The following is a 72,089-nucleotide window of genomic DNA, read 5'->3' on the forward strand; positions in this document are numbered from 1 at the left end:
ATAATCTGTAAACCGCTGACCTAAGTTCTTTAGGGACATCCAGCTCTACCATTCTATCCCATAGTTTATTACGTGGCACTGTGTCGAAAGCTTTTTTAAAGTCCACGAAACAACAAAAAGCCTCGTTCCCCGGAGTGTCCCAAACTTTCTCAATCAAATGCCTGAGAGTGATGCCGTGATCTATAGTAGAGTGTTTTGGTCTAAAGCCTGCTTGCCCTTTTGCACGTTTGCCTTCTGTTTCAGCCCAGTTGCTGATTTTTTGTTCTACCAAACTACCAAATAACTTGCCAAATAGTGGATTGATCATGATGGTTTGGTAATTAGAAGGATTGTTTATATCTCCACTTTTGTGGAGTGGGATCACCACACTTGTAGTCCATTTTACAGGGAAACCCTCTCTATTGACACTGTTGAAAATCTTAGTGATGTGTGGTGTGAGGATTTCAACACCCCATTTTAAGTATTCCGCTTGTAGCCCATCTATATCTTGCGCTTTACCAACAGCTAACCTCCTGATGCCTTGAATAATATCATTTTCACTGAATAACTCCCCTGTAGTCTCTGTTTCCATGGTGCTATGCTCTCTTAGATCACATTCGTAGAGAGTCTTGGCATATTCCAGCCATTTGGTTCCTGTTATGTTATTCACTATCTGAGTTTTTCTCTGCTGAAGCTCTTTCCAAAATTTTCTGCGGTTGTTTTTACCAAGATTAATCAACTCTATTCTTCTCTTGTTCACATACTCTTCTTTCTTCTTTTTAATCAGTTGATTATACTCTTTTCTACTTTCTTTGTTCATGTTCTTTTTCCAATTCCTTTTTGCCATTTTGCACTCCTCATCAAACCAAGGATTGGCCGGAAAAGTGTTCTTGGCTTCTTTTGTGGCCCTAGATCTTTTACACTCCTCCAATGCTTTAATGATAGTAAGAACAAGATTATCCTTGTCCATGAAATGTTGTTTTTCAGACTCTAGATGGTTTCCCGGAACCCTAGACAACCGCAAAAGAGAGTCTTGAAAAGTATCATGGTTTTCTTGTGTCATTAAAACTTTGCCAGTCGGAATCATCTTCCTCTTCTGTAAAAGTTTTGGAACAATATGTTGATCTTTAAAGTGAGTAGTCACCCTTATCAAGATGGGGTTATGATCAGATTTTAACTCCATGGGGCAATCTTCTATCTCAAAGTTAATTATCTTTGCGACATAGTCTTGCGAGCATATAACATAATCAACAACACTTTGTCCATTGTGTCTTTTGCATGTGATGCCTCCTGATTGAGGCCACTTTTCCATACCATTGCATACAACCATGTTGTATAGGTAGCATAAGCCTAGTAATTCAACACCAAAATGATTAATCTTTCCCATGCTATCCTGTGAAGATCTTTCCCATTTTTGTGTCCCTTCTTCTTCGAGCCAAACTGGATCTCTGCTTTCATTGTAACTCTCCTTAAGATTGAGAGTTTGGTTGTTTGCTGTTCTAGCATTGAAATCCCCTATTAACATTATTTCCCCTAAAGAGCTAAAGCTGTTATGTCTTTTTTTAGCGCAACGAACGGATCTTCTCGATCCAATCTATGTTTTTTATATATTTTTGAGCCTTTTGGAGCGAAGTAACATATAGCCACCCTTGTAGAAATTTGATTCTCTGTTATTTTTATCCAAATATACTGCTTGTTTACATCTTTTTTTATTAGAACGGTGATGCCTCCATGCCACTTACCATTATCTATCTTTTCATTCCACAGTGATACCTTCTTATACCCTTCAAAATCTGGAACTCTACATCCATCATGTTCATGAGTCTCGGTAAGCATAATGATGTCATTATCTTTAGCTATCGGCCCTAACCCAGGTCCTCTTCTCCAAGGATAACCTCTACAGTTCCAGCTAACTATAGTTAAATGTTCCTGGGTGGGCCCGAGTTCCTATTTATTGCGTGTGATTTTGTCGCTGATTTGGGCTTTGCCATCTTGTAGCCACGCCCACTTGCCTTTTCCTCTTGTTGTTTTCACTTTTTCCCATTCCTTCCTCCTTTCTTCTTGCTGAGTTACGGTGAGGTCATCATCAAGATATATGTGTGTGCCTCTAAGAAACTTCCTCTTGCTGAAAATGTTATTTTTATCTCCTATATTCTTCATTGTCACTCTAACATGTCTATCTTTGCCTCCTCTAATCCATTTTCTGATTCTTTGAGCTTGTATGGTTGTTCCATGCCAGTCTAATTGGTCTTTAAAGAAGTCTTTAACTAAATCCGTTGTTTTCTCCTGTTCTCCATAGTCTCGTAGCCCTTTGACAACGATATTTGTTGCTTTCTCATTTCTTTCTTTTTCCTCTCTAATCTGTCTCCGAACTTGTTTTTCTATGTTGTCAATAGGAGTGTTTGCTGGCCCCTTTACTATGTTGGCCCAAGATCTAACTTCTTCAATCTGTTCTCTGAGTTGATTCTCTTTTATTTCCATATTGGCCATGGCATCTTGTATATTTTTCATTTGCGAGTTTTTGTCTGCTTCTGTAGCCTCTCCTTCTCCCATAGTACTTGCTGCTGTCCTCTTTTCCCCTACTTCTTTCTTTAACAATATTAATTCATACTCTCCTTTTTCCATATTAAATTGCAATTTTTGAATTTGTTCTCTACGTGACTTGACCTCCGCTGCCAGCTTCCAGTTATCTTCAGTAACTCTTTTCATTGTGATACTTTCTATTTGGTTCCTCTCCTCAAGTGCCCACACCCTTTCCTTCATAGCTACTAAATCATTCACAAAAATGTCTTGATACCACGTCATAGGTGTCCTTGTGGGGCTGTAATTATTCGGTAGCCCATCCTCCACTGTGTCTATCACCTGAGAATTATCTGACTTCCCTTTACCGTTAATATCTCTGATATTATCAAACTGCTTAATTGTTTTAGAGATTTCAGTCGGCCTCAGACTTTGTTCTCCCTCCCTTGTGCTGTCTGGGGTTTGTGGAATCGGTTTCAGACTCTTTAATGAGGATGCATTCACATTCACCATGTCGGAAAAAAAATTTGAATATGGACAAACGCGAGAGCAACATTTGAATTTGATGACCTTGGCTTTTTCACGTGTCACACGCCACAACTGTTGGTCACAAGAAACCATAACGGCAGTGTTTACTGTAACAGTGACCCAGACGGAGTAATGGGACCCACATCAGTCACCCATGGGGTTAGTGCTTCACGTGTGCTGGTCAAGTCCACCCATACATGCATGCATAGGCATATGGGGGCATTACAATTTAGTTTACGATTTAGCCATTGCCGTATAATTAAACGTTGAAGCCGCCACGAATCTCCTGTCTTGTCTACTCCAACGCAGAAACAGAAATGGTGGAGCGCAAGCACCTGCGCAAGAAGCGGGCGATTTCAGAAGACGACGATGACAATGAAGAAGATGAAGATCACAGGAGGTGCAGATTCTAAATAAAAACCTTTTTTTCACTTTCATTTTTCAATGTTTATTTTTCTCTTAAAAAGAGCATTTCGTTATTCACGAGAAAACTGTAGTTACAGTTCGAAAGCCATTTACTAGGAAGACAAGATCATCAAGGAATTAGGGCACCGGAAGAACCCAATTTTAAACCCTTGTTTGTTATAGAGAACCACAATCGACAGAAACAAAAAACGAAATTCCATATAGGAGGAATACAAATAGAAGTTAATTTCCTGGAAAGAACAGACGAAAAATAAAACTTGGGATTAGTTGCCACAATTCAGGGGTAACCCCTCAGTCAAATTCACCCAATATTGCTTCAGGCCTTGTCGATGGGAATAGGCTGCATCCAGCCAGTTGAGATATTTTACATGTTGTTGCCCCTAGATGTTTCTGTAACTTCAAACTCATTCCATTTGAGAAAAGAGGGAGTGGTACCTCTTCGGTTAAATTCATCCACATATTGCAGCGGACCTTTTTAACTCGCTTTGACATTTTACTTGTATTCCAACACTTAATAAAGTGTTGGATCTTGCAATGAAAATCCGTTTGTTTTTATCATTTCAAGTTCATTCCATTTGACAAACGAGTGAGGCTACTACTTCAGTCAAATTCACCCACAGATTGCACTGGGGCTTGTTGATGGAAGTATGCCCCCATCCAGCAAATTAGATCTGATAATTTACACAATTTGCAACACTCTGGTGTTGGAGAGCCTTTGTGGAATCCTGAATGCTTATAACATTTGGAGCTCATTCAATTTGCCCGAAAGATGGAGGGTTATTTCAGTCAAATTTACCTCCAGGGAGTATGCTCACAGTCAGCAAGGCGGGTTTGATATTTTACAGAGTTTTCAACTCTTCATGATGTTGGAGCTCGCAAAGAGAGCCTGAATAATTTTTGGCATATTTTTGACATATGTTGGAGTGCCACCTCTGGAGTTGAATTCACCCACAGCTTGTAATGTGCTTAGTGATGGGAGTATTCGTGCATCCACCGAGTTGGATTTGCTATTTTACACAATATTCAAAATTTTTTAAGCTGATTCCATTTGACAATTTTTAATGTATGTGTTATGATTTTGAATCTTCTGTAGGTTGGCCTTGGAGGAGATGAAGCTGCTGCAAAAGCAGAGGGAAAGAAAATCTGGCATTGTCGCTGGTGAATTCATTGAAGCTGTGATTTCAAAGATGGGCGATAATGCTAATAATAGCACTAAAGGTGAGGGTGAAGGCGAAAAGGAGGAGCTTGTTCTTCAAGATACCTTTGCTCAGGAAACTGCTGTCACAGTGGAGGACCCTAATATGTACGTATTGTATTCACTATTAACCCTAGTTTGGATTTATTGCTAAATTATTTGCAAATAATTTAAGCTGGTGATTTTCACAGGCTTAAGTATGTGGAGCAGGAGCTTGCAAAGAAAAGGGGTAAGCAAATTTCTGGCGAAAATGCTGAGGAGGAGGTCAAAGCCCCAGAGGATGATTTATATGTTGTGCCTGACCATCTAAAGGTTCTTTTCTTCACATATTCATCAGTTTAGGGTATATTTAACACTTCATCCTTTCTATAATAGATTGGCATCTATAAATATATGTCACTTACAATATATTACATATAAGCAAATTTCTAATGCCTGAAATGGTCACACAACCGTGGAAATAGCTATAACAACAGGAAATGTAAATTAGCAATTTGTATAAATCATGGGAGAAGGATATGCATGTCTAAAATCTAAAAGTAATTTGTGTTAATCAATTCCAGCACTACTAACACATTGTAATGGTACTATATGGCATGTAATACCCCCGCTGGGTATCGTCTCCAAACTCTCAAAGAAATCTCAGAAAATATTGAACAGCAAATGCATGCAACTAATTTTATCGAACATTCAATAAATAACCAGCAATTCATTCAATTTAACAAATTTCAATAATCTCAGGTTTGTTATTGCATTATATATCAGCAATACAATAACTATTATCATCACCACAAATCCAATCTTAAAAACAGTATTACAGTCAGATTGGAAATACTAGATCAGAAATACAATGTAAGAACAAGTGAGACACCTGAAATAACGCCTCCACCACGATGGGTTTTCATCCACCGTCTTCCGGCTTCTGGGTTTTTCGTCCTCCAAGCGGGCTGAAGCTGAAGCTTCCAATTGACTCTCCAAGAGAGATCTATAACCAGATAAAAAACCAAGCAAATATCCAAGCATCTCCAAATGAATGCGACTCTCCTTCTTTTAATGTTCCAAGATGTATCCCTTCAACTCCCTTCCCTTCCTTTCGTCTTATTCCTGCCTTTGTCACATTTAAACCAACTTTATAATATAAATTGCCCCTTCCTTAATTAAATTTTACCAAGTTCTCATGAGTCAATTTAATACCACCTGAACTTGACTTAATTTCCAAATGTCCTGAAAAGGGGACATTACATGACATGATAACATTGTCATAGTAATGGAGCAACTAGCACTAGAAGTACAAAAGAGACTTTTAAAAATTTGAAATGCAAGTTTTAGAACTAGTAATGGTTAAGTCATGAAACAACTGAAAATTTGTGGTAAACTTGGTAAACATCATCAGAAAACAGGTAACAAGAAACACTATCATGATTCATAATGATAGGGGCTTCCCCAAGATTCTTGGAAGCATTATTAGAAACTTTCGGAATCCTCTCCAAAAAATTTGAATCTCGTCGAAGCCTTCAGAAAGCTGTGTTTCACAAGTGGAAAATGCTTTGGTATGTGCCTGGAAGTTTCTTGATCTACTCTGACTTTTTTAGAAGCTTCCCAAATGGGATTTTGTTTTGGAATTTTTGAAATGGGTTTTCAACCAAGTATACATTGTTTTTGGGATTCTATGTACAGAGCAAAAGCTATATTATACCATGTTACCCCAAGTCTTTGGAACAAGGGGACGGGGTTACACATTTCCTTATCCCCAATTTTCGAGTCATTTTTGAGGATGGCAAAGGGGATGTCTTTATAAAATATTTTGAATGGTAAATATATAGGCAAATTTTAAATATTTACATAAGAACATGGATAAAGCATGCTTATATACATTATAGTACCTTAACATATACCATTTGTGTCTGATAATTCAAATTGAGAGTTCCCATCAAAGTCAAAGTCAAACAAACTATCAAAACTCAAACATTGATACTATTAAACAGCCAGGGACATACCTGAGGTGTCCCTACATCTCTAAGACATTCCTGTTTGTAGGATAAGTGTAGCTCTACTGTCATATTTAAATATAATCATCAAGAATGTGGGTATGGAAGTGAAATTTGAGTTTGCTAGTGACTAGGTTTTATCATAAATATATATGTAGACAGAAAGACTCCTCAAATTTATTCTAGGCCAATCTCATAAAATATTAAAATGCATACGCATAAGCACAATTTGTTTTTTTTTCCAACATTTAATAGTTGGACTTTGGAGCTATACTGGGGTCCCAAACCTTGATAATATATGGCTACATACATAGCATACAGATTGCATCTTTAATGGTTGGAAGACAGAGTTAATATAAACACTAATAACAATATTGAGCAACTAGCACGTAGCAGCCATGAAGCAGACATGCCACAAGATCCAAAGCATCCAAAACCTTGCCACCTGCCATACAACATATGAGCCCTAAACATTCTCAGAAGACAGAACTCTATAAAGACCTTCACATATAACAAATCACCAACTCACTTCTATGTACTCAACACTCCCCGATGCTATCTTTGGGCATTGCCAGCTTCATGCAAAGACACAACCTCTTCTATCCAGATTTCCATTCTTAGAGCTCCACCTGCAGCCAGCTGTTCCTGGAAATTTGTGGCCATTGAAGGGGAGTGCACACATCTGCACAACTCACTGCAATGATGTGTTCCATGAATAGAGCTGTTATAGAAAATAGTAGTAGTGAAGTTGCTAGAAACTTCATGGTTTCCTTGATTATAGTAAACATACAACCTAATCGGGAAATTTTCCTTATCTACATAATGTGATTTAAGCAGGCAAAATTCTCACTTCACATCAGCAGGGATCCTTTTGTCTTCCCCTAGAACCTACAGATTCATAGACTTTATCACTTTAGCAATATTGTATCTTTTGGCTCCAAATCTTTTGTACTTTTTGCAGCTTTCACTTTTGCAGCATAACACCAAAAGGATCTGTTGGGACGAGATGTGGTAGACAGAGCCTGAAATCTGCATGCAACACTGGCAAAGATGAAATCCTGTTAAACATAGGCTCATAATAATGTTCCCAATTCCATTAAGAGGTCACGAAGCAGTAACTTGTGGACCGTACAATGTCAATTGGCAGTGTATGGAGATAAACTATCCGCACAGGGCAGAGTATTATGAAGTAATTGGTAAAATAATTGCTTCATATTAATAGAGACCGAGGGTTCAATATATACAAAAGAATTAAACGATGTTTCCTTAGGAAACGATCCTAAAGAATATAAACATTCTATTCTAGCTAAAAGAAAGCTAACAGATAACTATAGATTAACTAATATTAGAAACATTCTAATAGTTACAATAGATTACAAATAGATAACCATTAACTCAAATAATAGAAGCTATTTGTTATCGTAATAGCCTCCCTTAATGGTTAACCTATCCACAACACCAAGCTATCCTTTGAATTTAACAAACTTATCAGGACCAAGAGGCTTGGTGAGAATGTCTGCAATCTGATTTGTTGTAGGAACATATTGCAAGTCTACTGTCTCGTCTTCAACTAGCTGTCGTATGTAGTGACTGTGAACATCCACATGCTTGGTTCGTTCATGGAAGATTGGATTTCATGCTAATTTGATAACGCCTTCATTATCAACAAACAAAGCGGTCGGTCTTGCTGGTGACATCTGCATATCCCTAAGCATTCAACAAAGCCAAACAACTTCACAACCTACCTTGATTGTGCCTTTGTATTCGGCCTCTGTAGAGGAGAGAGAAACTTCCTGTTGCTTTTTATTGGTCCATGTGATGACATTGGATCCCAAATTGAACACATATCCGGAAGTTGACTTTATATCATCAACAGAGCCTGCCCAATCTGAATTTGTGAACCCATTGAGTCTAGGATTAGAACTTCGAGAGTAAAGAAGTCAAAAATTTTTAGTGCCCTTCACATAATGAAGTACACACTTTGCTGCTATCCAATGATCAGTCTTAAGAGCTGTCATAAAATGTGAGATGTAGGTGACTGCAAAGTTGATATTAGGCCTAGTAGCAGAGAGATAAATGAGGTTGCCTACTAGTTTCCTGTATGTAGTATCATCAAAGGGAGGAGAATCAGACTTGGCTGATAACTTGAGACCTTTCTCCATGGGTGTAGATGCAGGCTTGCAATCTTGCATACGAAATTTGTCTAATAGAGCCCTGACATATTTGGACTGAGAGATGAAAATACTAGAAGATTGTTGCCAAACCTCAACACCTAGGTGATAGTGCATGAGCCCAAAGTCATTCATATCAAAAGACTAGCGTAAATTTTGTTTGATTTCTTGAATCAAAAATACCGAATTGTCAGTGATGATCAAATCATCTACATAAATAACCAAAAGGATGATGTCACTGTCAGTAGTCTTGATGTACAAATTTGAGTATGAAGAAATCCTCTGGAAGCCTTGATCATATAGGTCTTATCAATTTTCATGTACCATGCCCTAGGGGCCTACTTCAAGCCATAGAGAGCTTTCACTAATCTGAGAACTTGATGTTCTTTATCGTCAACCTTGAAACTAGGAGGTTGTGTCATGTAGACCTCTTCGTGGAGATTATAAAAGGCTGTTGGTTCACAAGATGAAACTCTAAGGTTATGGGCATGTGAGGCAAAGCTGGGTGCACAAAGGTGTGGAGTAGGCGAGGCAAGGTGCTAAGCTGAGGAGTATCTGATGGGGCTATGTCATGTGTTGGGCACGCATAGTTGTGACGTAGGATCCTTGGGATTAATCCGAGGTGTATCCAATAGGGCTAGAAATCTTGTACCTACAAAATGGTGAATGGAATCAGACTCGAAGATAGACTTGAAGGTACTTCAAATTTTGAAGCTTGGAAACTGTGAATGATGCTAATACTAAGATAACACGAGTTAACAACAATCGTAGAAAATCTAATGAGAATGTCAAGAAGAGTCAATGGGAAAAGGACAATACCAGAGCAATGGAATTATTAGTAGACGGAGTAAAAGATCATCTACTACCTATTATTACAAAGATTTTGCACATGATATGTTCAAAGCATAATTGCAAGACTCACCGAGTGGTCGGTGAGTTTTCAGAACTCATCGACTTTTTCTACTTGGTGAGTTTTCCCAAAAAAACTCGCTACTCGGTCCAAGTAAAACTTGTCAAGTTTCTGTCAAAAAGTTACCGAGTCTTTTGCATTTGCTTTTTAGCATTTAAAGGGCAAAAACGGCTTTTTTTATTTTACCAGTTTGTTTTGCAAGGATTTGAGGTTTGAGTAGAGGAGAAAAAAGGCTTCCAAGCCCTTGTTAGCTGATTGCAAGCTATTGAAAGCGGATTTGAGTGGATTTCAACTGGTCAACTTGATTTGGATGATATAGATCCTTATTTTGATTGGACGACACAAGAATTGGGTCCATTGTTTTTAGAGGATGACATCGCTGAAATGGAGAGTCAGAGCATGGAGGAGGGGGGGGTTGGATTGGATTTCACATTGGCTGACATTGAGGAGGCGGATGATGAGGAGTCATTACCAGTGCCATAGGCAGGAGGAGATACATCCAGGATGAAGAGTGAGTTAGTACGGATACCGAGCGAGGAGGCACAACCACAGACTTCACAGTCATGACTAGAGCAGGGTTCCTCTTCTAGGACTAGACCCTCTCACTTTTATGCTAGTAGAGCTGGGAAGAGGAAGATGTGATTGTAATGATGTATTTACTTCTAGTTTGACAGAAACTATTTACTATTTTGCTTCCCGCCATCAACATTCCGCATGAGAATGCGATTTTGTACCCAGTATGCATTTATATATATCTAAACTCTACTTGTTTCTTTTATATTCTCTTTAATTAACTCATTAAATGCATCTTCTCATTGAATTTTGTAAAAGGAAAATGTATTTCTAATTAAATTTAAGCTATTTTTTAGGTTCTTAAGTTTATTTTTTGGGGCTTGGTAAGTTGTTGTGGAGTGAGAGTTTGCCAACTATGGTTCAAAGCCTTGGAAAACATGTTTGAGATCAACAACGCTAGCAGTATTCTTACTCTTAAAAATCAACTCTCTAATATTAAAATGAAGAAAGGAGAGACCATCACGTCATACTTTATGAGGATAACAAAATTAAGAAACCAACTTTTAACGATTGGTCACATCTATGATATTAAAGAGTTAACTATGATAACTTTAATTGGACTCCCTATTTCATGGGAAAACTTTAGACAAAGAATAAGTGCTCATTCTAAACTCCCCAAAGTTGATTGACTAAAAGCTTATTGTATTCAAGAACAACGTAGTCTAATATTGTCATGCCCTAAATTCACGAGGTAAAAACACAGTTTTTTTTTTTTTTGAAAAGTGTTCTATAGATTTTATGTATAGATCTATGTTCTATTGAATGGTGACTTGTTGATGTATGTTTCCACTAAATTAGGATATGGTAAAGTTAGTTGATGAAATGAAATCCGCTCCATTCGAAATCTGGATTACAAGTTTTCTATGGGGAATTACCTGGTTCGCAAACAATGGTTGCAATACTAAGTTATAAGGATACTTCGGTTATAACCCCTTTCATCTCCTATGCTCTTAATTAAGACACTCCACAAATATGAGTGGAATTCAATTTTTGAATTAGTGTAGATGGAATGGCTCTAGGGCTTGCTAACGCGGTCATACTTGATAAAAGACTTAGTGTTATGAATACAATTGTCCTACCACTTACATGCCTTTCCCATTTATCTTTTTTTTTTTCCGTTTAATGACCTATATATATACCCTTAATGAACTATTTATCTATTTTCCTTTTTCCACTTTGACCATTTTAGTAGTTTACAAATTAAGTGTTCCTAACTAAATCACAACTATCAATTATTTATTTGATTTGCTATTCTAAGCTATTTTATTATTCTTTTATTCTAAATTGTTTATTTATTTATTTAATTATTATTATCCCTTTCATTTTACTTAATTACACCCCAAACAATTCCACTAACCTCTTTTTAATAATGATTTACATTTAAATACCCCAACAATTAAGAATAATAAATTTCATCATTCATTATCCATAACTTAGTTTAAAATCTAATCATCATTATTATATTATTAATATTGTTATTATTAAAATTTGTATTATCATTATTCAAAGAACTTTTCGACTACCCATTCGTCATCTAACACTACTAACCTCCCACTTACTAATACTATTCCACATACTTGCTAAATGTTAATATAATTATTAATTCATGTATGGATGAGGGGACACTAAATATTCCTAAGTAGACTTAATAAACCTAACTTTCTAATTACCAACCTAATTTCCTTAATCCACTTGGTAACTACCATTAACACATCACATGCATAAATCTGATTCAAATATTAATTTAAACAAAATCTCCCCACTTAATCTAGAGACCCATTCCTTATGACAAGACAAGTGTCCTTTCTTGGTTCCCTAAGACTAACTCTAGGAGACCACCCTATGACATTTACTACTCCCCATTTAACAACTAACTTTACAACCAACTTTACAAGAAACCTTGGCCCTCTCCCAAATTTGGCATCCAAAACAAGTGTCACATCATTTACACTTTTTACTATGCCCAAAACCAACGCCTAGACTTTTCCCATCTTCCTAAGTGGTGTTGGAAATGAGATAAAGTCAAGGGGTTAAATCTGCACACTAACGAACCATGCTAGGCGCCTAGGGAAGCATGTTTACTATGTCAGAACATAAAGGGGTCAAATTTCTTGGTTTTAACAACTCAAAGTGGAGAATATGTCATGGACGCCTAAGTTTATTGGTTGGCACATATTTTTTTTCTTTTTGTTTCAGTTTATTTGTATAATGTTATCCATTTATTTTGGCACAAGTGTTATGTACTTTTATTTTCTTTTTATATATTTCTCTTCTCTTGCCATTCCATCAAGGACTTAGGATATGCTTGTTTTAGCTTAGTTTTATTTACATATTTCTTTTTTTATTGAAAATAGGTATGATGGTGACATGAGAAGTCACATGATTCATATGAGTTCCATTTTGCAACTTATAGGATAGGTGTTTATTATGATTAAATATTTATATATATATTCCTTTAATATTATTTGGTGTACTAGATGCTAGAGAATATTCTGAATATTAGTTTATTGCTTTGTATTATGGGGAAAGAATAATTTTTCTTCCACATACATTTTCCAGAGAGGAAAATGTGGACCTACAACAAGTCTATCATATATTTGGTCTAAGTGTTTACTTTTCTTAAGCTAATTTTTTTTTTGTATTTGTCTATTCCATGATGGAATTTTAAGTGAATATATTTGTTGATAGGATGGTATTGTCTTCTTAGCAAATTTTTTGATTGAACTTTGAAAACCACATGAATAAATGATTATACATATACAATGAACTATCAAACATGATGGTTTTCTTCCAAGTTATGAAATGCACAGCATATAACTTCTCAATGCAACATATATATTTTGAATTTGACCGACTCTACTCATAATATTCTTCCACATATCATTAATGAAATATATATCTATCAATCATCTACTAATAACTCAAGGAGAAGGATCTCATACAAATTTTCTTTCATAACACATCAAATTTAACATGGAAGATTTCCTTACAAGTAAAATATATGTATACAATTTTTTTTTTTTCACTTGTTCCTTCCGCAATTTCAGATGGTAAACCATGATACAAATCTCCCTCATAACTCGTACTAATCTTTTCACAACACATAAATTTTCAAATGACCATTTCCTTTCAAGTAAAACTTATATACATATATACGCAACTTCCTAATCCTTTCTTCCACAATTTCAAATGATAAACAATGATACAATCTCTTTACATCACAATGAAATAACAATAGAGGCTTTCAAATTCACAATCCTTTGTCATAAACATTGATCTATCTTTACACACTTGGGTCTTTTCCACGTAACATAGGTGGAACCCTAATACCTTCAAAGGATGCATCTTCTCAAAACCTGCACATAACACACACACACACACACACACAAGGAACCATGGAGGCTCACCTCCCAACCTAGGCTTCTATGAAGCCACCCACCGAGCAAGGGAAACAAGACCCAAATGGGTTACACACATACATCACTTAATAATGTATGAATACAACACAAAATACAAATCAACTCCCTCCCATGGCTTGCACAATGATTCACCATTGGAATCATCTCACATTGGGTGAAGGTGGACTCATCAAAGAGGAGATGCCATAACCAAACATAAACATCATATTGCCATTGCATTTTGCCTCTCAAGGCCATCATAAACATCTCTTCCTTATTCACACAAAATCTCTTATATTTTCCAAAATAACAAAGGTATATGGTTTCAATAATGCCCATATTCCATGAAATAAAACAAATCCCTCATCATGAGGTAACTCTTCTCAACTACAATGTTGAGCCCAACTAAGCCCTTCACCCAAGGCTTCTGTTCCCTCCCAAGGGTGAGTGAAGCCTTCACACCCATGAACACATTCAACACTCACATTCAAACAAGAAAATCAAGGAGAAAACAAAACTCAAAGAAAATCTTCAAGAACACATAGCACATTCACATTTCCACAACACAATGCCAAATCCACAAAGCAAGATTCACAATGCAATGCATGCTCCATTTACAATCCTCCATACTTGCAGATTTACTTTGCCATACTCAAGGAAAGAAAGAAAGAAAATGAAGCATAGTTTGAAAACACCAACCTTGGTCCAAGCTAGGGTAATGATAGTTGTAGTAGAGCTCCCTTAATCTCCCTCCAAAACCTAACTGTCTCTAAACTTTGGGTGAACAACCACTAATTTGTCACCACTCCTCTAAAAAGACTCTCTATCCACCTTTTTTTAGTAGGAACATCAAGCCCCCTCTTTCTTACATGGTTGCCCCTCCAAAATAAGAAAGTTGACCAAGTGGAGTTGTGAGGGTACTGTCATGGGGAAAACCCAAATTTCGAATTGGTTCAAGAGTGTATTGTTTAAGGAGTCCCCTAAGTTGTCTAATCACTAAAATGGTTGAATTTAGGCCCCTAACATGTTATACTACCATTAGGGTGGCTTACTTTCAATAAAAAGACACTTTAAGATCCCGTTTAGGCCCTCTAAAAACCCTGACAAGTTTGAATTCGAAAATCAATATGATGGTGACCCATCCTAACACTCTCTCCCAAGTGGGTGTACTTAAACATTAATTGGAAGAAAAGGAAATGACTTAGATTAAGTGACCAATACTCTAGGTGACATGTCATCAATAGATAGACAATTACAAGTGTTAAGTGACACACATTAAAATTCATTCACTTCACCATGACATGTCTTTAATGCATCTAAATTATGATTAAACATTTCCTCATACAAGCAAACTTACATTACGAACAAAATACTTTCACAACGAGGCTTTTGAATCTTCCAAAGATTTGCCTTGGTTAAACTGTGTTCACATAGGTTCGGAACTTGTTTCCCCCAAGAAATTCCATGGTTCCACTTTCCTGCACATCAACTCGAGCATCAATAGTCCAAGGAGATCATATAACATGTATATCATAAATGCATAATTCAAATTTTACAAAATCCACATTAACATAATTCAAATAAATTTTCCTTTCCTAGTCATTTCAATTATTCCATTCGAAATGTTAAAATATCAAAATCTGCATAAGTAATCATTATCAAATTACATTTATCTGCATATCATAATCATTCATCTCATAAAGCATCATAATCAAATCAACATTTATCTACAATCATAAATTATCATAATCAAATTAACATTTCGCATTGCATCAAAATCTAATAATACCATGTCATAAGATTGCATCCATATGTGTTGGATCATCTCATACACAATAACAGGTTCCTACTGCATAACATAATGAAAAATATTACTGCAGTATCAAAATCAATAGATAAAACAATCCACTGTCCATCTAAGTATCGAATAGCTGTCAAAATATCAAACTGTCGAATATCAAAATGAAATAAAAAGTCTATGCTATGACGGGTCATGGTGAGGCCTCACATCCTCCCCCCCTAGGCATGAACTTCCTCCGGGAGTTCATAAAAAAGATATGGGTATTGGGCCTTCATCTGAGCTGCATCCTCCCATGAAGCCGTGACCTCGTCATAACAATCCCATTGGATCCTAACCTGGTCCAGTTCTCTGCCTCGAAGTGTGAGGGTCTGTCGAGCCAAAATGCGAATGGGCTCCAATGCTATCTGTCCATCTGACTCCACCTACAAAGTATCCCAATCTATGATGTGAGACTTGTTATAAATATACTTTCTCTATACAGATACATGAAATACATCATGAATGCGTGACATGCTAGGTGGTAGGGCTAATCGATAAGCAATTGGTCCTATTCGCTCCCAAAATCTCAAAGGGGCCCACAAATCGAGGCACTAACTTAGAGCCTTTTCCAAAATGGATTGGGCCCTTATGTGGTCGCACCCTCATAAATACTCTTTCACCAACCATGTACTCTCTATCCATCCTCTTCGCATTTGCATATTTCTTCTGTCTATCTTGGGCTTCTCTAAGGCGCTGTCTGATTAATACCACTTGTTGCTCCATGTCCTTGACTAACTGTGGCCCTATAGAAATCCTATCTTCAATCCTATCCCAACTTAGGGGTGTCCTGCAAGGCCTACCATACAAGGCTTGAGAGGGTGGCATGCCTATGGAAGTGTGATGCCCATTGTTATAGGCAAATTCTGCAAGATGGAGGTACTCTTCCCACTTGGATTGGTGGTCCATCACATACATCCGCAACATATCCTCTAGGATTTGGTTAACTCTCTGCTTGCCTGTCTGTTTGAGGATGATAGGCTGTGCTAAAATTGAGCTTGGTACCTAGTGATGTCTGCAATTCCCTCCAAAATGAGGAGGTGACTAAGGAGTCTCTATTTGATATTGTCTTATGAGGAATGCCATGGAGTCTAACAATGTCTCACAAGAATACCTGTGCCCCTGCAGGTGCAATGAAGGTGGTGCGAATGGGTGAAAAGTGAGCAACTTTGGTCAAAGTGTCAACCGTCACCATGATGGTGTCATGCTGACGAGAAGACATCGGAAGACCAACAATGAAATCCATGGAGATAGTGTCCCACTTCCACTTAGGTATCTCGTGTGGCTGCAAGAGCCCACCTAGGTGTCGGTGTTCTGCCTTAACTCTTTGACACTCTAGGCATTTGGCTATGATGTTGGCAATCTGCACTCTTATTCCCGGCCAATGATATAATTGCCTTAAATCTGCATGAAGCTTCTTGACACCTGGATGTGCTGCATAGGGTGCTTTGTGTGCCTTCGAAATGATGAATTTATGTATGTCACCTAAGGGTGGTACATAAATGCGCCCTTTATGGCGTAGTAATCCATTCGGACCCAATGAAAAATTAGAATATCTTCCCTCTAGGGGTCTCTGAGAATGGGCTAACTGGCAAACTTCTGCATAAAAAGCATCTTTTGGCAGGTGATGCAATATGCACTCTCTCAAATTTGCCTTAGTAATCATAGAAGATATCTCGTGACATCTCCTACTCAAGGCATTTGTGACTACATTCTCCTTTCCTTTAATGTAATGTACATCGAAATCATACTCACATAAGTTGGGCATTTAAATTTGGCTGTGTGAAAATATATTGCAAGCTTTGATGATCCAAATGAAGCTCAAAGTGATGTCCTAGAAGAAAATGGCACCATCTTGCCAAGGCATGAACTACTGCTGCAAGCTCTAAGTCATGGATGGGATAATTGAGCTCGTGAGTCTTAAGTTTCCTAGACACATATGCTATGACACGACCATTTTGCATGAGAACGGCTCCAATACCATCCAGCGAAGCATCTGTGCATACTACAAAATCTGCTGAAGGGTTAGGTACCGCTAGGATTGGTACACTAATGAGTGCCTTCTTGAATTCTTGGAAGGCCCTCTCACAATTGTCGGTCCATTCAAACTTCTTCCCTTTCCTTTGAAGGGAGGTGATGGGATGAGCTACTCTGGAAAATCCTGCCACAAACTACCTATAATACCTTGCTAACCCCATGAAGCGTCTAACTTTTGAAACATTAGTCGGTGCTGGCTAATCCATGATAGCCTAGATCTTAGATGGATCCACTATGATTCCATCTCCCGATATCACATGACCTAAATAGTGCACCTCCTTCCTGAAGAAAGCACACTTGGACAAACTGCCATATAGCTAGTTTTCCCTTAAGCATTGTAATACTTGCCTTAAGTGTTCTTCGTGTTCCTTCTCATCTCGTGAATATATCAATATATCATCAAGGGACACTACCACAAACTTATCTAGAAATGTACGAAACACCTCATTCATAAGACTCATGAATACAACTGTGGCATTTGTAAGACCAAATGGTACCACTGTGAACTCGTAATGACCATACCATGTTCAGAAGGCAGTCTTATGAATGTCACTTTCCACAATTCACAATTGATGATATCTTGACTTCAAATCTATCTTGGAGAATACTCGGCCCCCTTGCAACTGATTAGATAGGTCATCAATTCTAGGGAGCGGGTATCGACTCTTGATCGTTACCTTGTTCAATTGTCGGTAGTCAATACACAATCTGAGTGATCCATCTTTCTTCTTCACAAAGATCACCGACGCACCCCAAGGTGATACACTAGGACGAATATGTCCCTTCTCCAAAAGTTCCTCCAATTGAATCTTAAGTTCATTTAGTTCATGTGTAGCCATCCTATATGTAGATCTAGAAATGGGTTTGGCTCTTGGCACCAAATCTATATGGAAATCAATTGCCCTAGGTGGTGGCATACCAGGAAGCTTTGAGGAAAACACATCCTTAAATTCTTGCAGTATCGGGTAGTCATCTAAAGAAGGTTCCCTCTCGTCTTCTTCCTCCCTGTTACTGATAGACACTGCAAATAACTGACATCCCTTTTGTAGACACCACTTAAGCTGCATGGCAGAGATCATACGAAGAGATACTGGCCTATGCACCCCTAGGATCACCATAGGAGTACCACAATCATCAAGACACAACTGTTTTTTGTCTGTAGTCCATCTTAGCATTATGTGCACATAGCCAATCCATACCAAGGACTACATCATATGATCCTAAGGGGGTAACTCGAAGGTCTGTGGTCATGCTCAAGTTTCCAATTTGAATCGGACAATTATGTATATAGGGATTAACTGTCACCTTAGCCCCAGATTTCAATTCAACTTCCCAATCATCATTCTGCCTAGCTGCCACTAGCTCGCAACGCTCCACTATAAAAGGAGATACAAAAGAATCGGTAGCTCCAGAATCAAACAAAATAGAAACCTTAATACCCTTGATTATACCTGTAGCCTCAATGACTGTAGCCTGATGCTTGGCTTGGCGGTTATCAATTGTTGCAAATACCTTGTGGGATCTACCTATGTCGCCTATCGTAGGCTCTAAAGTGGCTCCCCGCTGATTACTGGTTGCCGGTCCCTGAGGACACTCTTTGGCTATATGTCCCATACCACCGCAAGCATAACATGGTCCACGAGTCTGAATCTGAACTCCCTGTGGCCTAGACTGCTACTGCTGACCACCTGTCCTGTAGGATCCGCTATATCCGCCATAAGAGGACTCCTGAGTCCTAGCTGGCTGTGCATATGGAGCTTTGTGGCCTCCAATCTCGTCGGGACCCTTGGGACTGCCACTGCTTGGGCTTAGAGCCTTGATACCCTTGTGCTGACTTCTGTCCTTTATCATGTTGTGACTTTTGCTGTACTTGTGGGCCCTTAGAGGACCCTGCTGACTGATCCTGATTACCCTTCCATGAGGGTTTATGCTGTCTTGAATGCTGGGAGTAATTCCGGCTATGAGATTGATCTCAGGATTCCTGTTTGTTACGAAGATCTTCTGCAACCAATGCTGTCTCAACTGCCTCCTTGAAGGTGCTTGGGAAAGCTAGGCATACTGGATTCTGTAGAGACAAGTTCAAACCCTTGAATCGGTAGATCCGTAGCTTCTGATCCTTCATGTACTCGACATAAGGAAGGAGCTCTAAAAATCTGCTCTCTTACTGTGCTACAGTAAGACCCCTCTGTTGAAGGTCATGGAACTTCTCAATTTGACTTTGTCTGAATGCTCTGAAAGATACCTGTCTCTGAACCTGGCTACAAATGCCTCCCAGGTAAGTGTGTCTATTCTGACCCTGCCTATAGTCTCCTCCTGCTTCCACTAATTGGAAGTATTGTCTCGTAGTAAGTGGATGGCAAGTCGGGCCTTTAGATTGCTTCCATATGGCTGCAACCCGAAGCACCTCTCTAAACTCTGTAACCATGCCTCTGCCTGTGCACCATCTGTGGTTCCAATGAAAAGAGGTGGTTTGAGTTGGATCAAATCCATAATTTCACTCTCGATGTCTCTGGGTGCTCTAAATACTGTTGGTGGCTCCAAGAATGGTGGAGGGTCAACATGATGAACTGAGGCCTCTTCCTGGTCACTTGGTCCTTTTGCATCTCTAGGTGGGGGACTCCAGCTTCTTTCCTTATTATTTGCTCTCTGTTCCCCTAATCCTTGCTGTACGGGTTGTGAAGTCACAGGTGGCATTCTCTCCTGCACTACTTCGATAAGATTTTGAATGGCTGCAAAGAGTTGATTAAGATCTTGGGGTTGTTCGGGTGGAGGCCCACCACTTCTAGGGCCTGCCCCTCCAGATGCCACTTGTGCACCTCTAGGGCCTCTAGCCCTCCGACGACCATTATGGGTAATGGCAGGCATCCTACACAAAAGTTACAGTTTCCAATTAGTTAAGCGTAAGGGGTTAGGCACTAGTGTTGTAACCAAATTGCTCTGATACCAGAATGTCATGCCCTAAATTCACGAGGTAAAAACATACCATTTTTTTTTGAAAGGTGTTCTATAGATTTTATGTATAGATCTATGTTCTATTGAATGGTGACTTGTCGATGTATGTTTCCACTAAATTAGGATATGGTAAAGTTAGTTGATGAAATGAAGTCTGCTCCATTCGAAATTTGGATTACAAGTTTTTTATGGGGAATTACCTGGTTGGCAAACAATGGTTGCAATACTAAGTTATAAGGATACTTTGGTTATAACCCCTTTCATCTCCTATGCTCTTAATTAAGACACTCTGCAAATATGAGTGGAATTCAATTTTTGAATTAGTGTAGATGGAATGGTTCTAGGGCTTGCGAACGCGGTGATGCTTGATAAAAGACTTAGTGTTATGAATACAATTGTCCTACCACTTACATGCCTTTCCCATTTATCTTCTTTTTTTCCATTTAATGACCTATATATATATATATATTCCCTTAATGAACTATTTATCTATTGTCCTTTTTCCACTTTGACCATTTTAGTAGTTTACAAATTAAGTGTTACTAACTAAATCACAACTATCAATTATTTATTTGATTTGCTATTCTAAGCTATTTTATTATTCTTTAATTCTAAATTGTTTATTTATTTATTCAATTATTATTATCCCTTTCATTTTACTTAATTACACCCCAAACAATTCCACTAACCTCTTTTTAATAATGATTTACCTTTAAATACCCCAACAATTAAGAATAATAAATTTCATCATTCATTATCCATAACCTAGTTTAAAATCTAATCATCATTATTATATTATTAATATTGTTATTATTAAAATTATTATTATTATTCAAAGAATTTTTCAAGTACCCATTCCTCATCTAACACTACTAACCTCCAACTTACTAATACTATTCCACATACTTGCTAAATGTTAATATAATTATTAATTCATGTATGGATGAGGGGACACTAAATATTCCTAAGCAGACTTAATAAACCTAACTTTCTAATTACCAACCTAATTTCTTTAATCCACTTGGTAACTACCATTAACACATATCACATGCATAAATCTGATTCAAATATTAATTTAAACAAAATCTCCCCACTTAATCTAGAGACCCATTCCTTATGACAAGACAAGTGTCCTTTCTTGGTTCCCTAAGACTAACTCTAGGAGACCACCCTATGACATTCACTACTCCCCATTTAACAACTAACTTTACAACCAACTTTACAAGAAACCTTGGCCCTCTCCCAAACTTGGTGTCCAAAACAAGTGTCACATCATTTACACTTTTTACTATGCCCAAAACCAATGCCTAGACTTTTCCCATCTTCCTAAGTGGTGTTGGAAATGAGATAAAGTCAAGGGGTTAAATCTGCACACTAACGAACCATGCTAGGTGCCTAGGGAAGCATGTTTACTATGTCGGAACATAAAGGGGTCAAATTTCTTGGTTTTAACAACTCAAAGTGGAGAATATGTCATGGACGCCTAAGTTTATGGGTTGGCACATATTTTTTTTCTTTTTGTTTCAGTTTATTTGTATAATGTTATCCATTTATTTTGGCACAAGTGTTATGTACTTTTATTTTCTTTTTATATATTTCTCTTCTCTTGCCATCCCATCAAGGACTTAGGATATGCTTGTTTTAGCTTAGTTTTATTTACATATTTCTTTTTTTATTGAAAATAGGTATGATGGTGACATGAGAAGTCACATGATTCATATGAGTTCCATTTTGCAACTTATAGGATAGGTGTTTATTATGATTAAATATTTATATATATATTCCTTTAATATTATTTGGTGTACTAGATGCTAGAGAATATTCTGAATATTAGTTTATTGCTTTGTATTATGGGGAAAGAATAATTTTTCTTCCACATACATTTTCCAGAGAGGAAAATGTGGACCTACAACAAGTCTATCATATATTTGGTCTAAGTGTTTACTTTTCTTAAGCTAATTTTTTTTTTGTGTTTGTCTATTCCATGATGGAATTTTAAGTGAATATATTTGTTGATAGGATGGTATTGTTTTCTTAGCAAATTTGATTGAACTTTGAAAACCAGATGAATAAATGATTATACATATACAATGAACTATCAAACATGATGAGTTTCTTCCAAGTTATGAAATGCACAGCATATAACTTCTCAATGCAGCATATATATTTTGAATTTCACCAACTCTACTCATAATATTCTTCCACATATCATTTATGAAATATATATCTACCAATCATCTACAAATAACTCAAGGAGAAGGATCTCATACAAATTTTCTTTCATAATACATCAAATTTAACATGGAAGATTTCCTTACAAGTAAAATATATGTATAGAATTTTTTTTGTTTTTTTGTTCACTGTTTCCTCCTACAATTTCAGATGGTAAACCATGATACAAATCTCTCTCATAACTCATACTAATCTTTTCACAACACATAAATTTTCAAATGACCATTTCTTTTCAAGTAAAACTTATATACATATATACACAACTTCCTAATCCTTTCTTCCACAATTTCAAATGATAAACAATGATACAATCTCTTTACATCACAATGAAATAACAATAGAGGCTTCCAAATTCACAATCCTATGTCATAAACATTGATCTATCTTTACACACTTGGATCTTTTCTACGTAACATAGGTGGAACCCTAATACCTTCAAAGGATGCATCTTCTCAAAACCTGCACATAATACACACACACAAGGAACCATGGAGGCTCATCTCCCAATCTAGGCTTCTATGAAGCCACCCACCGAGCAAGGGAAACAAGACCCGAACGGGTTACGCACATACATCACTTACCAATGCATGAATACAACACAAAACACAAATCAACTCCCTCCCATGGCTTGCACAATGATTCACCATTGGAATCATCTCACATTGGGTGAAGGTGGACTCATCAAAGAGGAGATGCCATAACCAAACATAAACATCATATTGCCATTGCATTTTGCCTCTCAAGGCCATCATAAACATCTCTTGCTTATTCACACAAAATCCCTTATATCTCCCAAAATAACAAAGGTATATGGCGTCAATGGAGCCCATATTCCATGAAATAAAACAAATCCCTCATGAAGTAACTCTTCTCAACTACAATGTTGAGCCCAACTAAGCCCTTCACCCAAGGCTTCTGTTCCCTCCCAGGGGTGAGTGAAGCCTTCACACCCATGAACACATTCAACACTCACATTCAAACAAGAAAATCAAGGAGAAAACAAAATCCAAAGAAAATCTTGAAGAACACATAGCGCATTCACATTTCCACAACACAATGCCTAATCCACAAAGCAAGATTCACAATGGAATGCATGCTCCATTTACAATCCTCCATACTTGCAGATTTACTTTGCCATACTCAAGGAAAGAAAGAAAGAAAATGAAGCATAGTTTGAAAACACCAACCTTGGTCTAAGCTAGGGTAATGATAGTTGTAGTAGAGCTCCCTTAATCTCCCTCCAAAATCTAACTGTCTCTAAACTTAGAGAGTGGGTAAACAACCACTAATTTGTCACCACTCCTCTAAAAAGACTCTCTACCCACCTTTTGCAGTAGGAATATCAAGCCTCCTCTTTCTTACATGGTTGCCCCTCCAAAATAAGAAAGTTGACCAAGTGGAGTTGTGAGGGTACTGTCATGGGGAAACCCAAAATTTCGAATTGGTTCAAGATTGCATTGTTTATAGGGTCCCCTAAGTTTTCTAATCACTAAAATGGTTGAATTTAGGCCCCTAACATGTTATACTACCATTAGGGTGGCTTATTTTCAATAAAAAGACACTTTAGGATCCCATTTAGGCCCTCTAAAAACCTTGACAAGTTTGAATTCGAAAATCAACATGATGGTGACCCATCCTAACACTCTCTCCCAAGTGGGTGTACTTAAACATTAGTTGGAAGAAAAGGAAATGACTTAGATTAAGTGACCAATACTCTAGGTGACATGTCATCAATAGATATACAATTACAAGTGTCAAGTGACACACATTAAAATTCATTCACTTCACCATGACATATCCTTAATGCATCTAAATTATGATTAAACATTTCCTCATACAAGCAAACTTACATTACGAACAAAATACTTTCACAACGAGGCTTTTTGAATCTTCCAAAGATTCGCCTTGGTTAAATTGTGTTCACATAGGTTCAGAACTTGTTTCTCCCAAGAAATTCCATGGTTCCACTTTCCTGCACATCAACTCGAGCATTAGTAGTCCAAGGAGATCATATAACATGTATATCATAAATGCATAATTCGAATTTTACGAAATCCAAATTAACATAATTCAAATAAATTTTCCTTTCCTAGTCATTTCAATTATTCCATTCGAAATGTTAAAATATCAAAATCTGCATAAGTCATCATTATCAAATTACATTTATCTGCATGTCATAATCATTCATCTCATAAAGCATCATAATCAAATCAACATTTATCTGCAATCATAAATCATCATAATCAAATTAACATTTCGCATCGCATCAAAATCTAATAATACTATGTCATAAGACTGCATCCATATGTGTTCGATCATCTCACACACAATAACAGGTTCCTACTGCATAACATAATGAAAAATATTACTGCAGTATCAAAATCAATAGATAAAACAATCCACTATCCATCTAATTCTCAATTAGCATTCAAAATATCAAAGTCTCGAATATGAAAATGAAATAAAAAGTCTATGCTATGACAGGTCGGGGTGAGGCCTCACAAATATCTAGAGGAATCAGTGTGGAATCCACAAATGAAGACATTCAGATTCTTACCACTAATTTGAAAAGAAAAAAGGGCAAGGATTCAAATGGTGAAAAGTCATTCAAGAAACAAAGAGACTATTTTAAAATACAATTTTATAGAGGCAACAATAATGGGTACATTGCAGCAAAATGTTCTAACAGACTCAAACATCAAGCTTCGTTTGCTGAATTCAGTAATTCAAACTTTGTTTTAGAGAAACTTGTTCTCTAAGGAACTTCAAAACATCTCAAATCTTTGTGAAATATTGGATTGAGAGGGAGCTCACTATTCTTTACCATCCTCACCAAACCTCTTGCAAAATGAAGGTTGAACACTTCCGAGGTAAACTTGGTATGATTTTAATTATTGAGAAACATTCTCTACATATTTGATTATTGTACTAATGAAACTAATTATGTTATTTCATGACTATTTTGTGCCCTGTGTACATCACGAGGAAGTGACGACTTCCAAATGATTATTACTTGTATTTATTAAAGTTATTGAAAGGCGATGATCTTAGAATAACTTAATCTTCTATTATGATGGACATCTTATGATGTCTAAGCAGATAATGACAGATTATATCTTGCATGGTGGATTAATTTCCTTAAAAAGACCATGGATACAATGTTCCTATGATAAGTATTATTGAGGGTACGTGTGCACATACCTTATGGACATTTTGAGTATTTGGTGAATATCATGTGACTTCATATTTTGAGGCCATTATTTGGAGTACTTGGTGAATATCATGCAACTTGATATTCTGAGGCCATTACTCTTGATATCATGAGATGATATCTAAATGGTGGATATCTTTTGATCAAAGATTTCCTTGAACATATCATTTTTGATATTACACCGAGGTAATATCTTATCCTATTATTTATCCTCCCTAGCTAAGAGGGAGTGTTGATGCTTATAGCTTCAGTCGGATAAAGTGAGACAAAACTATTGAACACACACATATTTATATTTAATATATGAGATATAATGTGTACTCAATCAAATATAATATTTATTTACTGAAGAAGTTCAAATATTATTTGTGGTTAATTTTATGTACACAATAAATAAATAAGTAAATAAACACACACACACACACACACACACACACACACACACACACACACACACACACACACATCAAAGAATCAAATCGTAGAATTGAAAAGGCTGACTTGAATCGTGAATTGGCTACGAATTGGCGAAGCAAAAAAACCCTTGAAATTTAGAGATTTTAGTGATTTAAAACTTATTTCATGCACTCTTTATTGAATATAACTTAATCACACTATAACATCATCAAATAGAAGCTAACATTAATAAACAAGGAACATAAATGATAATTCCATCACACACGTAAAATACAAATTGTAGCTGAAGTAAATAGAAATCATAAGATCATAATGAGTCATGAAATAGATATATAGAATTATAAATATTGTCAAATCATAAATGTATCTAAGATGAAGATCCATTAAACAAATAACATCAACTCATAAATTTATGTAAGATGAAGACTCATGAAATGTATGTCTATCTTGTAAACAAAATGAAAAAATGAGTCTCTAGCTCAAGCCTCATCATCATACTCAAGTTCGGCTATAGCCTCAACCTCAGCCTTAGAGTATCCTATCTTCCTTCTACAAAGGCATCTAAGGTAGGTCCTAGAGGACTAATGAGCCATAGCTCTCGCATGTGAGGTGGACTCATAAACAACATTAGTAGGGCCTGTGTTTGTGCGTGTGCGTGTGCATCTGCTAGTGCTTGAATGTGCTCTAGCCTCCTCCTTTGCCAGAGTCACAACCTCAGCCTCTCTATCTACCTGGTCAACCTACTCATGGTCTTCCTTAGAGCCACTCTAACTCTAGATCAATCTCCTCCAAAATGATCGGAGAGGAGTTAGCAGCCAAAATCTGTTTGGTCCTAAGGCAAAGGTTGTAATGAACAAAGACAAGATCATTCAATCTCTGCATAGACAACCTATTTTGCTTTTCCAAGTGGATATGCTAAATAATGGACTAACTGCGCACACATCTAGAAGTGCTGCTAGGCTGACTCAAAATATGGATGGTAATCCTCTGAGGATTTGGGGTTGAGGGCCCAAACACTTCCTCTATCTGAAATAAAGGAAAGGATAAACATTTACTCTCATTTACAAGTACAAATTTAAGGCTAAATCACAAAATCAAAAACTAAAATGCATAACTTATAAGCCATAAACTGAACAGTTAACTTTAAGAATATATTACTTTTACCTGGTTGTAATGATGTCTGAGCATCTATGGCTATCCTACTAGAGAAAATCGCCCCTTCCTTGTTATTGAATTTGTCTAGTTCAATGGTTGCAATTGAGGTGCTGCCATCACTACTCATCCTCTGCATCATTGTATATAGGCCGGTTAGAATCGCCTCATCCACCTTGAAGTTAGGACGGAAACGATATGCTGGATTCAGGTAATAGGCTGTTGCATGGATGGGCCCATGGAGTTGATTTTTTCATCTCTTATCAATGAGCTCCCAAGTGGGGGTGGGGGACAAACTTCTCTTGCACTCCTACATATTGGGCTCTAATGACCTCCTTGGCCCTATCCATGCCCTCATATATGTAGCCCACAAAGGTCTTCTCCCCATCACCAATTCCTAAGAAAGATACAAGGGGCTCCTTGACTTGCATATAATGTAAAAAATACATTGGAGTTAAAACTTAACTATTAAACTAAAAGTAAAACTAAATCATTAAACAATTAAATAATAAATGGTAATACTAAATGTTAAATTGTAAGAAATTTAACTTGATTATTTTTTTAGTAGGTACCCAAAAACCATCCTCATCAAAGAGGCAATTCGCCACATCTATTCCTGCAATGGTCGTAACATAGGAAGAGCAAGTCCACTCTGGCCCAACAAACATGCGTCCTAATTCTTCCCTTGATGTCAACAAAGACTTTAGTGTGATGAAATTCAAGGCAAACCTTGTGATGCCAGGAGGAGCTAATTCCTTATCTCTCGTGTATTTCCTCATTGTACTGAGGACAAATGCATGATTATAGATAAACTTGCACATATTTTCGGTCCTTTCTATGCATGATTTGACTCACTCCAGCTTAGCAATGTCTTCCAACATGAGGTCAAGGCAACGTGCTGCACAAAGGGGCCAAAATACTGTGGGGTGCCTCTCCCTCAAAAGTTTACTTGCAACAATTTTAAATTAATTAGAAATTTACACATGTTAAGAAACTTAGAATTAGAAAGTTCAAATAAATTTATTTTGAAAACTTGATAGGGTAAAACTTAAAACTTAAAAGTTTACTTGCAACAACATAACTTGCTGCAATAACTATCACCACCTACACTACGTTTTCTTCCCCCACCTCTGCTATGACTTCCTCAGTAACCTCAAATAAGTATGTGGCTAGTATGTGACGTTTTTGACATGAGAGGATTCATCAATAGATTTGATGAACATGGTGGATCCTACAAAATTTAAATAGAGCAAAGCAATTAATTATCATTGATCATCAACAAATTAGCAATCAACAAATCAAAACTTAAATTATTCAATCATAATTCACAATGCATGTAAGAAAGTAGAATGATTAATCACCTCCATAGGAAACAAGAAAATTGAGGAGTGTTCTATTCCTCCTATCCGTCCAACCACCAGTCATGATGGTGCAACCTATTACGGTCCATTCCTTTCGGTGGTCCTCTAGCTCAAGCTTTATATCCTCTACCATTTCATCCAAGAGGTAGCCACACAATTTAGCCTTAGTAGGGGCTTTAAACCTTGGACCACAAACAATTACGACATCTAGCATGACTTGCCAATAAGGAGACTTGCCACAAATAGATAATAATTAGAAATTTAGCTGACAAATCATTATGTAATATGAATCTATGATTACACAAGTAGAAATAATTAAAATTTAACTTAAAGAAAACGAATAAAAAAAGAATTTATTACTTGGCTGCAATAAATGAAATTATGCAAAAGTTCCAAAATTTGCAAATTTGTTTTCTTGCAAGATCACGAATCTCCTTGTTCAAACCTATGCTCTCAAGTGAGGGTTGTGAGCCAGGAGTAGTGCGTGGCACAAAGTAACTATCCAATCTAGACTTCCACACTCTAGGTCGAAATGTAATAGGGTTTGTCTTCGTATAAGAACGACTAACTCTAGCACTAGGATGAAAGGGAGGCCTGGAAGAATCCTTTTGAACACAACCTGCAGATGCTGATGCCTATGCGGCCACATGGGAGCCAATAGCACTTAACTGTTCAAGTTGCCCTTCCTTATTTAACTTCTCTTGTTCATATGCCTCTAATGCCACATAACAAAAACGTTTGCCTCTGTAGTTTGTTTAGTGCACACGGTAACATCATGCCGAGGAATGACTGCAATATGGTAATTAGTCTTTAGATGCCACCAAAATTTATGTCTTTACGAAACATTCAAGATTACCAATGAAAACTAAAAAAATTTAACAAAAAATGAAGAATACATAAAAAAAAATTCAACACTTAACTCTTGCAAGTGAGTTGATGAGTTGCTGCTGCCGCATGATTGTTATCATGTGCCTATTCAGGCAATGTTTGGGCAATTTCTCAGAAATTGCGATACATGGCGATTCAACACCAAAAACCAGCGATCCAATTCAGCAGCTTATGAAAAATTGCCCAGCATGTAACAAATCACTTTGATTGAAAAAAACAAGCAAACAAATAGGTTGACTGCATTGACCGAGCGGTATTCAAGCGGTGGTATCAAATAAGTGTTGTTTGTTTTCTTTTAAGGGAGTCACGACCCATGATGGATTGCGATCCCTTCATGGGGTTGTGATCCATTGGACCGAGACTCCTCAGTGAATTACTTATATTCTGCAAAAATATTGCAGACAAACACCAGCAAATATAGAGATAAAATAGTTTCTCAAAGGCACGTGACCTGCCTCTGAATTTAATATAAAATTCAGTCTATCACAGTATATATATATATATATATAGAGAGAGAGAGAGAGAGAGAGAGAGAGAGAGAGAGAGAGAGATATTGTGTGAAGTATCTATTGTTTGAAATATCTATATTAGTTACTATTATCTGAAATCAGACTTACAAATATATTAGTTATTATAGTCTGCAATCAGACTTATAATTGAGAGCATTATTTTAAAATTGACAAAGTATATCAACCTTATCTAAGAAATAATATATATCAAATCTGATAATCAAATTATAGCACCCCCATTATACCCATGAAGTGATCTGGTGATCCTGCCTTCTTCTTTTGGTATAAACTTGCATTCACTTCCATAGGCTGGTAGAATCACTAGTTCTAATACCACTGTAATGTTCCCAAATCCGTCAATGTTATGGAGCAGTAACTCGTGGACTATACAATGTCAATTGGCAGTTTACAGAGGTAAATTGTCTGCATGGGGTAGAGTCTGTATGGTAAAAGGGGCTGTTGCTGCCGTACGACAGGGTTGGCATATGGTGAGTGAGGTAGGCATGTTGTACGACTGTAGGTACGGAGTGAGATTACAGACGTATGCTGGTTGGCAGGGATGTTAATCATAGGAGTGATTGCGGACAAGGTCGTACGGTGATGGGACCATATGGTGGTGGCAGGGGGCCCTACAGTGGTGTTGGAAAAAGGGTCGTACGGTGATGTATATAGGCTGAGGGCAAAGCCGTTCAGAGGTGTAGCGAGTGCCACGCATGAAGGATTTGACCAAAGATCGAGGTGCGCTAGGTAGCCAATGTCAAACGTATAACTTGATGCCAGAGGGTGTTTGCCAGGCGTTTGCTTCCTTAGTACTTGAAACATGTAATTGTACTAATTAAATATCAAATGTTGTACTTTGCACAGATGGTGTTGGAAAAACTGTCATATGGTGATGTATATAGGCTGAGGGCAATGTTAAGAGATAGCTTCATTTGGATTGAAGCAAGTAATATAAGTAAATTGATACACACACATATATTCATCATTTCAATTATAATCATGTATATATAAACATACCTTTGAATGAATCAATATATTACTGTCAAACCGATAGCAGATCGGTGATTGTTATTACATATACTGTGTTTGGAAATTGAGAAACTCGTGAGTATCGAGACATGAATTCAAGTCATGTTCAATACTATATGACATTGCAATGTTATCGATATTGATCAAGCACATTATGTATATTGAAAGAGCACGACAAGTGTTGATCACCATGGCTGTTAACATAACTAATGATTATGATTACGTAGGGTCATGACCCTATGTGGCATAGACCACGTAGGGGTCATGCCCCTACGCAATCATAACCTCTTCTCAATCATATATATATCGAATGATATTGGTGTTTGCTGGATAATAATCAATAACAGTGGCAACCATATATCTACAGCAAGCACCCGATATCATATGCAATAGCAGTCATCTTCTGTCAAATGTCAAGCATTCGATTCTCAGTCTTCAGAACTAATCTTCATCAACATTTGACGATATATATATATATATATATATATATATATATATATATATATATATATATATATATATATATATCTGATTCAGTATATATATACAAGTTTATAGTCAAATATAACAGACTTGGTTCTAAATATATTTCAGTTAATTATTATTATTGTATACTCAAACGAGATCATGTAAATAATCAGAAAGTATACAAGTTTGTGACATAAAGGACAGTAGACACTGGAATAAAAAGAGGTCATTTTCTCTATCACTGATCTATTACGTTAATAGATAATCGTCTATTATTAGTGAATGGTAATTTATTGTAAATATTAGAATGTTTCTAATATTTAGTTAGCTTTAGTTCGCTGTAGCTTTTTTAGCTTTCTTTCAGCTAGAATAGAATGTTTCTATTCTTTACAATCGTTTCCTAAGGAAACATCATTCGATTCTTTTGTATATAATGACCTCTCAGTCTCTGCTAATAACAAACAAGTATTTTACCAATTACTTCATAATATGGTATTAGAGCAAGGTTTTTAAATCATTTCAAAAATAATAATTTCTTTTCAAAAATCATCAATAGCTATTTTTCAAAATTATTTGTCCAAGATATTTTGCTTCAAACTGGGGTTTTCATTCGAAGAGATTTGAATGTAAATCACGAGCCGGGTTTAGGGCTAATTGTTTATGTATTTCCGTGTTTCTCCCAAGTGCGATTTTCTGCTCTATTTCCGCATTTCTGCTGAATGCGATTTCCAGTTATTTTGTGTGTGATTTTTAGTGCCTCTTTGTGCGATTTACATGGATTCCAGACACGAATCATGGTCTGATCATTGGGCATTTATAGGAGCTCTTTTTTTGAGCCGTTTTTATAGAGGTTTTTCTTGCAATCATTCTCCAATATTGCATGCCTGTTACATCCTTCATTGGTGTTGGTTGTGCCCTATTCTGCAACTCACCTTGCAGGACCTTTAAAAAAAAAAAAACCTGATTTTACCAACAAATCGCCATTTTTTTGTGAATTGTATTATGACTGCGGACTAGGTTTTCTTTGAAACCTTAAATTTTGAGCTTGAATTTTCTTTTCTTTTTCTGATTTCATATTCTTGGTTTCGAGAGCTCAACTGGGTTCTCGTCTGTTTTTTCTAGGTACCTCAATTTTCGAGCTAGTGGATCCAAAAACGACAACATATTCCTTAGAATTTCACCCCAAGATACATGTAAGAAGAAGCAATCTCAACCTCGTGCCCTTGAAAGAAGAAATGAAGATGAGAGATCTTTAAACATTTAAAGATCATAACCCGAGTCTTGGTCAGATTGACCACAAGTTGATGCTGATCACAAAAAGAAGCCAAACCATCAAGGAGTCTTTGTAAACTATTAGGAGAAGAGGCCAAGAGAACAATATCATCAGCAAAAAGGAGAATGGAGATCAAAACCTGATGCAAATAGCACTCGTCACCAGGTTGTGAGGAGTTCACAAGAAAATCCTCAAGCTCGTCAATATATAACCCGAAAAGGGTGGGAGAAAGTGGGCAATCCTGCTTCACCCAAATGGTGCTCTGAATTGGAATAGAAAAGCCCTCTGGAGTTCTGAACCAACCAATCACCTTCTTGTACAGTCTCATAATAGCAGTCAATAGCATATTTGAAATCCCAATCTTGCTATATTTTTGAAATAAAGCCATCTTAGGAACAAAATGAAAAGCCTTGCAAAAGTCAACAAAGCAATAATAGACTTTCTTAGAGTGGTGCCTAGCCTCCTCAATAATAGCTAATAGATAGTTTCTATTATCTCTGTTTAGTATCTAATGGTTATCTATTGTAATCTTCTGTAAATATTAGAGTGTTTCTAATATTTAGTTTTCTATTTCTAGAATAGAATGTTTCTATTATTTAGTTAGCTATAGATAACTTTTAGTTTTCTCTTAGCTAGAATAGAAAGTTTCTATTCATTACGATTGTTTCTTAAGAAAACATCGTTTAGTCTCTTGTATAAAATGATCTTTTGATCATTGTTAATAACAAACAAATATTTTCCAGTAACTTTGTGATATGGTATCAGAGCTAATACTCTAAAGTTTTTTGAAAATAATTATAATTTCTTGTTTGAAATTATCCGCCTTTTATTTTCAAAATTATTTACATGCATATTTGCTTCCAACTCTCTATAATCCGACTAGGGTTTCCGTTCTGAGAGATATGAATCCGTCGACTTTTGGTTTAGTTCTGCAACCCATTTTTGTCCAGATCCTTATATTTTTTTTCATATTTTTGCCATTTTTTGTGGTTTTTTTGCAATAGGGCCATTTTTGTTTAAAACCCTAATTTTCGGGTTCATATTTTTTTTTTGATTTCAGATTCTTGGTGGGTTTTTTGAAAGCTCAACTAGGTTGTCATCGAATTTTTCTGGGTGCCTCGATTTTTGTGCCTCAATTTTCATGCCAGCTGATCCAAAAATCGACAACATATTTTTTTTCAGTTTTTCGAACTTTCTTTTAGGTCACCTTTCAAAATTTTTGGGTCTCTACTTTTTGAGGGTTGCATGTACTTACATGTGTTGCTTTACTATGCAAAGTCTCGTGTTTTGCCTTCCTTAAAAATTCTAGTGGGTTTTCATAAATTTTTCCCTCAAAAAAATAAAAAAAATTTAATGGGTTTTCATAGTTTTTTCCCTAAATTCTTTTTGCTGTGCGTTTCTATAAATTTTCTTTTAAAAATTTCTGATTCTGTAATTTGCAAAGTTGTGTAGGATTCCTTTGTGGGTTTTTAATTTTTTCCTCGAAAATTATCTGTTGGGTTTTACCATTTTTTCTCAAAAACGAAGCTTTGTATTGTCAGGTTTTGATTGATTTTTCACTTCAAAAATCATGTTGGGTTTTGATTGATTTTTCACCTCAAAAATCATGTTGGGTTTTGATTGTTTTTTTATCAAAAAAATCATGTCAGGTTTTGATTGATTTTTCACCTCAAAAATCATGTTGGGTTTTGATTGATTTTTCACAAAAATTATGTTGGGTTTTGATTGTTTTTTCACCTCAAAAATCATGTCAAGTTTTGATTGATTTTTCGCCTCAAAAATCCTGTTGGGTTTTGATTGATTTTTTACCTCAAAAATCATGTTGGGTTTTGATTGATTTTTCACTCCAAAAATTGTGTTCGGTTCTTTCGATTTTCTCCTAAAAATCATGGCTTTTTGCAGTTTGTTTTGGAGCATTATGCTCATTTGCAAAGTTTTGGAGCATTATGTAGAGTACCATTAGCAGTCTTCTCAGCAGACATCCTCTGCTCCAGATTCAAAAGGCTCCAGGAAAAAAGAACATTCAATTCAACTATTGCCACAATTACGGGTACATAAAGGTTGAATGTCAAAAGCGCTTAGCTATCCTATCTAAGCAATTTGGTTTGCAGCCCATAGTGAACAATGCGGAGCACCTTGAGCAGACAAAGTCTGCCTTTTACGCTTTTTAACAGGTTCGTGCTCCGAATAGATTAACCATTAAGGGAGGGTATCATGATAATAGATAGATTCTATTATTTTTGTTTAGTAGCTAATGGTTATCTATTGTAATCTTCTGTAAATATTAGTTTTCTATTTCTAGAATAGAATGTTTCTATTCTTTACAATTGTTTCTTAAGAAAACGTCATTCTGTCTCTTGTATAAATTGATCTCTTGATCATTGTTAATAATATACTCTAAGTTTTTTCGAAAATAATTATAATTTCTTAGTTGAAATTATCTGCCTTTATTTTTGAAATTATTTATGTGCATATTTGCTTCCAACTCTCTCTATAATCCGACTAGGGTTTCCATTCTGAGAGATTTGAATTTGCTGACTTCTAATACTTAGTGGGTTTTTGAGATCTCCACTGGGTTTTCGTTTGCTTTTTCTGGGTGCCTCAATTTTTGAGCCAGCCAATTTGCTTCCAACTCTCTATAATCCGACTAGGGTTTTCGTTCTAAGAGATTTGAATTCGTTGACTTGTAATACTTAGTGGGTTTTGGAGATCTCACCTGGGTTGTCTGTTTTTTCTAGGTGCCTCAATTTTCGTTCCTCAATTTTTGAGCCAGCTAATCCAAAAATCGACAACATATTTTTTCTGGGTATTTCGAGCTTTCTTTTGGGTCACCCTTGAAATTTTCTAGGTCTCTACTATTTGAGAGTTGCATGTACGTGCATGTTTGTTGCATGTACTTAAATGTTGTTTGCATGTGCTGCTTTACCATGTGAAGTCTCGTGTTTTGCCTCCTTTAAAAATTCTAGTAGGTTTTGATAAATTTTTTCCTCAATTTTTTTTTTGATGGGTTTTCATACTTTTTTCTCAATTTTTTTTTCTTATGGGTTTCTATAAATTTTCCCTTCAAAATTTCTAATTCTGTATTTCGCAAAGTTTTGTGGGATTCCTTTTTGGGTTTATAATTTTTTCCTCAAAATTTATTAGTTGGGTTTTACCTAGTGTTACACCGGCCCAAGGGTTTGGGGGGACGTCGAGACGAGTTTCGGGTGTGGGAAAAAAAAGGGCCTCAAATTTGGGATGGTGGGGGGACGACAGCGGGGGTGTGGAGCAAGGGGAAGGAGAGGGGGAGGGGATTGCATAGTATATATGCAAGGTTGCATGGGTACGTGGGTACGGGAACGGGAACGGGTACGGGAGCGGGTACGGGTACGCATATTTTTCAAAATAGGGGACGGGGGTACGTGTGCATGCCTAATTTTTTCTATATAATTAATATTTTATAGAAAATATAAAAATCAAAATATCTGTCATGAGTCATGACATTAAGCATTCAAAACAAGAAATTTGAAAATATGAGCCATAAGTCAAATATATATATATGCTATTGCTGAATGTTTAAAGTATTTTTCATAATAGGGGACGGAGGTACTTGGGTATTTCAAACTTATTTAAAAATTACACTTTTATATTTATAAAAAATCTGATTTTATGAGTCATGACAATGGTTTTTCAAAACAAGAACAGTGATAAAGTTTGCAAATGTAATGTACTGTTTTCAGTTTCAGATTTGCTATATGTTTGAAATAATAATACATGATAAATGCTTAGATGCATAACAAAGAAGGCAGACTTTAAACATGAACAAGAAGATCCTAAACCATATGACAATCACATATTGCAAATGATAAACTTTTGACTTGAACAGTGATAAAGTTTATTGTTAATGAGTATCAAAGTTTCAAACTGATTTGGTATTGAATTAAGTTTGATAACCAAGCAGCTAATACAAAAACAAAAAACCAAAAAAAAAAATCAGAATCTTAATCAAGGTCCTTAGCTATGATGCTCTCCACCAAGTACCCGGTACGTGGGATACGTGTACCCGGTACTTGGGTACGTGGGTACGAGTACCAGGGGTGTGGGTACGAGTACCCATGCAACCTTGTATATATGTGATTGAAAATGCTAATTATGAAATGGTACTTAAATATAACATACCAAATATAGCTGAATATAGAAAATTGAAATGCGATTCACGAATCATAAGTTCAAATTTGAAACTTGAAACTTCATAACCATTACCAATGACCATTGAAGTTAGTAAAATACTAAAACTTTTAAACATAATGATAATGATGATAATGATAAATGAAAAATATAAACCACACAGAGCACCGTGTAAGTCAACCATTAACTATCAATTTATCAAATGACAAAGAGGAAAGACTCAAAATTAGGGTTCCCTTGCTAAAAGAAACAATAAAAAAAATTACAAAAAATGTGTTTTTTTTTTTGACTTTTTAGCCAACATGTCGGCTGCACCCCATGTGCATCCGAGCGCTCACCCACGCACCCTGGACATACCCACATTCTTGTGTCCCACTAGGGTGCTCCGATCGGTGCGGCTACGATTCGGTCGTGCTTTTTGCGTGGTGGGGGTACTTGGGTGTGCAACGTACCTGAAACTGGGACGTACGTGCACCCAGGTTAGACTGGTTTTACCATTTTTCCTAAAAAATATGAAGTTGTTACACTGGTTTTACCGTTTTTCCTAAAAAATACAAAGCTTTGTATTGTTTTTTCACCTAAAAAATTATGTCAGGTTTTGATTTTTTTTTCACCTCAAAATCATGTTGGGTTTTGATTGTTTTTCACTTCAAAAATCATGTTAGGTTTTGATTGATTTTTTAATCTCAAAACTCGTGTTTGGTTTTTTTGATTTTCTCCAAAAAATATGGCTTTTTGCTTTTTGTTTTTGAGCATTATGCTCATCTGCAAAGTTTTGGAGCGTTATCCAAAGTTCCATTAGTAATCTTCTCAACAAACACCCTTTGCTCTAGATTCAGAAGGCTCCTTGAAGAACATTCAATGCAATTATTGCCACAAATTTGGGCACATGAAGGTTGAATGTTAGAATCGCTTAGGTGCCCTCTCTAAGCAATCTAGTTTGCAACCCACAGTGAAGAGTGCGGAGCACTCTAAGTAGACAAAATTTGACTTTTACGGTTTTTGACAGCTTTGTGCTCTGTATAGATTAACCATTAAGGGAGGTATTACAATAATAGATAGTTTCTATTATCTTTGTTTAGTATCTAATGATTATCTATTGTAATCTTCTGTAAATATTAAAATATTTCTAATATTTAGTTTTCTGTTTCTAGAATAGAATGTTTCTATTCTTTAGTTAGCTGTAGATAACTATTAGTTTTCTCTTATTAGCTAGAATAGAAAGTTTCTATTCTTTACGATTGTTTTTTTTAATGAAACATCATTCAGTCTCTTGTATAAATTGATCTCTTGATCACTGTTAATAACAAGCAAATATTTTCAATTACGTCGTAATAATATCATCTACAAGTGAAAGTGATGTTCTTTTCAAAGCTATTGAACTAGACTGATTGATGGTTCAAATTAATTGAAACTCTATAACAATGACACCATGTGGGAATTTTACATTGTGGGGGGAGGGGGGGGGAGTGAATAATTACCTTAACTAATGTTCCATTCCCATTGGAGACATTTTCTAATTTGATTGGATGTTGATGTACAAGGATGCTCTTGCAAGAAGAGAAGAATGGTGCATTAAGTATAATGCCAAGGCATTAGTTTTTGGACGAAAAATATCCTTGATGATTGGGACTATGTGAGATGAGTATCCTTCTATATTAAGAGGGAGTTTGACATTTGAAGGCATCGCGGGAGCTTAGAAGATTGATACTCAAAGGGAGTCTAAAAATACATGTGTGTGATTATACGATTTTGATGGGCCTACTCTTGTGTACATCATGAGGAAGTAATGACTTCAGAAGATCGATATCAGATTTAGATTGAGTTTGATGGTTTATCAATTGCATTCTTGGAAGAAGAGGGCTTCTAAGAGAGTAGCTAGAGGATCTGACTTCTTAGGATCTTTTGTTCAGAGGGAGACTTTCAAGGTGCAATTTCTTATTAATAAGTTCTTCTCTACAAAAGAAAAGTTTGAAGTGAAATTTCTTGTAATGCATTCTTTTGTGTGAGTGAGAAGTTTGGGATCAAAACCATTGTTTCACCCTCAAGGAGCAGCTATGATGGATCCAGACTTTGACTTGGTTCATGGTGGATATCATGTGATTTACTATATGACTTTGTTGGAGAACATCATGAGAAGTGACAATCTTTCATTGATGTTTGTGAGGTTGCTATTGTAAAGTGACGATCTTAACAATGGTTTGACTTGCTATCATGATTGACTACATTAAGTTGCTGTCCTGGAGTGCTAGATATCATGATAAGGAATGTATCAAGATTGACTACATTAAGTTGCTGTCCTAGAATGTGCCGGATATCTTGATATGGAATTTGTTGTATTTATTTGTTATCACTAAGTGTTGTCGCGAATTGTGTAGGTGATTATGATAACAAACGTATCATGATTGACTCCTTTAAATTGTGTTTTGGACTATGTCGGATATCATGATATTGAGATAGTTATTCCTTAGTTCTTGATCCATTATCATAACATACTACATCCATTTGTTGCCCTGAAATGTGTCAGAGGTTATAAAAAACAAGGAATCAAGATGGACAATATTGAGTTCAAATTGGAGAACAAAATGGTGACATTACTAAGATTAAATGTTGTTATCTAATAGACTTCATTCAATGTAGTCCCAGAGTCTCGGAGATCAGAAGACTCATTTCTTCTTGAGATCTAATGTATTCTATTGGTAGGCATTTCCGAGTTAATGTAAATGCACCTATCAAAAGATTATATAGAGGGTGTTGTTCTCTAACCTCACTATGAGATTCAATCCTCTTTTGCCAAGAGGGAGTGTTAAGAGATAGCTTCATTCGGATTGAAGCAAGTAATATAAGTAATTTGATACACACACACATATGCTAGAATGGAAATATATATATATATATATATATATATATCATTTCAATGATAATCATATATATAAACATACCATTGAATGAATTTATTATCAATATATTTCTGTCAAACCGATAGCAGATCGGTGACTGTTATTACATATTATACTGTGTTCAGATATTGAAATATATATATATATATATATCATTTCAATGATAATCATATATATATAAACATACCATTGAATGAATTTATTATCAATGTATTTCTGTCAAACCGATAGCAGATCGGTGACTGTTATTACATATTATACTGTGTTCAGATATTGAGAAACCCGAGAGTATCGAGATATGAATTCAAGTCATGTTTGATACTATATAACATTGCAATGTTATTGATATTGATCAAGCACATCATGTATATTGAAAGAGCACAATAAGTTTTGATCACCATGGCTGTTAACAAAAATAATAATTATTATTATGTAGGGTCATGACCCTACGTGGCATAAGCCATGTAGGGGTCATGCCCCTACGCAATCATAACCTCTTCTCAATCTTATCTATATTGAATGATATTGGTGTTTGCTGGATAATAATCAATAACAGTGGAAATTATATATCTACAGCAAGCACCTGATATCATATGCTATAGCAGTCATTCTGTCAAACAGCAAGTATTTGATTTTCAATCTTCATCAGCATTTGAAGATATATATATATATATATATATATATATATATATATATATATATATAAAATACTAATTCAGTATTTATATACATATAAGTTTATAATCAAATATAACAGATTCGGTTCTAAATATATTTCAGTTCATTGTTATTATTGTATGCTCAACTGAGAGCATTCAAATAATCAGAAAATATACAAGTCTGTGACATAAAGGACAGTAGACACTGAAATAAAAAGAGGTCATTTTCTCTATCGGTGATCCACATTTGTTAACAGGCAGAGTAGTTTGGAGGTGGAGAGAGTGCCTCGCACGAAGGATTTGACCAGAGATCGAGTTGCATTAGGTAGCTGATGCTGAATGTATAGCTTGATGTTGGAAAGTGTTCGTCAGGCATATGCCTCCTTAGTACTCAAAACAAGTAATGTACTGATTAAAGATCAAATGTTGTACTAAACGAAGATATATTGCCAAGCGTAGACAAAGAAAATAGGAATTTTGTTGCCGTAATTGAAATTATAGTTGCAAATAATGATGGTGCTTGGACTTGCCAGATTCGAGCAGAAGTGGTACAAAAAACGGAATAGGGCAAGGGTTGAATTCCACCAAAATCGTGATAGCCTAGTAGCAAAGGTTTTTCACTTCCGAAATGGCAAACAATAGCAGAATTCCACAGAATTTGCAGATACAATAAAATAAACCATGGCGCATACCTACAACAATTAACCCGATAGACATTTTACCCCGTTGGAGAAAAATTCTTGAGGGAGAAACAACGTGCTGACATATGACACAATAATCACCTACACTTACTGAAAATTAAAGATGGGCATGGGATATATGTAAATCAATCGGGACCCCAAATAAAAGTTATTATTTTATTTATATTTAATGACAGGGATATTACACATCTCTCACAGCACCTTTTAGGAAGCCCTAGCATAGCTACTATTATTTTTGAACAGAGATATACTTGGGGGGAGGGAGGTGAATTAGTATAAACCTCTTCCAAATTAATTCAACAGTAATTACCATTGATAACTTCTCCAAACATCGCAGAGATTTCTAAGCAAGAAATAAGCTCACATCAACACAAAAGAACACCAGATTTACATTGAAACCTGGAAGGGAAAAACTATGGTGAGAATAGTTGCTTGGAATTGCTGCCCAAGTTCAGCCTCACAAAAGTTATTAAAGAGCTTACAATATTCAGTAGGCACTAGCCTATAGGCTTTTTACCCTTAAGAGGGAGACACCTATCCCCAAATATATTTGCAGGCATCAACATACAAGAGATACCTATCCCCTAATCCAATAACTGGGCAGCAATCTCAAATACAATAATAGTATATGAAAGATATGTTATGCAGGCCTGCAAGACTGAACCTTCAACGTTGCCCTGATCTGATCAATTTCAGAACACTCTCACAATGTGCATGAGCTCTTCAATTAAGTTTGCACACTTGACCGTAATTGAGTAGATAACTGCGGTTATCAGTTCATCTATGTTGGAATGGAGACTAGCATTATATATGAATTTTGATAATAATTACATTCTTATGTGCCTAGGTCATATATTGTACTATATGCAAGTTGGCTGAAAACAAGTTCTGCAATCAAATATGTAGTTATCTAGGTCTTACAGTCCACACATCACTCCAAGAGTGGAAACAGTCTACGGGTCACCCAACACACACTCTATTGGCCCCAATGAACATCCACACTCTTCTGTTGTTGGTGCATCGTGCGATACTGCGGCTCATTCATCCAAAACATTGAGCATATTGTGAATAGGTCATTCTGAGGAACTATTGCACAAGGAATATTTAGCCATCAAAGGTGAGTAAACCTTTCGTTTTTTCAAGATTCCATGAATTGTTTTCAAAGATACCTCAATTTATTAAAAAGTTTCCAGTATTTTTGTTTGTTTTATTAAGTGTGAACATTTTACACATAATAAGAGATTATTGCTGATTTTTTTAAATTTCATTTGTAGGAGTGTTAATTTGTAATGTTTTTTATTGGAGATTCATACAGAATGCCTATTAAGTTCTAGTTTGGTTGCTTGGAAGGTAGAGTTATTTCAAATTTGATGCGTTGTCACCTTTTTGTTGACATACAACAATGATTCAACTACTTCCTGGTGGTGGGGTTTATCTTTGGTGTTGTAGTCAATGTGGAAAAGAGCAAGAGTTCATATTTTCAAGTAAATGGTCAGTTTTGTGCTCTCCTTTACAAGGAATAAAAGTTTGTCTTGGGCCAAAAAAAGGGTTGTCATAAGAACAAATATTGGCTTATATTAAAGAGCAAGAGGATGCTGACATGGCAATAATAGATGAAAGATCCTTGCATGTCCTCTCATGAATAGAAGCTTGTAGAAGCCTCCCTGTGGCTTCTTACAACTAGCTGGCCCACATCCTTTGGTGCCAATGGCACCATCTTTTGAAGAAGAGAATGTTTTGGCTTCACGAAAAAGGGTCCCATTGGAGAATGCGTTCAAAAATGAAGGGAGGAAGATGGTAGATCAAAGCATTGCTCGTTGCATTTATGATAATGGGCTTTGATCACCTTATTGGTGAGATATGATGATGACCCTTTGCAATACACCTAATTATCTTAGTCCAAGGTATGAAAAGGTGCGAGCAATGTTATTGATGAAGGAAAAAGTTTCAGTTGGACATCATTAAGAGTAACCAAGGATGTACAACATGACACAAGTGGTTCATCATTTCCGATGAATGGATGATTGCAAAGAACACTAATCAAAGTTATAATTGTGTAGCCTAAAGGGGCAATCTCTTTGAAGAGGGCAGACTATGAGGGGCAGGTAAAAGATGCAAGTTTTAGTGCCAATACCCTTATAGATGCCATTGAAATGATGGGATCTGAAAATATTGTCCAAGTCATAATTGGGTCTATAGTGTAGGGTAATATTGTCACATTTTTTGACATAGGCGCAATCCACTCAATTTGATATCTCAAAAGATTGTCGCACAAATTGAGTGAGTTAAATGAATCTACATGAGGGCAATGAACTCCAAATGTTTGTGACTATTCATCATTTGTCATAAGATATGTTTGGCAATTTTTCAAGTCCGAATTATTGAAAGTAATTTATTTTTTAATATATTTTTTATTGTTGAGATGTGTGGCAATTTTAAGATATGTTAGATTGCCAAAACTTGATTTGCATCTCACATATACATCTTAAGATGACTTGTGAAGGTGCAAGAGGCCCTGAGTTCTTTTGTCATCAGTAACTTGTGGGGTGTATAGAGGTAGTTAAGCATAGAAAGAGCCCCGTAAAGTAAAAGCATTGATCCTAGAAGATGACTAGTGGGCTTGTGTGGAATATGTTTTAAATTTTGTTGAACCCATCATTAGCATGATTAGGTATGTTGATACTGATTGACCATGTATGGGTGAAATTCATGGTGGCATAGATTTCTCCATTGTGGAGAAAATAATAATAACAGAAGGCAAGGAACATGACTATATAGAAAAAAAAATTAAATTGTGCAAAAGATTATCATTGACCATTGGAATAAGGAGACCATCCCCTTACATCTCTTAATTTCTTCTTTGTTGCCAAACTATTATGGCAAAGAGATGCTTTCATTGCCAAGGATGGTGCCATCATATAGGGATGAGGAGGTTGCTGCTAGCTACAAGGTTGCAATTAGAAGGATATTTTTAGATGAAGATAACCAGAGTACTGTCTTGAGAGAGTTTGGCCACTTTAGTCTTCAAAATAAAATGATGGTTCCTCTCTACAAGACAAGTACAGGAAAGACGCTCATTATTGGTAGGATGGACATGGTCAAGGCTTCATTTAGTTGCTGCCTCTTGCAATTAAAATTCTCTCTATGTTTGATTGCAGCCTTCAGGGTTTAATCTGTGTGCAAATGTTTTTTGTGATTTTTCCCTCCTGATGAAGAATCATTGGGTGTGATTTGAAACATTGAGATAAAAAAAAATTGCGCACAGTTTGATCCCAGAAGACTGCATTCAATCTTTATAGACTGGAAAACTAATTCCTTCCATTCTCTCTTAAGTATTTATCTTTTTAATTTTTACTTTTCTCGCTTTTCATTCAATGCCATTATGCCATATATTATTGTTGATGTTCGTTAGCTTCAGTCAGATAAACCTATGAGACAATACTAGACAATATAGTGTATATATATTTTAATTTATTTATTCATTTATTAGATATGAGATATAAATTTATTTATCTAAGTATTATTATGTGAGAGAGATTAATGAAATAATGATTCATAAAATTTATATCTATAACACTTATTAAAATTTATTATTATATTAATTATCTAATAATGAATAGACGTGTCCCATGAAGAGACATGTCTCTTCTTGGCTTATTCACAATATAAATAAGAGAGAGATTGCTGCCTTTGGAAAAAACATATCGTACAGGCAGTACCATTACATTTGCAGCAATCCCAAACTTAACATGGTGTCAGAGCTAGGTTCCTTCAAATTAGCATTACAAACTAGAAGGTAGATCTGAAGAGCAAAATCTGGGAGGAATAAATAGGTATAGACAATGTGACATTGAAAGAGGACAATGCTTTCCTGCCTTAAAAAAAATAAAAAAAATAATGCACATCTTATATGAATATTGGAGACTGTGTTGCAGGTCTGAAATTGCAGACCAAGCTATTATAGATGGTCTTTGTTTCCTATGGTTCTAGACGACATTAGCCTCTAGAAAACACAATATATTTCTGTGAATTAATAAATCCTTGGCAGATTCATAGAGTATCTGGTTGTATAGAGGTCGAAGCTTTTATGGCTTGCCTACAACTGTGGTTCATGTGAGCAGTATATTAGTGCTTTCCCCAGCTCAGATCTGCAGTATTTGTAAGTCCCTCATTAAAAAAAACAATAGGCAAGTTCCAGGAGACATGTGAGACATGCTGTGATATTGATCTCTGTATATGTCATCCCTGAATATGCAATCTGCATTGATTCTGTATTATTCTTGGTAGCAAGGCTTGCGATTGGCCTCCTAGCATCTATTTCTGGTATTTTCTGCGTGATTTTAATTTCATGTTGATTACTATAGTAGCTTTGATCAATCTTCGAGGGTGTTATAAAAATCAAAGAATATAAGGCTCATTTCAACATTGTGGGACAAATAGTAATATGAAGATATTATTGTTGCTGCCGCTTTAAATATTATTCTTCATAATTTTGTGAGCCAACAATAACAATATTGCAGAAATATTTTTGTGTTCTTCATTGTCGGGAGCATATTGAAATGAATGAGAAAGCATCTAAGCGGATGGAATATATTCTCCGTGAAAGATCATTTCATCGGGATTTCAGAGATTATTAAGGAGAAGCGGTTAGAAATAGAGCAAATGAAGCAGACCTAAGGGGAATTCAAAATCCTGAGACCGTCCACTAAGATAGAATGTTGTTGCACATTGGTGCCTGGATAAGGAATTGTCACCTACGGGTGCACATACGAAGTCGACAGGGGACGCTAAGTTGGTCGAATGATAAGATAGGCAGTCTTTTCATGTTGACTAGAGGCATCTTGTGCATATCAAGAAGCCCGAATCATGAAATATAATTGAATATGATGCGTTGGCGATCCCAATAAGAGTAAAGGGAATATTGAAGAACGCATTAGAGTCAAACTCCATTCAAAGATAACATATGCAGTTTTCATTTAATAAAAGAAAAGGTAAGGAAGCCACGATAAGGTAGGGGTTTCCTTTGTACCAACAAATAAGGAGGAAGTAAAAGCAAACTGATCCAATATAGGAATATAGGATTAAGCAACAATACATATATAAGGTAATTAAAATAAGAGATATAATAACCTTGGAAGTCGTATATGAAAAAATAAAAAATATTAGGATCTAGTGGGAGCCATTCTAAGTGAGCAGACGCTAGAAGAAACTACATGTAATACCCCCCTCTAATGATAAAATCTTATATTAAAGTATAATCGATGTCCCTATGTAACTAAATAGTTTAGATGACTAAATGATTAGAGATAAACTAATACATATTGATAAATTGTGTATTAAATATTATATAATAATTGCATGTTATAAATAGATATTACCTACAAACAACAATTAAGATACGATAGAAGAAGTTCAATTAAATAATCCATTATGGTTTCACTAAGATCTAATATTAATCCTAAACATGGGGCCATACCTTGGACACCTGACACGACACATCCCTTTGCAATTTGGCGGTATATAATCTCCATCCTTGGCATTGAATAGGACATGCATCCCATGGGCAAAAGAAGAAGTAAATAAACCAAAAAATACGTAAGGAAATAAAAACATTTAAAAAGTGATAACTATTCGCCAAGCTATGATATGAATGGCACGTACCATATCAAAAGTTGCTTGTCCACAATTATTTATGACAAAACCATGTTTAAGAGGCTTACATAACCAACTCAGGCTATTTATAGATATCAAATGAAAAAAACATATTTTTTCCAATGCCATGCCCTTCCCTTTTGATCGAATCACAATAAAGAAGGTTTTTAAAATGTGAATAACCTAACTAAGCATTGGTGGACATGTGGGATAAGTACTAAGTGAGGTAAAAAGGTGTCCCCACTTCGTTTTTCAAACCCACGTGGAAACCTCCAAAGTGGGAATTATGGGGTCCACATAATCAATGGCCTACTATAACATATCCATTACATATATACATAGTAAAAGGGTAAGTATGTGGTACATATGGTACTATTATTGGGAGTTTTCTAATGTCACAAATTACTCCATTTTTATGATGGAATAAACCCATGGCTCACCAAAAACTAATAAAGCATTCTTATACAATAATATCAGTCTCAAGATATAATTTTATAAATATATAGTGAGAGAGTATTTTATATAATAAATGCCTTCTAAGACAATACTTAATATGGATATAAATAATTCACAAGGAATTATTTTTAAATAGTGTTATCAAAATTTATCAAATATTGGATTTATCTTAATGTATATTTATAATTTTTTTTAGATACTTTCCAAAGTAACTATATATTTAATTCTTCAGAATTATATTGTTATTACAATAATTTGAAATAATAATATCATTGAAAATATTTGATTTATAATCGAAAGCATACAATGAAACCAAGGATGGGCTTGTATAAATCCAATCTAGTGGATGTATCCCAATAGAGGGTAGGGGTCAGTGTCTCGTTAGTGAAAATGGGCTTGGACCTGTAAACTTTGAGGGTGTCCATAGATGGTGTCTAGGCAACTTGGATAACATTTGCATCTTTTGATCTCAATGATAACTAAAATTACTATTATGAATATTATAATTGATTTAAAGATATCAATCATAATGGACATAGAAAGGGGATATTACAGTGGTACCAGAGCATGATCTTGCCATCCTTTAGGGTGAATAAAATTATAAATATTTCAATTAATAAAAAGATCAAACTATTGAATACAATTGATTTATTCTCAAGATGGGAGAGGCAATGTAAATCCACTCGAGATAGGTGGATTCCAAGATGGGTAAGGTCATGGGTTCTAATACCTTGAGGAAATATTCCAAGATAGGTGAGGACATGGTTGAATGCTGTGACGTAAGAGTCCAAGATGGGTAAGAACATGATTCCAAAATCCTTGAGGAAAGAGACCAAGATGGGTATGAACATACGGTCCTAATACCTTGAGGGAACCTACTTGTTGATGTGCATCTAGCGCCCTGCGACAATGAAATTTCCATACTCAAAAGAGGTCAAGTAAGAAGCAAAGATAACTTGAATTGAATATGATATCTATTAAAGCTATTTAGGATTATTCATTATCCTCTTAAAATTGATTTGGTTTTAAATACACAAATTCACCTATGTATGGGGGGAAATCATCACCAAAGAATTCATTAAGTATCATGTTGATGCTATCTATTATTATCAATCACACATTCATCTTTCCATTAAGAAAGAATCAATCCAATTATGTTTGGAACCAATTGAAAAGACTCAACATGTCAACATATTAAAAGAGAATCCCTCCTATATTCACTTATCTGATTGGATCAAACATAACCTTAAATCTTAATCTCTCGATTATATCTTCAAATTTAGACTTGGAACTTGAAGAGAAGCCATGGATAAATTGTGATCTTGTCAATCAAATAAAAATTGGAATTACTCGAGGACAAGCAATTTCGAGAGGGTAGGACTGTAATATCCCCCTCTAATGATAAAATCTTATATTAAAGTACAATCGATGTCCCTATTTAACTAAATAAATTGTTAAGATGACTAAATTATTAGAGGTGAACTAATACATATTGATTAAATTGGGTGTTAAATATTATATAATAATTGCAAATTATAAATAGATATTACCAACAAATAATAATAGAAGAAGTTCAATTAAATAATTCATTATGGTTTCACTAAATATATAGTGAGAGACTATTAAATATAATAAATGCCTTCAAAGACAATACTTAATATGGATATAAATAATTCATAAGGAATTATTTTCAAATAGTGTTATCAAAATTTATCAAATATTAGATTTATCGAAATGTATATTTATAATTTTTTTTGAGATACTTTCCAAAGTAACTATATATTTAATTCTCCCTAATTATATTGTTATTACAAGTAATTGAATTAATAATATCTTTAAAAATATTTGATTTATAATTGGAAGTATACATTGTTACCAAGGATGGGCTTGTCTAAATCCAATCTAGTGGATGTATCCCAATAGAGGGTAGGGGTCAGCATCCCGTTAGTGAAAATGGTCTTGGACCTGTAAACTTTGAGGGTGTCCATAGATGGTGTCTAGGCAACTTGGATAACATTTATATCTTTTGATCACAAATCTAAATAATTAAGCATCATTTGATAACTAAAATGACTATTAGGAAAATTATAATTGATTTAAAGATAACAATCATAATGGACCTAGAAAGGGGACATTATACTACAAATAAGACTTTCACATACATGTAGAAATGACTGACATTGTGAAGGATATCATTGCATATTTGCTCCAAAATAATGAGATACATATTTTTAATTATTATGTCTTGAGAACTACCTTTATTTACTTCTTGTAGTTAATCTCTTATTGGTATTTCTATACATACTATAAGAGCTATTTTCCTCTCTTCGAGAATGTTCTTGCAGGAAAAAGAAGATTGATATTAGATTCAGAGGGAGTTTGACACTGCATCAGAGGCAACACTAGATGAGGAGCTCAAATTATTGATATTTAGAGGGAGTCTGAAAATCCATATATGTGACTGCATGATTTTGATGGGCCTACCCCCTGTTTATATCATGAGGAAGTGACGACTTCCAAATGATTATTAGTTGTACTTGTAAAAGTTTGGAAGGTGATGATTTTTTAATAACTTAATCCTCTATTATGATGGACATCTTATGATGTTTAAGTAGATCATGATAGATGATAACTTGTATGGTGTATTAAGTTCCTTAAACAGACCATGACCTTCTATAGTGATGGATATCTTATGATGTCTAAGCAGATTACGATAGATGTTAAATTGCATGGTGGATTAAGTTCCTTAAATGGACCATTGCCTTCTATTATGATGGACATCTTATGATGTCTAAACAAATCATGATAGATGATAACTTGCATGGTGGATTAAGTTCCTTAAGCAGACCATGGTCTTCTATTGTGATTGACATTTTATGGTGTCTAAGTAGATCACGATAGATGATAACTTGCATGGTGGATTAAGTTCAAAAAACAATCCATGGCTCTTCCTATGGTAAGTATCATTGAGAATACGTGTGCACATACCTTTTGAACATTTTTGGGTACTTGGTGAATGTCATGTGACTTGACATTTAGGAGGCGATTACTCTTGATATCATGAGATGATATCTAAATGGTAGATATCTTCTGATCAAAGATATCCTTAAAACTTTCCATTCCTGATTTTACATTGAGGTAATATTATATCTTGTGTTTATCCTCCCTAGCTAAGAGGGAGTGTTGATGTTTGGTAGGTTCAGTCAAATAAACCTATGAGACAATACTAGACACATGCACACACACATATTATTTATGAGATATAAATTTATATATCTAAGTATTATTATGTGAGAGAAATTAATATAATAATGATTCATGGAAATATATATATCTTTTATTAAAATTTATAATTATATAAATTATCTAATAATGAATAGACATTTCCTATGAAGAGACATGTCTCTTCTTGGCTTATTCACAATGTAAATAAGGGAGAGCTTGCTGCCTTTGGAAAATACATACCGTACAGGCAGTACCATTACATTTGCAGCAATCCCAAACTTAACATTTATACATTATAATAATATAATTTTATAGTTTATGGTTTGAGTTTATAATATTGAATACTAAATGTTCTGTTCCAACTCAGTGGGTTGCAATTTCTTTTTCAACTGAACATAAACAGAGTACATATTTCATCCACTTGGTCAATTGCAACTGTTTGGGTGCAAAAAATGTATAGGATTTGGTCATTGTACATTTGAACCTTTGTCTCTAGTGACATAAGACACATGAATACAATGAGGGTGGGAAAAAGAATTGGGATCCAAACCCTAATTGTGCTGATTTAGATGCTAATGTTGCATGGCTTGCCAAATTTTTTATTGATGAGGCAATTTCCACCCTCGACACAGCTAGTGGGAGTGACACTCCAATTTATTGTGGTTCAAACGAATTGAACCAAATGTTGACCTTGATCAATTTCCAGCCTTTATTTATGAACCTAAAATGGTAAACTTTATTGAAAAATCAGCTTATAACCTAGGTTGCATGGGTTTGCATACGCACACCTTGGGACACGTACCCAAGAACCGGGTACCCGTACGCCAAGTACCAGATACTCAGTGGAGAGCATCATAGCAAAGGACCTCAATTAAGATTTCTAATTTTTGTTTTCATAACAACTTGTTGTTTATCAAGCTTAATGCAATACATATTCAATTTTAAACTTTGATATAATACTGATTAATAGTAAACTTTATCACTGTTCAAGTCAGAAGTTTATCATTTGCAGTATGTCATTGTTATGTGATTTATGATCTTCTTGTTCATGTTTAAGGTCTGCATTATCTGTTATGCATCTAAACATTTATCATATATTATTATTACAAACATATTGCAAATCTGAAACCAAAAATAATACATTACATTTGCAAACTTTATCAATGTTCTTGTTTTGAAAAACAATTGTCATGCCTCATAATTTCAGATTTTCTATAAATATCAAATTATATTAAAAAGAAAGTTTGACCTGCACAAGTATTCCCATCCCCTATTTTGAAAAAAAAAAGTCGTACCATACCCGTACCAATACCCTATGTACCCAAGCACCCCCATCCCCGTGCAACCTTGCTTATAACTCAATAAAAAGAATAAATTCAGAACGTGTATTTTTAAAAAAAACTTGAATTTTAAGAAAATATAAAATATCTTAAAAAAATTATATAAAAGTTGAAAAAAAAAAAAGAATTTACTCACCTATGATGGCTAAATCTTCCTTGCCCAACGATCTCTAAGCTTTTGGTGCACGTCTTACTCCTCCGTAGCCTTAATCTTCGATAAAAAATGAAGCAAACTTAGAAACCCAATAAAGTTTGGAGGATAAAATGGTGTTCTTGGTGTTTAATGTTTGATGAAATGAGTTGCAATGATCAAATAGAAGAAAACTAGGGCAAAAATAAACATTGAGGAACATTTTTAAATAATAAATATTAATATTTTTTTTGGTCTGAAAAAGGTGTTTTTCTTGGTGCCTGTGCCAAAGATAATGCCTGGGTATGTCCCATGTTCACCGACCAGAGGCGAATCTGGCAACATCTAAATAAACTAATCAAGTCCTTGTTAAAGTTGATTGAAATTCTCAATGGTTTGTTTTTTTTGAGCAAAGTGGGCCAGGCCACATATATATTAGCGAGAGTTGAACTTAAGACCTCCTATATGGAGGGCACCCCAATTCACTGTTAGAAATATTGGAAATATTATTATTCTCAAAATATTAATAAATATTGGAAATATTATTATATTTGTTAATTATTTGCAGCATTCTAATTGTAATATTGTTATAATATTTCAGGTGAGGAGGAGAAACTCAGAAGAAAGCTCTACACAGTGGACCACAGGGATTGCAGAGGTTCAGCTTCCCATTGAGTAAGTATGAAGCTTTTGTTAGTGGTATGAACTGGTTGAAAACTGTATATTGTTCACAAAATATAGGCAAATTAAATTTCTCCATTCTTAGAATAGATGGTAAGATGCCTGGAAAAACATACTTGCCCTTGCATCAAAGAATCAATGTTCCACTTCGTAGTATTGATTTGTGCTGAAATTTGCATTTTTTTTGCCATAGAGAAATTAGAGATCTCTTAAATAAATTTTTTCATGTTGAAATCAGGTATAAACTAAGGAACATAGAAGAAACAGAAGCTGCAAAGAAACAGTTACAAGACAAACGGCCATTTGTTGGTCGTGGAAGGTTAGCATACTTTTGTATTACAAGATACTTCCTATTTGTTCTTCCTGGTATGTGGCTGCAGTACTATTATTAGTAAACACTTTCAGCATGGGGTTTGAACATCTTACCGTCTTTTCAATCTCAGGCCTCAGTCAAGTATTCCTTCCAGTTACAGTGCTGATTACTTTCAACGTGGTCGCGAATATGCTGAGAAACTCCGAAGAGGTATAAGCAAGATTAAACCTTTTTATGTTAATGAGATTGCTTTATTTATATGCTTTCTACAAGATTTCTATATTCAGAGATGCTCCATTCTGATTGCTCTTTATATATGCAATTATATGCTAGAAGCATCAGGCTCTGTCCTAAATGTCAACATGAACTATGCAGATCATCCAGAACTTTACAAGGACAGGGATTCTCAAAACAGTGCCCGCATATCGGGTGAGGCTGCTCAAGAAGGAAATGTGGGAGTCAGGAGGCAGGCTGCAACTGATGAGATCATGCTAGAGCGTTTTCGGAAAAGAGAGCGTAGCCGTCTCATGCGACGTTGAGTTATTGTCCTCAACTAATGGATCATTTCCCATAACAAAGTAACTGGTAATCTTATTGTATGGCTTGAAGTGTGTGAAATGTGTGGTGTATGTTGTTGAGATTTGATGTATACATACTAATAGGCGTATTCAGCATGTTTTAAATATCATCTCCACCATGGAGGTGCCTCTTCAAATTGCTTTTTTAAGCTTTTACTTCGATTCTTTGCATGAGCGACTAATCATATATGATTTTATTGGTTTGCATTCTTGTAACAACAGTAGATTGATATAAGTGTGTAACATTTTTTTTATTGCTTGAGTGTAGCATTTTTTTTAATTTCTGGAGAAAACATTTCTAAATTTTGTTTCGCTTGGCTTGTTGTTGGGCCATTTATGTTGACATCATTTATTAATTCAGATATTTAGTTTCTTGATTAGCTTGCCAACCAGAATGATATTTTCAGCTGCGCAGATAGCAGTATCTTGTTTTTGATGATTCACCAGATGCATAAAGGAAACACTTGATTGGTGTATGGACAATGATTCAGTGGACGTGCTTTTGTAGGATCACAGCATGATCTGCAAAGGAACCACCCTTCTATTAACAAGCATGGTTATTGCTATTTGTATTACTGGGTCTGAGGACATGTTGATTTTGAAATTAAGGTGGCAGGTATAAAATAACATCAGAACTTTCCTTTGAGCCTCTTTAAAATTGAATGTTCAGTTACATACAAGATCAGCTATCTTTTATAGCTAATATACTTGCTTAGCGCGTTTCAGCGTGCATAAAATATGATGCTACAATCCCTAGTAAGATTTCAGTTGTCACTTATACACTTATAAATCCACCACAGTTATCACCACAGAACAGAAGCTATGTGATACTGTCTTCATAAACAGAAGACCCTCATTTGGTGATTTTAGTTTGCGAGGTCTTGTTTGAAATTCCTTTCATTGCCTCATTACCATAGCCAGCCATTTACATGAAATAGCAACTCATGGATAATATTTGTAAGTGAATGCATAGAGATGATGTCATACAGCTTGATATCTGCTGCTCTGGGAGTGAATATGATTACAACATCTATACTATGCTGGACTGTACCCAATTATAAAATTTAGTAGGCACAGGACTTTATGAATTTTTGTACAGAATTGAAATAAATGAAAGGAATATTTGCAATCTTTTCTTTGGAAATGGATTTTAAATAAACCAAAGTGTATGATATAATTCTCTATTTTATTTCGCAATCCAATGGTTGTTTCAAATATCTGAATCTTGGTTATCAATGCATAGTTTTTAGCATTTGGTTCTTTTTGTGATATGTGCAGTGAGCTAGGATAAAATGAATGTAAGCTGATGGTATGTCGAATGCTTAGACCATTGTATAGTGTAATGCTATCTCTGAGCTGTAGTTTTACATATATAATTCTGGAGCTGTTTATATGATTAGATTTATAAAGAAATTATAGTGGAAGCATTAGAGAGTACAGATATTCATTGTAGGTAGCGATGAAGGCAACTACCTGCCTTTTTCTTTCTTAATTTGAGTGATTGATTACTTCTTCCAAGAGAATAATTAATTTTTTAGTACTATAGTAAATTCAGATTAGAACAATTGGAGAGCGAAACTGAATTCTTTGATGGGCATATCATATTTTTATATTTGTGTTGCTTTTCTACCAGTTTTCTGCTTAACAAATAATCCAAGATATGGAAGTTTCAATTCCATTTTTGTTGACTTTTCTTGCTGAGCAGAGTTTTTTAAGTGTTCACAAGAAATTTGTTAGAGAATTTGTCAACTTTTGATGCTGATGTAAACTTTGCTGTTCCTTTTTGCTGGAAATATTCTTCATTAAAGAGATGTAGAAATTGGACTTTCATGGACTCATACCATGCAAACCTTTGGTACTAATAAAATGAGGTTGAATATCTTATGTTTTGAATGTGATGATTTTTTTTGGAGATGCGCAGTTTGAGGCTTGCTGATCAGCTACGGGCCAGCTTATTAAGCTTTCATGGCAATGGGCCTTCCACACGTGATTTTGAAAAGGTGAAGAAAGCAAAAGAGCACTTCACAGGGCAATATTGTGACATCTTGACACAAAAGTTTACTTCCAACACAATTATTGGGGATTGGAAATGTACAATTGAGGGGCTTGGAATGGTGTAACCATAGTTGTTTGACACTGAAAGTGATTCATTGCCTTTGCTATTCAATTTTTTTTGAGTTTGATACTGACTTATGTTGCACAAATAATGTTGTTAAGAATCAAATATTGAACACATGGAAATTTTGAATATTAACATAGGTCACATGAACTTGAGATGTCTGCTAAGCCAAATGCCCTAATTTAGAATATACTTGAAAATTGAAATAACCCGTATACCTATACCATAAAAATGAATTAATCTGCTTCTGTGCGCTGTCTCTAGTGCAACAGCTAAAACAAATGTTTGATTGACTTAGGTTGGTGGCAGATATGGCTCCTGAAACATGAGATCCCCATATGCATTGAAGGATATATCGAGGTAACTTAAGCTTTCTTGGATTTAATAATTGTCTGCCAGATGGTAAATTTTCTTTTTCAACGAGAGGAAATGTTGAGATTCCAGCATGATTAAAACTTCAGGGGGAGTGAAATGAGGCAACAGCCAACCATGACTAAGCTTAGACTTTTAGTGAGGAAACCCTATGGTATAAACAGCTGGCAAGCAATCTTGACACAAATCTCAAACATACTTGAAAAATTATTTATATCTAAAAATATTCGAAAGAGCTTGTTGATTGTGCTTATAAACATCAAAGAAAATTGATACAAATTCAAGCAATTTTAGTTAGAATCCGTGAGTTGTTTTTCAATTTAATCAAACACTGGTTTATATGTTAAGAATTAGAGTTTACAAAAATCAGTTTCTTATGGAAATAAAGCATCATACTTATCAGTATTCACATAGGATTTTATTGAATGTCACCCATGTGTTGCTGTAGTTTAAGCAGGTTTACTAAGTTTTATCACATTCAAGTCCATTTGACTTTATACATTATTTGACGAAGGTTAAAAAATATTTTTGTAGTGAATCAGATTGTTTGATGATTTTATTGTTTTGTTTTCAATCAATCTTTGTCAACCTATATTACTTAAGTGGTTCACAAGAATTCATTTCTGATGAGCAAAGTGATTCACTTAGCACATATTACGATTAGGTGATGTTTGTAAGGGTGAACCATTAATAGTTTTTGGGAAGCTACCTACACTAGTATTAATTTTGAATTTTCTTTCACAATCAAGTCCAGTTTGAATGCTGCATGTTTAGCTAAACTTTGAATAAGTACTATGCCTTATGGACCATTCTTTAGAGGGATTAATAAACCATTCATTTTTTTGTATATCAAAGATTGTGATAATATTTCACAATTAGACTAGTAGAACTGCCAAGGCAATTATACATCAACCCATATTTCATTAGTGGTTCATATGAAGCCATCTGGTGCAAGAGCATCTCAAGCATATGAGTATCCACATCAACCAAAAAGACATTTCATGTAAGTTTTCGTCTATTTTGGTTTGTTGTAGCGTATCTCCTTTAGTTCTGTAGAAGTTTGACCATAACTATGATTGGTGAAAAGGAAAGTTTATAATGCAGATTTAGTCTAGATTGTTTTTGTCAAAATTGCAGATACCTGGTAGATGTGTATGCACAATGTGAAAAAATGGAAGTGTTCAAGACGACCACAAAAAATGGATATGCCTTGCAAATTATTAAGAAGTTCAAGTGAAAGGTGCAATATCAAATTCCACAACTACTAGTATCATACCTGCCTATCCTTGAATGGAAGCTTGTGAATAGTGCAGACACATAAGGAAAAAGGAGTTTCACTAGATGTTCTAATCCCAACCTTCAGGGCTGACATGTATGCATATGTGGAAGCATAAACAGGCTGGTGAAATGCCTTTCAGAAATGTGGACTCTTGGAAATTCATGATTGCAAGCAATGTATGAAATGGATTTGTTGGAGGACTTTATAAACTTGCAAACAAATTTAAATTCGAAGTGTAAACTCGATGGATGTCGTTAGGAAGACATTGAGGGAAGAAACAAGTCCTAGAAGAAAAAACACTTCATACATTACCATCGAAGTGCAAGGAGGGACTTAAAAATGACATTTAAAAAAAAATAAAAGAGGGGTGATAATTTATTCAAATAGAAAGAAAAATAAAGCAAGGGCATCAAACAACCCTATCAAGATCCACCAAATGATCTAATTGATGGGACAAGCTACCCTCTTTGCCAGACAATTTGCAACACTATTCCACTCCCTGGAAATATGAGTGGAAGTAACAAACTCCAAAGAAGCACACACATTATGAATCTAGTCAACAACCAAAGCTAACTTCCAACTAACAACCTCAAAATGTTGTTGATTCTATAGGCATGTCAACACTTAGTGAGTTGGATTCATAGATAAGCCTACTCCAACCAAGGTCTTAGGCACGCTTCACAACATACAAAATAACTTTCGTGTCCATTAGGTTGTTAGTGTGATGGCCTTTATAAATTGAAAACACAAACTAAACACCCCCCTTACTATCTTTGCCAACTTCACCAATGCCAACAGGACCTGGATTTCCCTTGGAAGACCTGTTCATGTCGATTTTAAGAGCACCCTGTGGAGGTGCACTCCACTTCCCCACCCTATTTATCTTTTGCAATGGGTGTCTACATTTCTTTCTCAGAAGTTTTCCTGTGAGAGGGATATTCAGGATTTCAAAGAAAATAGCCTCCCCACGATCCATGGCATCGCTAGTGTCACATTTTTGTAGAAATAATTTCCTCCAAAGAAAGGAGAATTTTCCACCATAAGTGAGGAACCTCCATAAACTCATCTTGAAAAATACGATGGTTCCTCTCCAACTAGATATGCCAAATAATAAAGGAGGGTCCAAGATTCCAGGCAACTTGAAGAAAATACGTCTTGACAAGAGCCTTACCTAATTGTGCAAAGAACTCAACCAATGAGGAAACATGCCAACATGATTGGTTCCATAAATTCCACCATGAATGCCAAATATGTCTAGGAAGGAGTATTGGAAAAAGAGATGAGAGACATTTTCTTCACTAGTCTGACACAAAACACACATCGACGGTCCCTAAAAGGCACACTTGCATAAATTATCCTATGTAAGGCATTGGCTATGGACCACCAACCACATGAAGAAATTGCATTCGGGCTTGGAAAACTTGTACCAAACTTGCTTCCACCAAGGCACCTGAATATCCCCCACAATTTGATGGAGAAGCTCAACATATCCTGCAGACACAAAAAATTTCCTAGACAAATCACTGCTATCCCAAGTGAGAACATCATTGCCAACCAAAGTAGTACACTCTTGAGACTACAAAATTTGAATGAGCTCCTACCTATCCTCTTTAAATACTCTTGGAGGCCATTCAGAAGGGGTGTTTCCAACAAAAGGAAAGAGCCAAACCTCCAACACACCCTATCTATTAATGAACAATCGTGTCCCAACCAAAATCAATAAAAGTTTGAGAAAGGGCCCGAAAATGAGGATGAGTGGAAAGGATAGAAGCTAGGTGCCCACCCCAAGAGTAAAGTCAAAACAAAGCTTGAGATCTTGAATGACAAATCCAAAAGAGACCATTGTTAACGAACTGAGCTCCGAACTTTAGCATATTACAAATCATGGATCCTCTTCCTTCTAAAGGGGAATGGTGAAACTCAACCACACCAACAACCAGAAGATACTTATGGGTGAGAATAGGAGCCCAAAGCCCAAAGCTGATGCTGGTTAGTACACCAACACCAGTAAAGCTTAGCAACAAGAACCTATCCATTTAAAATAGTTGATCACAATCCAAGGCTGCCCTCCTTTTGTGGTCTGCAAACAATTGTACACTTAACCAAACTCCATTTAGAAGTTGAAATATTCCCACTCCAAAGAAATTGATGAGAGAGAGCATCAAATTCCGGAAGAAAATACATAGGAGCAGCTTGAACAACACCTATAAATAGGAAGGGCTTGGATAACCAACTTCAATAGAGTCAAGAAAGAAACATTTGATAACCATCAATGAGTCCAATGGTGTTACCCTTTTGACACAGTTTATCAAGCAAATTTTGCCAGGAGGATCTAGGATGTCTGCCAACAGTAAGAGGGATACCCAAGGGAAGAGACCCAATTTGAAACCTCAAAATAGCAACAATACGCCTCTAAATAACCTGAGGGGCATTGAAGAAAAAAATGGAGGATTTGTTCTCATTAACTTTCGAACCTGAAGATGCAAGAAAATATTCAAGGCATACCAAAAAGAAGTAGCTTTGTAAAAATGAGCCTCTCCCATAAATGAAGTACCATCCACAAAATGAAGATGTGAAAGTGGAGGCAAGCCATTACCCCATTGCCACCAATGAATCAAACCCTTGCGAGCTCAAAGCTTAAGAAAATGACCCAAACCCTCAGCCAAAATAATAAAAAGGTAGGGAGAAATAGGGTCCCCTTGGCGAAGCTCTCTAAAGGCACCAAATGGATCTGATGGCACACCATTCATAAGAATAGAAAAAGAACCTGAAGCAACACAACTTGTAATCCAACCTAAGAGGATCTTTTGAAGAAAGCTCCATTTGACTTTGTCATAAGCCTTAGCCATACCCAACTTAATGAACACAAATCTCTCTTTTGAAGTAGACATAGAATGAATAACTTTAGATGCCATTACAATCCAATCAAGAATATGCTTACCAGCCACAAAACCCCCATTGTTCCTCCAAAATCAGGACTATACGACATATCTCGAGTCTTTACACAATCAATTTAATGTTAATTTTGTAGACAACATTACAAAAGGGCAATGGGGCGAAAGGAGTCAAGATTATCAATACCTTCTTGTTAGAGTGGGGTTGTCGTTGCACGAAAAGACTGATTTGTCAATGTCAAATACAACCATTCAACTTATAGTACATAGAAGGTGGTTAAGCCCTTGTCACGAATCCTAAGGGGAGAGTTGAACGAATCTCCAACAATCTCCCCATCAATGTTTACTTGAGGGTCTAAGGATTCAAACCTGTGACCAAGCTCTGATACCACTTGTTAGAGTTGAGTTGTTGTTGCACCAAAAGATCGATCTGTTAAAGCTCAATACTATACACATAGAAATGTGGACTTCTCTCAGTCCTTCTATTTGAGAGATCTCATGGATCGAGAGCCTCAAATGTTGACCTAGAGCTCTTTAGTCATGGAGTACAAAGGAATGCAAATAACAATAAGATGGCTCTTAGCTGACCTAAGGAATGCAACCCCTTGCAAGTACACCATGAAATGAGAGATTCTAAGACGAGCAAGGATGCTAGTGTCCAAGAACTACCATGAAATGCTATAGAAAAATGCAACTAAACTATATGAAATGCAAAGAATGCAAACTAAGCTAAGAATATGAGAGTTTCACAAGCCTCCTGATTAAGCTAAATGTGCTACTCTATCGCATAAAAGAAACTAGGCTAATGCAATATGAGATCAAACTACTATGCTATGCAAGAATGAATGTGAAGCCACAAGATTCTCCAAGAGCTCCAAGAGTACCTATAGAAAAACCAACAACATAACACTAATGCAAATAAGATGGATCCTTAGATGAGGAGAGAGCTCTCCCTTTTAAAGAAGTACAGAGGGTAGAGATCATGAGACAAGAAGATCTAATCACGGGTGGGGAGTTGACTTTTGCATGATCCATGTGCAAGATCATTTCCACCAATAAAAAAGAGTTGACTTTTGTATCTCCATGTGAGACAAGAATTTTTTTCTTTTATTTTTAAAATAGAAAAATGACTTTATGTGTGCAATTAAGGATAAGAGGTGAAAGGGGTCTTTTATATAATTAAAGGGGGACATGTTCCTTTTAACTAAATATGAACTTAGGATATAGTGGTCAAACTATAGGATAAAATCAACTAAATTGATTTCTCAAAGATTTGATCTAGGTAAATGATTAAATAAAATAGCAAAAATGTTGAGAAGGGGGCTAATACTAGATGACCATTTTTGGGTGATTATAGATACAACCGCTCAACTTATAGTACAAAGGAGGCGGTTAAGCCCTTGAAACAAATCTCGAGGGGAGTGCTAAACACATTTCCAACGCTTCTTTCTTGGGGATAAGAGTCAATAATGTAGAATTCAACACTCAAAGCATCTACTTATTCTAAAGGGATTTCTTAACCACCTCCAAGAGATCTATGTTAATAATGTCCCAAAATTCCTGAAAGAAATCCACAGGGAAGCCATCTCGGCCTAGAGCTTTACCTTTATTCATCCCAAACACAACCTCTTCAAGTTTTGTCATCAAGATTAGACAAATAAGAGAGTCATTCATTGTGTTGGTGATAAAAGACAAAATGCAAGAAATAATCAAGTTCTCCTCCTTAGTTGTAGGCCGAGAATCTTCAACTAAAAGGGTAGAATAAAAGTGGCGAGCTTCCTTTGTCATAACTGACTGAGAGGAAATTTGAAGTCCTTTTGCAGCAACAATAGAATAAATGTACCCCTTATGACGAGGATCTTGAACAAAATGACGAAAAAAAGTAATATTTATATCCCCTTCTTGTAACCAATCAATGCGAGTATTATGTTTCCAATAAATCTCCTCTCGAAGCTCCCATTCTTCCACATCCTGCATAACCTGGGATTCTACCTTGCCAAAAGCCTCTATGAGCCTAGAGTCCTGAAATAACCCTGACAGGTTATTGCTTTCTCCAGCACCCAAAAAAAAAAAAAACTTTTTATACTTCAACTCTGATACCACTGAAATAACCCTTACTAGTTATTGCTTTCTCCGGCACCAAGAAAACTCTTTATACTTCAGCTCTGATACCACTGAAATGACCCTAGCTATAAAGGTCACTAAATCCCAACAATGTACTGTGGCAATTCGTCAAATAGTTTTGCAAACAGGCTCTGATACCACTGTAATGTTCGTTGGCATTTCATAAGCTGGAAACTGGCGATGTAAAAATGCCCACACTGCTCCTATTGACTTGTCCACACGGCTGGGATTACATTCGTAACAATACTGTTGCCGTTAGATCAACCCTGAACTACCGCACGGTCTTATTCAGAACTCACTCCAGTTATTATGATGACTGTTCCCTCTATATCATAATTCAGGGATGCACATTCAAACTCGTCCTTAGCCCGTCACTGCTACTGCTGTGTTTGTGTAACCTCCAAACTGAGTCCGTCGGTTTCAAAGGGTAGTATTTGGAGTAGCACAATATTTTTGGAGCTGATGCTGAATTTCTTAATATATATACGTCTGAAAAAGAACTGATGAGTCAGTATTCTTTGCCGACTTTTGCCGTAGGTAAACTGGTTTCCCCTTGGAAATAATTGATTCTCAAAATTATACTGAAAACCCTCAGACCAGGCCCTAGAGCTGAAGCCGCTTCAACTGATCTCTAAATCACAAAGACATATGAGGATGCAAGGGCGAAGTCGGGCATCATCATCCTAATATCTCCACAGCTTTGGCTATCCACCATCGCGTAGCCTTGAGAGTGACAGGTCAACTTCCATGATGAAGGGTGCTGCTACATACTCCCGCAGACATACACATGCAGAGGAGTCACTTGGTGCTGTCAAATATCATCATCAAAGCTATGCTCTCATATGCCCGAGTCCAAGCCTGAGACCTCCACCAAGAATACTACTGATCAGAGACTCGTCATTGATCCTGCGGTTCAGACTGTCAAGATAATCTAGCTGTTAATGGCATCCCGTGCACACCAAGACCGCTCCTTCCTGACCGTAATGAGGATTAATATATAATGCTTGTTACCCCCGACTGAGTGCGGCTTCGATAATTAATGTAAAACGACCATTATATATTCTTTGGGTGCGGCAGATGCCATCTGGAGCTCGTCTACGAAACCTTCAATGCCAGGTCATCCTAGCCTGACCTGAGACTCGCGTGCCGAAACCGATCCAACCATTCGAATTTGCCTGCAAGTGAAATAAATCAATGCCAATAATGTCTTCTGCAGATTGCACCTTCTTGTCCTGTTGTTTTGGGTCGGATCCCTGACTTGTTAGTTCAATTCCTTCCGAATTCTTTTCAATCCTGCAATAATTTGCGAAAACGTCGGCTAACTCTATTCTCCAGAAATGCTGGCTGAAAAATGGTGATTAATACCACTCTCGCTGATCCAACGATGAACAATGATGCAAGAACCACAAAATTAGTCTTAGACCCAAATTAATGACCTGATGAAATGACTGAATGTCACCTCCAATCTGTTAGAGTAAATAATTAATATTTAATTATTTAATCTATTGCTTAAGCTTACTTAGGTCATGCATTTATTTAATATTTTATATTTAATGCATGTAGTGGTTAGTTGTTGACAACTCGGGAGTTTTCTCCTTTTTTAGCATATTCCACTTTTTGTGGATGTGTGCTGAGTTGTCAATCTTATCTTCTACCTCCTTCCAGCTTGTTCTACAAGCTTCCATGAGCTCTTTATATTCGGGCTCTCTCTCATTGTAACATATCATATCTCTTCAAGCCATTTCTTATTGTAAATACATTTCTTATTGTGTTTGCATTTTTGGCTCTCATGTCCGTTTAGGGTTTTTGCCCGTGCTCCATGCTCTTCCCTTCTATGGCTTCTCTTTGACAGGTTCGCATGCAGGTGATCTTGGCGTCTTCGGAGTTGGCTTTCCTCAACTCCAACATGGTATCAGAGCCTTCCTGCTGTTGCTTCGTTGAAGAAATTTTGAAGCCGTGATTTGAAGTCACAAACCCTAGTTTGTTTGTGCATTTTTTCTTCAAATCAGGGGATCAACGAATTTTCGGATCACTTTCAGCCCAAACGGACATCACCATTGGATCCGGAAGGCCGTTTCCAGTCAGGATTCATATAAAACTTGTCGTTTTTGGAGACAGGGCATTTTTGGCGAATTTTTGAGGCCTCCAGGGTCGCTGCCGTACGGATCGTACGGACGCAGAGCGTAAATTTTTTTTTTAAAACGTGTTTCCCGGGCGCACCGCCGCCGCGCCACCTGCGCGCAGCCCGCAGCGGCCGCAGTAGGCAGCGCCGCCCGTGAACCACCGCGGCCCGGCCGCCTCCCGACCGCCGCCCTCCGCCGGCGGCGCCTCTCCATTTCTCAGCCCGCGCTCCGCCCCGCCCGATCTCCTCCCGGTTCCGCCGCCATACAGCTCCGCCTCCATTCAGCGCCAACTCTGCAGCCCGTCAGCCGAGTAGGCCACTGCGGGGGTGACACGTGGCATGGGCGCCACGTGGCACCTTGCCACGTGGACCCGCCACGTCACCCCTGCCACGTCAGCTGCCACGTGGCTATCCCACGTGGCACTTTTTTTTGCGGCGACGGCCTCCAAGCCGTCAAATTTAATCGCATGACTTGCTGACGTCAGCGCTGCATCAGCCCTTGCATGCACCTCTCCCGATTGCTTTTGGACCTACCTTTGGTTTTTTGGCCATAACTCTTGCATACGGAGGTATTTTTCCGATCCGAAAGAAGCGTCGGAAAGCTGGTTCCGAGACGGAGATTTTGGTGCAGGTATTTTTAGGTTTTGATGCTTTTTTATTGCTCGTTTTTTCTATTGAAGTCCGAAGTCTTGTTTTTGACTCCGACATGCATATCTTTTACATCCCATGTCAATTTTTTGAAAACTTTATATTTTTGGAAAGCTGGTTCTGTGTTCTTTTCAAAAATGTAGTCCTTTTTCTTCGTTTTTGGCCTCTTCTCTTTCTATCATAGTTTTGGCATTTTTTGCTCTATGGTGGATATTTTGAGTGTTTTAGGCCCGAGGATCGTTTTCCTGGCATGGTTTGCTTTCTTTTCGGCTGTACTTTCTTTTGGTTCAGCTCTTTTTCAGTTCTGATCATTGTAGCTATCCTTTTGAAGCACTTTTCTATTTCGCACTGAGATAAACTGTCACTTTTGTATTCTGGGAGTCATGAACGTTGTTTTGAGTCAGGTGTACTTGCACTATTTCATAAAGCACCATGGGGGGGATTATTTGTTTGCTATTTTAGGCATTCTCCCTTTGTCAAGTGAGTGTCCCTTCCACGACATTAGCCCCATGCAGAGTCAGTTAGACCATGTCTTTATCGGTGTCTGTACCTCTTTTCCTCTCTCCTCGTTCTTGGTTCGTTTGCAGAAAATTTTGGCTCACCTTCTCAGTTGCCTGTCATCACACCCTGTCTGCATTAAGGGGGGGTTATGCTGTGTTCTAATGCATCCATGGTTTGATGGTTCGTTAGTGTGAACTATGTATTCAGTGGTTGATCCTACATACAAGGCGATTGCAGTGGCTGGCTACCTATGCATTTCGGTGAGATGGATCATCTACCATATAGACATGCTCGGCTCGTGCCTTCTTCTTCCATGGAGGTTTCTTCAGATCAGCAGTTTGACAGATTTGCGGTTCTTCATGCTTCAGTGATGCTACTTCTTCATGATCACTCTTTGTTCCTGTTTTAGGGGACATTTTCCCTAGTTGGAGACTTCTTCAGCTCTTCACTGGGTTCTTACCTCTTTTTGGGGGAGGGTTTTTCCCATGTGGTTTTCTCTCTTTCCTCGCTTACAGAGGTTGCATTTTCTTGCATTGTACTTGGGTACCTAAAATGGCCTCGTTGCCGGGACCCATTATGCATTTCATCTTAGCTTTGTGAGCTTAAGGCATTTCCCTAAGTTGCACTTAAGGGGGGGTGTTAGAGTAAATAATTAATATTTAATTATTTATTCTATTGCTTAAGCTTACTTAGGTCATGCATTTATTTAATATTTTATATTTAATGCATGTAGTGGTTAGTTGTTGACAACTCGGGAGTTTTCTCCTTTTTTAGCATATTCCACTTTTTGTGGATGTGTGCTGAGTTGTCAATCTTATCTTCTACCTCCTTCCAGCTTGTTCTACAAGCTTCCATGAGCTCTTTATATTCGGGCTCTCTCTCATTGTAACATATCATATCTCTTCAAGCCATTTCTTATTGTAAATACATTTCTTATTGTGTTTGCATTTTTGGCTCTCATGTCCGTTTAGGGTTTTTGCCCATGCTCCATGCTCTTCCCTTCTATGGCTTCTCTTTGACAGGTTCGCATGCAGGTGATCTTGGCGTCTTCGGAGTTGGCTTTCCTCAACTCCAACACAATCTGCAATAATTCGGATGATATTTCATACCCTCAAAATTGCGTACCGATTGAGAGTTATCGTTCTCAATGGCCAACTGTGACAATTGCGAAAACCCTAGGTTCCACAATGCACTTGTGATTAAATCACAATTTGAAAATCAAAGAGAGATAATCAACTGCCTGATTCGAATGGAGCCCCGGGGTGCCTATTTATTCTTTTTTCTCCATCCTCTCCAGAGACTTCTAGAACATTTTTGATCTTATCCCTCAAGTGACTTTATTAAATATTTTTATAATCCAAGTCACTTTATTAAATATAAAGTTATCTTTTAATAACTATTTATTTAATTAAAATAATTAATTAGTCGTCCTTGGACAACCATTAATTAAATTAATTAAATCGAACTGTCACCTAAAAATTGGGGACATGACAAGTCCCTAATGTGGCAAGTAATCACCGTAAGACGATCTAGAGCATTCCTCTTTCTAGACTGAAGGTTCCGAAAAATGGAAGTATTCCATCTCTTAAGATGGTATTTGATGTATTTAAGTTTCTTCTCAAAAACAAACATAGTCATGCCATAAGCTAGTCCATCCTCTCTCCACCACTTAGCCACCATATCATATAGCGATGCGTCTCAAAGCCACATAAGATGGAATCTAAAAGATGGGTTCTTAAGTATTTCAGTAGGAGAAGAAGAGAACGTAATCGACCAATGATCAAAGTTTGTCTAGTCAAGAATTTTAGAACACATAATCAAACCACCTCCAACCTAGTAACAAGAAACAAGAAACCTATCTAGACATTCAAGATAACCTCCTAACCACTCCGTCTATTGTTCCAAGTGAAAACCCCATTTAAAGGCTTAACATCAATAATATAAAGAACATCTACCCACACTTGAAAAAGGTCAGAAGCAGAGCTAAGCCTAGGCATATCCCTTCTTTTCTCCTCCAGACTTAAAACAAAATTAAAATCTCCTCCTAAAATTCAGGAAAAATATGTTGCACAAGAACAAAGATACCTAATGTGATCCCAAAGAAAAAACTTCCCATGAATGTCAATAGGGCCATAAACATTCGTCACAAGAATAGTCACTATGGGATGAACCCTTATTTTGAGATGAAGTTAAAACATCTCTAGGCAAATCAACCAAAACAATGTCCTCCTCCATGGATTTATTCAAAGTCACTTGAGACACCTGTTGACCTTGTATAGTCTAATCTGGACTTGGTTCAAGAACTGGTACAACCTTCGTACTCACCCCAACAATATTAGAAGCAAGCACATGTGGGATCCTTTTCTCCAAAGCTAAAGTATCCAACACCTCAAACCTGTTAAAGCCTTCACCTATCTATCTATCTTTGAAGGTTCTCTTCTGACCTCGTCCTTTAGCCTTAGCTTTAGCTGGTACAAAGCCTTCCTTATCTTACACAGGGTTTGTCCTTCATCAAATATTTTTGTTTATCCTCTTTACCCATAGGAGGAGGTGCTAAAGAGGCGGGATTAGAAGAATGAACTTCCTTACGAACTTTCAGGCATTGTTGTTGTAATGTCCCCATTTTTAGTAGGTTCCTGCAGTTGACCAAGTTAGTTCACCATAGCGACCCTCGTGAGTTGATAGGGCATTTTGGAGGTCTCAGTCATGGATTTACTATTTTTAGTAAGTCTATTTTTAGTAGTTGCTATTTTTGGCAGTGCAGTGGGTGGTTTGGCAGTTGGTCGTCACCTGTAGTGAATTAGATTAATAATTGCATGAGCTCTTATTTATTTATTTATCATTAAGTTGCATTATTATAATAATATCTATTTTATTATAATAACGACTTTAAGAGATGTTTCTAAAAAGCGAGTTGGAAAGTTTCTTGTGTTGAGTTCTTTTGGGAAACTTCTACAATTTTTGAAGTGGAGTATTAAGGAAAATTTGGCCAACAAAAAGCTTATAAATAAGAGCTCATTCTTTAGGAAAGACATGCTTGATTATATATTTAATTTTGTGCCTTTGTGGCTTTCTTTCGAGTTCTGAATTGTGAGCCCTTGTTGAAGTATAAGGGTCTCTAAAGTTTTTGATGTTTGAAGTCACTATTGATGTATAGTGGTTTCATTAGTTAAATCTCCTATTTGTGTTTTCTTATATCTGGGAGATTGTTCTAGTAATTTCATTGCAAATTGTGTTGTTGTAAACAATTTGCCGAGTCTCCTTATTGTATTCCTGTGGCTTGGAGAATTCGTTATTGATAAATTGTGGAAGTATGGAGTTTTACATTTTTGCTGAGAGCCTGTATTAAAGATGAAATTGGTTATTGGAAGTTTCTATATTTATTACTACCAGTGGCCAGGATTGGAACTAAGGAAGATTACTCTTAATAGGCTGGACATTTACATCACTATGCCCAATTATTACTTTCAGCCCATGCTTGAGGGAAACATTTGTCTAGAGGCCGTGCGACATCTATTGGAGCCTACATTACCAATCAACAACTCATGCTAAGGGATTTGGGAAGCCACATCTATGTTCCAGCTCCCTTGATTGTCATTTTTACATGTGCATTTCCATGAGCCACCTAAGGACATCTAGCATTTGTGGTCAGGTTTGGCATTGCGAGATCATAGTGGACAATAAGGAGCAAATAAGTTTCACAAGTTTGGCACATTTAATTGCAATTCAAGTGCCATATTTATATTATGTAATTCTGATTTGAGACTTCCAAAGTAAAAAGAAAAAATTAAGTGTTATGAGGGAGTTTATCTGATTATTGTCTGATTTTAATATTATCATTTCAAGTTTCTTAAGTAGTTGATTTTAATCTTCAAAAGAGAAAAGCAAATACATTGTTAAATTGTTAAAATTTGTAAAGACAATAAATTGTGCTTCAATATTCAAGCCGATAGCCAATTTGGTTCTTTACAGTTGTTGGAGATGGCCATACTCATGAAAAAACTAACACCAAAAAGGGAGAGATTCATAATCTAATTGATGAATCCGTGATGAAGATCCCATAAAAATTTCCATCGAATTTGACAAGGGATTACTCAAATCTATCTCAACACAAATCTAGACAAAGGAAATCACCTTTTTCTCAAGAGTTTGTGTAGCAACCGCTGACAACATCCCCAGAAGATTAGCATTCTATGTAAGATGTCTTCTCTCCAAAACTTTAGGGGGAGGCGAGGTAGACATACCCAAACGAGAACTTGAGAAGGCATCTCTTCAGCTGAATTAAAACACATATGTCGTGGTTTAATAAACAACCCAACCTGATTGTAAAAATATGGGCCACCTTCAAAAACTCTATTTCGATCTACCATATTGGACAAAACAACCATAAAATAGCTATTGGCTACAAGCATAATTTATACGTCTCCTTCAATCTACCAGGAACATCAGATCCAAGCTTCCAAAATAGCCAGAGAAATACAAATACCGAGAAACTTACACATGAGAGTGTGTCTTCCCTAATATGAGACATCTTTTGGCACCAAATAAGGAGAAATGACTAGAACAAGGAAATCTTGACATCTAGGAAGACACCCATTAAATTTCTTCATTTTAGGACCATCACTTGTATAAAAAGTATATGCTCGCTTTGCATGCATGCTTGAAGAGGACCCATTACGAGCCTTGTCAATATGAGGTAGCTCCAAAGACGACGCCATCAAAATCCCCGCCAAGCAAAGATTGAAGCTAGGAAGAAAAAACAAATACAACTGCCACCAAATAGAAACAATATCCATTGCTGCAAACAAAAACCTACCCCACTGCCCAAATGCTTCCTAAAAACCCATACATGCAAATTTGCAACTAAGATATGGCACAACAAATGACCATGACAATCACCCACTCATCTTCCCAATCCAATTGAACTTAAACAACATTGGTAAGAAAGGAAAAAATCAATTATGTGAAGTCAGAGGGAATGAGTGGTAATGATCCAAGAGGGAAGTGGCTATGCAGGTATCAAAATACCTATGATAAGACAATTTTTAATGTTTAATAATTAAATTAAATTTCAAAATTCAATCATTATTATGATTTCTATTATAATTATAAAAAAGGGTCTTGTCACTAGTCTTTTGATGCCTGCATAGACATCTTCATCGAAAAGCAGAGTAAGGGAAAATAAATTCAAGAGGACGAAGTGAAAAGTTGGAATGAGTGCCATGTTTGGTAATATTTTGATTAATATATGAGATGAATATTTATCAAATATGATATTAGCTTGTTCTTTCATTAGTATAAACAATCACAATTGCTATAATGACTATTAGATTCAATACAACTAGAGTTCACTCTCCCTTAAAGAGTCTTTGCTAATTATCTTTTGGAGTTGCAAGGCAAAGTGGAATACTTCTTACATCATTATCCTTTGTGTGCATAAATACTAATGATCACTCTCACTGTATCATATGGTGAACCATTAATTGTTGTAAGAGATCTGCTATCTCAATACTATTTTGATACAAGGTAGGCAAAACATGATATGTTTTCAATAATCAAATTTACATAATTTTCAATCATGTGTAAAACTTTCACAATGACTATTGTGGAAGTCCTTATGCTTCACCCTTGATCATTTCTAATTAGTTGAGATATAAATTCTTGTAAACTATTCATAATATATATCATAGTAGATTGATAAAAAAAAATTGTTGAAATTGAAAATAATAATTGCACAAATTCAGACTTGTCTAGAAACACAATTTTTTTTAGGGAAGAAAATATCATTTTGGAGTTTCTCATTCACACGCAAGTCTCTAAGAATAATAGAAAAGATGAAAAATAGAAAGCCTCCTTTAGAGTAGGAAGCTAAACTTTGATGGAGCTCTTCAAAGCAACCTTGCTCCGATGAACATTATGCGTTAAGGGATGACTTGAGGTCTTTGGTGATTGGAGGTTCACATGACTTTGGAATAAAAAAAAATACTAAAGCTGAGTGGGTGTGCTCTTAGCCAATGTAATTTTTTTGTACTTTTAAGGTTATTGCTACATGACATTGAAAGATGATGTTTTCTTTTTCATAAATGCTTTTGTAAAAGTACATTGTTTGAATTAGAAGGTTTTCATTCTAGAAGCAATTTTTATTTGTTAAGGAAATGTAAATTATATGGTAAA

The 72,089-nt window shown here is 36.1% G+C and overlaps 1 protein-coding gene across 12 annotated transcripts; it reads left to right on the top strand.

Annotated features, from left to right (window-relative positions):
* The first annotated feature begins 3,315 nt into the window (after positions 1-3,315).
* LOC149547826 (integrator complex subunit-like protein) lies at positions 3,316-56,037 on the top strand. 12 transcript variants are annotated; one of them, XM_089791865.1, is made up of 8 exons: positions 3,316-3,427; positions 4,547-4,756; positions 4,840-4,960; positions 52,886-52,959; positions 53,204-53,284; positions 53,409-53,488; positions 53,654-53,863; positions 55,778-56,037. In XM_089791865.1, the coding sequence occupies exons 1-7, from the start codon at positions 3,345-3,347 to the stop codon at positions 53,815-53,817; spliced, it is 813 nt and encodes a 270-aa protein (XP_089647991.1). In that variant the 5' UTR covers positions 3,316-3,344; the 3' UTR covers positions 53,818-53,863; positions 55,778-56,037. The 12 variants fall into 12 exon arrangements, with proteins under 12 accessions (XP_089647991.1, XP_089647998.1, XP_089648000.1 ...); XM_089791872.1 differs by having other exon boundaries at positions 53,654-53,856; positions 55,778-55,871; XM_089791874.1 differs by having other exon boundaries at positions 53,654-53,817; positions 55,778-55,871.
* The last annotated feature ends 16,052 nt before the right edge of the window (positions 56,038-72,089 follow it).

This window comes from Cupressus sempervirens, chromosome 7 (genome assembly GCF_028749045.1).
Source record: "Cupressus sempervirens isolate cs-2001-9-10 chromosome 7, ASM2874904v1, whole genome shotgun sequence".
Classification (NCBI taxonomy): Eukaryota; Viridiplantae; Streptophyta; class Pinopsida; order Cupressales; family Cupressaceae; genus Cupressus; species Cupressus sempervirens.

Bases quoted from the DNA above. Each gene is read 5' to 3' on its own strand.
- LOC149547826 (XM_089791865.1), top strand. From the start codon at position 3,345: ATGGTGGAGCGCAAGCACCTGCGCAAGAAGCGGGCGATTTCAGAAGAC. The intron at 4,757-4,839 runs GTACGTATTGTA...TGATTTTCACAG, and splicing joins ACAGTGGAGGACCCTAATAT to GCTTAAGTATGTGGAGCAGG. The intron at 4,961-52,885 runs GTTCTTTTCTTC...ATAATATTTCAG, and splicing joins TTGTGCCTGACCATCTAAAG to GTGAGGAGGAGAAACTCAGA.